Consider the following 72,089-nt stretch of genomic DNA (forward strand, 5'->3'; position numbering starts at 1 on the left):
ACAATTAGAAGAAGGAAAAGAAGAAAAACAGAGAGAAGAGGAGAAACATGACACAACCACAATTGAACCTAAAGCAGAGAAGAAAACAACATCAAAAGCAGAGGAAAGGAAGAGGACAAGATCTGAGAAGAAGAAGCCCAAGACAACTCAAGAAAAGACTGCCACAAGAAAGGTAGAAACTCAGCAAGAAAAGGAGGAAACAACACTAGAGACAGTAGAAACAAAAACAGAAACAGTAGACACAAGAGAAACTGTAGAGGATGAAGACGAAAAACAACAAGAAGAAGTGTCTCTTGAGGCACTAGCAGGAGAAGCGGCCGTTGTTCTTGTTGCACTTAGCACCCCAGCTAAGAAGAAATGGAAAAGAAAAAGACAAACATCTATGTCTTTCAAAGCTCAGAGTAGCACCAGAATCAAGGTGGGCAAACCCCAGGCACCTTCGAAAGAACCCATTATCATTAAGGATGCACGTACTGTAACAAAGGAGGAATCTCTCTCCAAAATCTCCATCACCTACGAGAGAGGGAGTCCTAATACCTCCACCTAGAAGGAAAGGATCAAATTAATGGACTCTAAAGCAGTCCTACAAGAGGCACAAACCTCTCTACAGGAGACATTGGCCAATATCAAAGAAATCAAAAAATTGGAAAGAAGGAAGAAGAATAGTCCCAAGAGGAAGGTAAGGCAAAAGAGATACCAGAGTCGGGACCTCAGCCTAACTTAGGCTCCTACTACAACCTTCTGGAAGGTGGGAAGATCATCCCACAAAAATTTTCAGTGCCTCTTTTCTTCGACCTGGAAAAGGAAAGAGTCAGGACCCACACCTGGATGTAGATTGCAAAATCCAAGGGGGTCGAAGATATAGGGCACATGGAAAACAAGTTGAGAGAGATGATCAAAGAATTGAGGATGGTAAGGGACACAGAGAGCATCAAAAGAGCTCAATTGCAGGAAGAAAATGAATTGTTGAAAAAGCAACTACAAGAAAGGGAACCTCAAGGAGGAAATAAGCTGTCAATCTTGGAAGGACAACAATAAAAAGAGGGATCCCAGGTAGATAGTGAGGTAGTAGAGAGACATCAACAAGAAGAAGAACCACAGACATATAGTGAGACACTGATGAAACAACAGCAAGAAAAAGAATCCCAGGTAGAAACTGAAGTGATGATTTTGAAAAGGTAGCTACAGGAAAAGGAAGCCTAGTTAGCCTGAGCTAGGGAATGGAGGCATTGCAGTGCAGAAAACCAGCCAAAACATATGCACTGTACCTCAAAGATCGGTGGCTCTAATTCCAGATTAAGACACTGGCCCAGAGGGGCACAATACCATTTCAATATTATGGCCAATTTATGCATTTATGTGATCATAGCTCAGCTGAGGATAAAGCAAAGCTAGTAGAATTTTACCTACACAACATGTCACTTACTGACATGAATTTATGGGATCCAAATGCTACATTGGGAGACTTGTAGCTAATGGCTATGGAATTGTGGATGAGCCATGAAGAAAAGAGAGCAGTGGAAATTCAGAAAATAATGGCAAAAGAGCTAAGTGAGCCCCTGATGATTAGAGCAGAACTAGCAAAACCCTTGGCTCTCATCTATGCCCACCAACACCTTGCAACCAATCCTCAAGTTCACCCTGACTATGTTGAAGAGCAAAAACATTATATTGCTCATTTCAAGGATATGGAGAGATTGTTTGGCGATGATTGCCTTAATGCCTGCCTGAGAAGGTGGAATACATTGCCACATAGCCTAAGGATCAGGGAGTATCACTCCCCAAACAGGATGAGGGAAGCCATGAGGAGAGTGCCCCTGTATAAGCACTCAATGAAAAACTTGAAATCCAACTGGATTGGTCTTAAATTTAGTCCTCCGCTGCTGCTAGGACTATTGGAAGGAGTTAAGGAGAAGGAAGAACATAAACAATGGGAGGAAGTTGATAGGAAAGTAGGTTTCCATGATAGAGAAGAAGACATCACATCAGAGGCTTGGGATGTCAGGGAATCTATCAGAGCCATTAAAGATGAAGAGTTAGATTAGTTGCTCAGAGGATGAGCAACCCATTCAGCAGGAGGGTGATGATGAGCCCTAGAAATGGGTAACTATATGGGCTCATTCCGCCTCTCATTTCAACTTAATCCACCATTCTCATTAGTTTGTTGCATGTTTTTTAATATATTTATGCTAATAGAGTGAATAGGGTTAGTCACTTTGCCATGTAGTCTAATGAGTGTTTTATGCATATTTTTTGTACAATTTTGGACAAAGACAAGGAATTTATGAGCATATGGCAGCCAAAACTCGAGGAAGATAGGGAAGAGGACTTATAGGGGGGTGTCTCCTTCATTAATGACCCCTTTCCATGAATCCTCCATCAACAACTTGGAGCACAAAGGCCCACATTGATGATTCCAAGGGGTAGCCGAGCAAGTCAAGTAGGACTGTTGTTTATCTTCAGTTCTAGGAAGCTAGTTCCTTGATTTTAGGAGGACTGTTGGAAGTCCCCATTTGTATAAATAAGAAGGCTTCGAGCTTCAGTAGGTTAGCCAATTATTACTATATTTTCGCACTTTTGTGCAGCATTGTGTTCAACTCATTTTCGAGTTCTTTTTTAGAACAATTTATGTGATGTAACTGCTATTTTTGATAAATGGAGATGAAACTATTTTTGAGCCAGCACTGATCTATTTATGTAACACCTCCTTAGTGTAATTATATATTTTTGCTTCCATTCATGAGTTAATTTATGTTGCATAAATTCATTTTACTTTGTTAGATTAGGTTATTTTTCATGGTTAGCATAGTTTCTTTTATTTCAGTTGCTTAAGTAGGTTATTGAAGTGATAAAATAAGATTCAAAAAGGCCACAATAGGCCCTGATCTCCTTTCTCCCTTCTTATGACTATGATTTGAGGTCAAGGCACTACTGCTGCCACCAAAAACACAGTGTTTGCTCTTCCATGCAACTGCTAGTGTGATAACTTTGGTTTGGAAAGGTTGACAATAGTTTAGATTCACTTACTTAGATCATTTCCTGTTCTTTTACCATAGTTCTCTCACATTCTTTTCTATTCATAGGTTACTAATCAACATTTTCTATTTGTAGGTCAGAAATTGGTCAAGCTAGACAAAATTCTATTTTTAGTTCTTTCTTTGGTCAGTTTTGATAAGTAAATGTGCAAATCTCTTACAGGACATCTCAGCTTACCATCCCTCCATAGAATAGCCAGCACCAGCTCACTTCTCATAGATTTCCCAGCTCATGCACAACATTTCGCCAATCTGCCCTAATTTCTGCGTTTCTTTCCATAAAGTTGCCTTCTTACCATTTGAACAAATCCAACCATCACATTCGTCCCCGATCTTCCTTGACAAGTTCTAGACACCTCAACACCTTCATCCAGCCTTCCTTTCCCTTTTCCCATCACTTTTCCACCTTTAAAACTCCAAGAATAGATTTCGGCCTCTTCCTGTAGATCCCCTACAGCCTGCTGTAGAATTTCCTCTGAGTGATTTTTCGAAGTCTGATCAAAATGGAAGTCTTCAGAAGGGTACTAGGAGCTTCTTAGAACCTCTCCACACCTTCCTCACCCTCTACAAAAGCCAACTCCACCTTCCTTTTCCATCAAACCTTTGCACAGTCATAACCAGATAAATCACAAGCATAATAATTTCACATAAAAACACTCAAAAGTACAAAAAGATGATTTCTTCTCATTTCTTTTCAGAAGTAGCCTAAATAGATGCAATTTACCTTTTCATTAGTCAATGGCACTCATTTCATTAGTTTCCATCTCTTTTCTTGGAAAAGTAGGGTTAGTGGGTAAACTAGGGTTTGCATTTCATTTCAGTTCTCATTCTCTTTCGACACATAGAATAGCCTCTGTAGAGTTAGATTTATTCCATCACAGTTAAAAGATTCTCATGAGAACTCATAGAAGTTAGCTTAAGCTCCTAGTGAACTCGTGCCAGTTGATCAAGTGACAGCATGCAGTGAGAGCTAGTACTTGTGCATACAGCACCGTCGCTTCCAAGTTTGTTACGAACTATTGGGTTGATAAAAGTAATGAAGGAAGCCCCAAGAGTTGTAGCATCATTGTTGCAATACTGGAGCCCACCAAGGATTCTCGTAATCTTGTTTGTCATCCCTTGGATGAAGGGGAGGTGAACTCTTGAACGACGATCAGTTGTGTCATTCTTAACCTTAGGACCCTTACTAGCTTTGAGGAAAGCTTTAACACCTTGCTGCCTACTATAACCATTCTGGACAAAGACATTAAGGAGATGGGACTTTTCTTTAGAAAGGTGGTCTTCATCTAAAATCCTTAAAGCACAAGTGGATAATGTGCTGAGAACACCTATCTTTTGGGCTAGAAAATGATGGGAACTCGAATGAAGATACTACTCAATATGAGTCTTTTTTCGATACACCTGATGGGAAAAAGATCCATCAAATCTTCTTGAAATGAGGACATCAAGGAAAGGAAGGCAATCATCGAATTCTCGCTCCATGATGAACTTTATGGAGTTAGACTAATTGTTAGGATGCTTGAAAAAGCTATTTAACTTATCGGGGTCATACTGCCATATGGAGCAAGTGTCATCAACAAATCTTTTCCGAAGCTTAGGTTTAAAAGAAGCTGAGGATAAGGTTTTGGATTCAAAGTCTTCCATGAACAGGTTTTTAATAATAGGGGATAGGGGTGAACTCATGGCCACCCCACAGGTTTGTTCATAGAATTCACCTTCAAAACAGAAAAAAGTAGAAGTGAGGCAAATCTCAACAAGTCTAGCAATGTCGGGATCAGTAATGCGAAAGATGACATCAAGGACTTACTTTATGGGGATGTTAGTGTACAAGGAAACAACATCAAAACTGACAAGACTATCTCCTGGATCAAATTTCATATCCTGTAATTCACTAACAAATGATGCAGAGACTTTGACAAAGGACTTCGTCTGACACACCAAGGGCTTAAGTTTCGTGGCTAAATATTTAGCTAAAAACTAGGTAGACCCACCAATGTTATTTCCAATGGGTCTAAGAGGGACCCCTTCTTTGTGAATTTTAGGGAGCCCATAGGTCCTGGGAGTGATAGGGTTACTCTCAATAAGCTTATGGCTAAAGGAGCCAATAGTGCTACTAGATTTTAATGGCATGAGCAATCGTCCTAGAAATATTTTTCAAGGGATTTTTGTCAAGTTTTCTGTAGCTACCGTTGTTGATCAGGTGATCCAACATCTTCTTACGATAATCTTCCTTATCAAGGATGACAATAGCCCCACCCTTGTCTGCTTTTAAAAGGACAATGTCTAGGTTCCTATTCAAGGATTTTAGGGCTTCGAACTCATCCTTGCATATGTTATGCTTAGGGGGCTTTTCTTTCCTAAGGATAACAATGCAATCTTGCCGAATAATATCTTTGATATTATCTGAAAAGCCCTTTATCCCATATTCGACATCACACATGATATCTTCCACCAGAATTTTCTTGGGAGCCAGGGAAAAATTTAATCCCTTCTCTAAAAGCCTGAAGATCAGAGGGGGTAAAGAAAACTCGATAAATTAAAAACTCTATTATTAGGATGATTAATATTGTTATTACTGGGATAAACATTATTAATATTAATATTTTTATTATTACCTTCATCACCATTATCATTATTACTATATTTAAGTCCTCCCTTATTATTGTTATTATAACTAGATGTAATAAATCCTTTACTATTACTTGATCTACTATCATTAATATCACTCTTAATATTATCTTCTTTACTAATGTCTATATATTTAAAGGTGTTATCATTATTACTATTATAATTAATATTATCAAATTCTATACTCTTATTTCTAAAATAAGATTTATTATTAGGAGGGATGTTACATTTGAGGAAGATTTGACCCATGCAAAAGCTAGGGACCATCCTTTGCCTCCTCCTTATGAGAAGAATGATGATATGGATATTTTTGATGGTCCTTCTATGCTCGAATCTGAGACATATATTGTTGATGATCCAATGTAGCCCATGGATCCCGTAGATCCTCCTCCATGTGATCCTCTTGCCAGGAAGAGGCCACTTTGTCTTTGAGACAGATTACAGGATGATGAGAGATGAGCTCTCATTCAAAGATCATTTAGAGAAAGGAAGAAGCCATGCAGGTACCAGGGATATGTTGCAGCCATGGGCACTATGATTCAAGCCGAACCTACCACATTCAAATAATTTGTAAAAGAACAAGTTTGGAAAGGCGTTATGGCCAAAGAATATGAATCGATTATGAAGAATGATGTATGGGATATTGTTTCGAGACCGAAAGGGAAATCTGTGGTGACCTCAAAGTGGCTATTCGAGATCAAGCATGGAGTTCATGGTAGCATTGATAAATACAAGGAAAGGTTCGTGGCATGAGGATTATCCAAGAAAGAGGGAGAATATTATGTTGATATGTTTTCACCTGTGGCTCGATATACAACCATTCATTAGATATTTTCCCTTGCCACAAGTCAAGGATGGAAATTTTATCAGATGGACGTGAAAACTACATTCCTTCATGGCATGTTACAAGAAGAAGTGTGTATTGAGCAATCTCAGCTATTTAATGATGGGCCTATAAATTAGACATAAATTAAGGCCCATGCCTCTAATTTAAAACATAAATTAAGGCCTATGACCATCCTTCAACGCATTAAACCTCTCATTTTGCATTAGATAATTTATTTTAACTTTAATATATTCATTAGGAATGTTTATAAATAATTGAATATTTGTGCCTAATATTATTTATTTTTTGTGGAATATTATGAGAATATTGGGCAGATTATGAAGAGTTGGAGGAGGAGATAATTTAGGGACTTGTTCCCCACTACTGGAGGATCAATAATAAATAATAAGTCAACGAGATATTATGGAATTATGGCACAAATTATGGAACTCTAATGATTGAGAAAATCTAGGAATGTGTTCCACTAATCAAGGGAGCAGATCCACTAATCAAGGGATTTCGGTAGGGAAATATTCCTCCATTCATGGGGAATGATTCTTAAATATTTTGTATAAATACCAAGTCGAATTTTCCTCTAGGGAATGAATGAGAAAACCTAGGGATGTGTTCCCTGCCATTTAATGCAAATTCCTAGTATTGGGGACTAGATCCACTAATCAAGGGATTTTGGTGGGGAAAGCCTCCTCCATTCATGTGGAATGATTCCTAATCATTTTATATAAGTACAAAGTCAAATTTGCGTCTAGGGAGAAATTTTCATTAGTGTTATTGTGGAGAGAGCTTGTATTTCTGCAGCTCCATTGTATTTTCTTGCAGGGATGTAATCGTATTGTTGGAATAATGAAGATTGGTGCCATGTTCAGCTTCTAAATCTTGTCCTCATCCATAGGTCTCTAATTTTCCTTTGGGTTGGCCATCCTAGGAACCTCAGGGCCCTTTTGTATCATTCTATTTCCTTCTTTTCATTGCTTATTCACATGCATCTCTAGTTTTTATATCTTTCTATTTCTGCATTTAGTATTAATGATGTCTTGTTGTAGGATTGAGTTAAATGGTTGATGTAAGTTCTTTTGTAGGATCATGAGCATTATTTAATCCTTGGAAAATCTTTGGAATTTCATACTAATCATTGAGTTTCTTTGATTAGTCTTCTTATTCCTAGATCTAGATTGTTGGACCTCCTTTTTAGCAAAAAACAATAGATTTCTGCTATTTTTTAGAGCATGCTAACGAGCTTCAATCGACTTGATTCCACTTGAATTATATCACAAAAACATTCTAGTTCATAACAAAAATTACCCCATTGCATTTTCACTTGATCTGGTTAGGAATTTTTTAGATTTACTAGCTCACTAGTTCTCGAATTTCTAGATTTTCGACAAGTAATGTTTTTTATTTTTTTAGAATGGGTTAATAGAGGTATTTTTGAGTGATTTCACTTGGAATGGTGACCTAAGACATCCTAGTTAATAACAAAATTTTTCCCATCCAATTTGGATTTGATTTATTGGTCATTAAACCCTCACCAATTTCATCATTTCATAAGGAAACTTCTCCAAGTTTTTTGAGCGAATCCATCCATATCCCGACTTTGGTTTTGAGTTCTGAGTGATCCTAGGGATTTTATCACTCCATTCTACCCATCACACACCTTTCCTAAGACTCCCATCACCTCCAGCACCTCACATCTTTCTCTCGGTTGTATCCTTTAGGTTTTCTGGAATTCCTATAGGATCATCCTGTAGGTTTTCCTAAAACGGCCTATTTTGGGGCCAAATTGATGGAAAACCTCTAGGAAGTCATAAATAGCCTCCTAGGGGTCCTCCACACCATCCAACCATCTAATAACTGTTCCAGCCATCCTAAAATACCCTTAATGCACCTGCCACTTCCATAAAAATAATTAGTTCCATACTTGATTTTGCATAAAAAGACAAAAAAAGAAAAAAAAAATAGTTTCGTCTCTTTACTTGCACATTAGTGTTTTTTAATGCTTATTACTTCTAAAACATAGATAGTAGCATTTTTTTCACGTTGATTTAACATTTCTTCCTAGCATAGCTTATTAAATGGTTAGTTAAAAAATGGTGTGTTTTAGCATTCGATTTCAATTTCTTTCCTTGTACTTTTTTTCTTGCAATAGGTTAAAGTTCCATTTCGAACATTTCATTTTCTGCAATTATTTTAGGATTTGACTTCAGTACATGCACTCAATTACATAATGACAACGTAGGAAGGACACATTGTATGTTGCACATGTAGTGCCGATACCTCTTAAGTTTGTATGAACCCCGAGTTGATATTTAAAGTTGATAGCCTTGGGAGTTGCATCATTTTTATTGCAATACAGAGGCTCATCATTCAACATAGAGGATCTAAAGACACATGTTTGTAGATTGAAGAAGGCATTGTATGGTTAGAAACAAGACCCCAGAGAATGGTACACCTGCATAGACAGTTATCTGGGATTCACAAGAAGCAATGTTGATCCCAACCTCTACTTCAAGGTAGTCCAAGGTTTTTCATTGATTTTGGTTTTATATGTTGAAGATCTATTATTGATAGGTAGTGAGCTCCTAATGACAGAGTGTAAGAGGGAGTTAGCCTCTGAATTCGAGATGAAGGACCTTGTACTCATGCACTTCTTTCTAGGACTTAAGGTGTGGTAAAGGCCTGGTGATATTTTCCTTTCACAAGGAAAATATGTTGTGAATCTATTCGAAATATTTGGAATGACAGAATGAAAGTCTCTACCCACACTGATGGAAATGAACTTCAAGAAGTTATGTGGAGAATTTGCAGGACCTGTTTTCGCGAATCCATCTAAGTATATATAGTTGATTAGGGCTCTAATGTTCCTAGTGAACACCTATCCAGACATATGCTATGCAGTAAATACATTCATTCAATTCATCATCGATCCTCTCCATGCACATTGGATTTTTGCTTAAGATATTTGCATGGGACGATCACACATGGTCTAATATATTATACCAGAGATGTTCAAATTCATGGATACACCGATGTTGACTAGGAAAGTAACGTTGTAGGTAGGAAGAGTACATTTGGATGTTGTTTTAGCCTTAGATCTACCTTCTTTCTTGGATGAGAAAGAAGCATAATGTTGTAGCATTGAGTACCGTTGAGGTAGAATATATTGCTGCTAGCATGGCTAGCTATGAACCAGTTTGGTTGAGGAATCTCTTTGGAGAGCTATTTGAGTAGGTCCTAGACACTACAGTGATATATTGTGACAAAAAGATTAGGATCCGTCTGGTAGAGAATCCCATATTTCATGACAAGTCTGATCACATATAGATCGATATCACTTCATTCGAGACATGGTGTAGAGAGGATCCATCAGACTACATCACATATTGACAAATGATCAAATTACAGATATTCTCACCAAGTATTTTCTTAAAGGTAAGTTTTTGGTCTTCACGGAGTAACTTGGAATTATGGATGTGACCCATTCTGATAAGGGGAATCACTGATTGAGAACATTGAGCGAGCTCTTCCCCCCTGTTTGAGCTCTCAGGGTGTGGAATTGAGATACAGGGCTCCTGGTTTTGAGGGATCTCTGGAAAATAAGGTATCACCCCTATCTATTACCCATAGGGTCAGAGATGTTGCTACCATATCTTGGTCTTTGTAAAGTATACCCTAGTTGGTATTATACCCATAAGTCGGGTTGTTTGGGATTGTCCCTCCTAATCTGGCTAAAGTATTGTGGAGGCTTGGGGCATATGATCCTTACCTTTTGGTAAGTCGGGAATCTATCCCAAGCTTGGATTATGATTCAGGTTTTCTACCACATGAATCTTGAAGGTCATTATTGGGAATATCAGTAGGTAATAGGATGGGTTGATATTTTCTCCCCTATATCACCAATTTCTCGATATGGGGCCAAAGATATTTATCTCCCCCATGATATTCCAGGTTGATATGTACTCATCAATGTGCCTTCAGATTGAGATATGCTCTCCGACGATGTAGAGGGTGGTAGCTTTAGATCCTCGATGATTCATCTTCTTTAGGTTAGATAATGTTTTAGTAGATAGAGTTGAGTAGAGATGGGACATGATTTGATGACAAGATGACATGTTGATCAATGGTCATATATTGATAGGTGGAAGTATCCCTCATTGAGAGGGAGTGTTAAATTATGCGACTAAGGTCAAATTCCACTTTGGAAAAATCATTTAATGGAGATTCTGATTGCATTGAAATCCTCTTTTCGAGAGGACCGAAATTGGCCTAAATATCATCAAATTTGGAAAAGGGGAAGTGCACTTATGAAGAAAAGCTCACATATGCACATTTGGACAATTCGATCCTAATGGTAAATTGGTCACACTTGGAAGCCTATAAATACAAGTGACCTTAAGCTCATTTGGACATCACCAAGCATCTTCTTCTTCTCTTCTTCATTGATTGGTTTGTACAAGTTTGAGGCTAGGATGATAAAAGCAGTTCGCAAAGGTTTGAAATTACAAGGTCTAAGGCTCACATATGTTTTAGGTTTTTTCAATTATAGTCACTCGTTTGTCACAGGAAAAATTAGACCACAGTCACTAGATTTTAGGTTCAAGGGAGTGACTAGAAGCCTTCAGTCCCTCACACATCTCCTCCTCCATGCGACTAGGAAGATTGAATGAAATTGACCATAGACCAAAGTTAACCACAGACAATAAAATTTGTGTATGATATGTTATGATGTTGGAAACATATTTTTGAATGTTATTGGGTTATTTTTCTGGATGATATTGTATTCGTCTCATTGTACTCTCTACAAAACATTTTATGACAATCTAATAGAAGAAGACTTTCAAAGGGGTTTCCCCCTTGTGGGGTTTTTCCTGGTCTTTCACCAAACCTGGTGTCTCTTGTTGATGTGTTGATTGTCTCCTTTGTCATCACATTTATTGTTCTATCTTCAATTATTGTTGATGAATGGAAAAACTAATTGGTATTAAAAAAATTGTTAATTGAAGTATTGAATTCAGCTAAAGTAATTGATACAACATAGAACAATCTGAAAATTTAACATAAATTATTCAAGTTGGATATGAACAAGAGAAAATGATTAGATTAAGCAAGCCATTATCTCACTTACAGAAATAAGGTCAAGCAAAGGCCATAGAGGTTGTAAATATGAAATCATTATTAGAACAAAGAAATGATATCACAAATCAAAATCATTGTGACGTTGTTAAAAAATACAACATATAATTTAAACAATAGAAAAGGTGATTATGTATGAATATTTGAATAAAAAAGTTAGCTAAAGATTAGAAATGAAGAAATATTTGTTGGGATACAAACATTGTATTTGGGATAAAATGAAAGAAGTAATTAGCAAGTTGAAAACCTAGTTCACCATCTTGAAAGACATTGATAATATGGAGAGAGGCCTCGACCTGCATATTGAAAAAGTGTGGGAGCGGTTGGGAAATAAGGTGGAGGTGGCCAACAATGTGATCAAATTTGTGAATAACTATACATGGAAAATTTAAAATCCCTAGGAATAATAGACATAACTTCTTTTATCATGGAAGTGATGTTAGTTAAAGGAAAAAACAATCTAATCTTTACTACTCATGAAAAATGAAAATATATTAGGATATTTGCTTAGGATTTTAGAGGTAAAATTTTCAAATATTTTGAATGTGGTTTACCTATACCATGGGGCTATAAATCATGACTTTATGATAATGATAACTATTTATATAAATTGGAAAAAGGAAGAAATGAGCTGAAACCATTACAGTATGTTACTACTCCCACCGGGGAAATTTGATTTATGAAAAATTAATATCTGAATTCTCAATTTAAGTAATGGTTTCAAAAATCCAAAGGTCCCTTCCAATGATGACTTGTAATCTATACACTAAGTTACATATTGTTTTATGGAGGATGAAAGATAGATGGCAATTGATTGAATGAATAAAGAATAAAACACTATTATTAAATACACCTTTAGATTTTGTACCCTATCTGGAACCATTGACAGTGATGGCAATACCTAAGCCATCTTCCATTTCATTCTAGATCTTTACATCAAATCTTCATTAGTATATAGTAAGTCAAAATCAGGAGAAAGAGAATAATATGTCGACAAATAAGAAAATAGTTACCAAAGAATAACAATCAAAACTTCCTCAACAAGGGATAGAAGGAAACATGGAAAACATTAAAGGGATCATTGTTTTTCGGGAAGGCTTAAACTTTGTTTCACTAGACCTGGAATTGATCATTGGGTCAAGAACTATGATTATAAGATTTATTATGGATTTATCAATATATTAACTAGTTTTTGTTACTCTTATTTACATTTGAGACTTTCAACTTTGAAGCATTTATGTTTTTATAACAGGGTGGGAAAACCTATCATAACTCAGTTTTCAAACCAACAGTGAGGACAACCATCTTTGGATGACTCATCACCATTATTCAAGGAAAACCACACCACCTAAAATAACTCGTTGGTGGCATGTAAGGGGTCAGGCTTTCACTCCTGCCAGATGCCTCTGGGTCTTGGGTTGTTAACATGTTTCCTTACGTTTGAGGAAGACGAGCTCTTAGAAAATAAGAAGTAGCTTTAGGGCATACTCCAGGACCATGAAGCGTTTATGTTACTATAGACTTGATCTCACATAAAACATCAATTATAAAACCTTTAAAACTGACGAATACATTTACCTTTTAGTTGATGAGAGATTGTTTGCATACTCTATATATCAAATTATATTTTATCATGGTTACACTATTGGAATAGTATTTAATACCAAAAATATTTTGAGTAAATAAGTTTCATATCTACCATGATTCATTTGTTTCTCAGTTATTTCCATATATTACCTCCTTTTTTTTGCAATAATGGTATTGTACAATTATTTTGAATAAAGATTACTTTGTTTCTTCCACTTTTTTTAATATATTAGTTGAAAGATAGAGGTCATTTTTTCCTACTTAAGGTTTCCTTATTTTTGTAATTCTTTTATGTTGTTTTAATTATACACATATAGTTTGAGGTTTTATACCTCAAGGTTATACATTTTCCCATAATCTCAAAATAAATTAAAAACATATAATATTTGATTTGAGGGATGCCCCCTTTGTTGATGAAACTTTTAATTAACTTCAATTGGGGGATATTTTTATCCATAAGGTTTGAAGGAACAACACAATGTACATACTACTGAGAAATCACCAAATATTTTAGCTTTGATGTATCTTCTAATACTGAATTATCGTTGGTTATGTATGTCCATAACTTTTTATTGTTGAGGAATGCCGCAATTAGAATTTCAAGAGTCATACTTTTACCAAGTAAATATTAACCCCAATTTCTTCATTAATATTCATTTTAAAATATGAGGTACAACAATTTTCAATGATCTGCCTTTGAGGGTATCTTAGGAAGTCCATTCAATCCCTCTAGATTCACACATTTTTATATTAAGAGATAGTCGAAATGAAGAGAATTGATCCTTTCTATTAAGTGAGATCATCACCTGCGAAACATATCAAAGATGAGTACATATGCAATCAAGGGATACTATAAAATATTTTATACTAATGGTGTTTCATAAGTGATATCCAGTATAATGAGAGATAACTCAATTATATAGTGTAATATGTAAAGGACTGTGATCACTCACTCACACCCCAAACATATAATGATGGTAGTAATAATGATAATAAGACCTAAGTCAATATAAGGATAGGGAATAAGTAATGAAATTAAAATATCTAAAAGGAAAGTATATGGAAATATGTTTTAGAATGGAAAGGAAAAGTATACAAGAATTTATATTGTTGCTAAAGCATTGATTAGGGCTTTCCCTTTAGTTGGAAAATGGTTAGCATGAAAAAGTAGGAAGAGGAAATAAATTGACAAAGGAAGATCCTTTGATCAGTTGTAAGAGAAGTTTTAGGTTTTCATAATCCCTAATATATTATTTCCATTCTATGGGGATTTTCTCTTTAAATGATGTAGTATGTTTTAATAGAAGAAATGGTTTGTCCTAATGTTGGAAATTTATAGAAATCTTGAATTTATAGGGAGAATAAATAAATAAATTTGTCTCAATATGTAAATTAGTTAAATCATGATGCCATGAAGCTTCCAAAATAGGAAGATATAATCAAATGGCCTAAGATTTAGGGAATATGGGTGCATATAATTTTCTTTTAGTTATTTAGGTAAATATTGAGAAGGAGAAAAAGGCAAGTGGTGTAAAATACTCTCGAAGTTGGAGTCATTTAAAATATAAAAATTTTTATTTAGTTGACTTTGGATAATAAAATATCAACGTAGGACAACCCCTAAAAGAAGAAGTGGCACAAACTAAGGTGTTTTAAGTTGTGTGTATGTAGTGAGGAATCTATGGATCAGAATTTTGTTACATTCTCCTTTTCCATATCCTTTTTGGAATGAAATATTACAAATAACAAGTGATAGGAAAAAACAAGATAGGATGTTTTTGTTAAAGTTCCTTTTTTCATGGATATTAGATAAATCTTCATAAAGCCTTTATGACTTTTCCTTTCCTTGTAAATGCGGGTTATTTCGATTTTGAGGAACAATATTATTTTTCGAAGTCTTTGAAATTACTCCAACATAAGTTTTTCTTTAAGTCATGTTCTTTATTAATGGGAGCTAGAAACCTTAAAAAGAAAAACCTCATAGAAATCCTAAAAAATAATCATTCATTATGATAAGGCCTAGATATCCTTGATGGGTCATGTCAAGAATTGTCATTTATGTGTGGGAAAATGGTAATTATTTTCTTTGAATGCAGACACTATATTTCTTTAAAATGTATGTGTTGTTGGTCAAGGAACAAATAATTGAGTTGAGTTTTATGCATTGTGGCTTCTTTGGAAAACAATGATATACAAAGGTATAAAATAATTGCAAGTATTTGGAGATTCCAAGATGCTAATTGATTATGGACAATAATAAATGTAGAATTGAAAATACATTATCAATCCAAATCAGAAATCAAGTTCTGTAGGTAAAAAAAGTTTTGACGTTTTATAATTACTCATATTAATAGAGGGTTCAACACCAAATCCAATTGACTATCTAACGAAGCTATATTATTACAGAAGGGATTCTTATCTCAACAATAGTTCAAAGGAGGGACTCAAATTTCAATATCTGAGAGATCACTTTATTGATGCTAGAAATTAAAAGAGGGATTAAATGTGTTTTTATTAGTTTTTTTTTTCTTATTTATTGATATAGCCATAAGGTATAGATAATTTTGTGAAACAAGCTTGCAGGATGCCTAGGAGGAGCCTAAGAAGATTGTGGTATGTAGTTATAAGACATAAATATAAGCAGTTTCAAAGGTAGTAAAGAAACTATTTTTTAAACCTTTTAAGATAGTCAAACATATATTTTGATTTTACTTTTGAAATATCAAATATACAAAAATAAAAAATAAAAAAATTTGAAAACAAAGCACTAAGTCAAAATTATACACTAATAATTTATAATACGTTATCCTAAATAATAATAAAAAATAAATAGAAAAGTTAGCTTTGTTTCTATTTTCCATTTTTCTCAACCTTAATAGTGCTCGCTTAAAAAACATGCACATTAGTTTATTTATTGTTATTCTTCAAACATAAGGAAAAAATTAAATTCAATCTTAGGTATATTTATCTTGGAATAATTATGTAAAATGAGTACAATTTTTTAAGTGGCATGTGTGTTGTGAATAATGTTACATGGAAGGTAATTTATGAGGCATCAATCACGTTAAAACACATAAATGTTGTGCATATGTGTGTGTGTGTGTGTGTGTGTGTGTGTGTGTGTGTGTGTGTGTGCGTGTGCGTATGCATGTGTGTGTGTGTGTGGAAGAAATATGTTCCATAATGAAGATATAAAGAGCTTTTCTTTTTTAATCTAATGTTGTAGCCAAAGGATTCTATTCTAGGCCACAATTTGGAGAAGAACCCCTAGAAATTTTAAGCATAACGAAAATTCCACCATGAATTTTGAGTTTTGAGTTCTATGCATGTGGAAGGATTCCCTTATAGGTTTTTTTCAATTTTGAATCAACTCAAATCCTAAAAAAAATGATTATTATGTCAAATCCATTGAAAATTCAACTTCTTATATCTCTTATATTAAGCCTATGTAGAAAATAAATATAAGATAAGTAGTTTTTATCTAAGGTAGGCATTATTTGTATTGATAAAAAAATTTATGGGCTAACTAATACAACCATATCCAAAACTAATTCAAAATAATTTCTATAATGAAGTTGTCCCCACTTCTCCTAAAAGGGATTTGTGGTCCAACTTACATTCTTGAGTATATTCTTAAATTCTAATATGTTTTGCATGAATTCAAGAAACATGCAATTAAAAAGAACTCATACAAACATCAAGAAACATATGCATTAATAAAGAAATACATATCTATCACACAATGCATGGCGTTAATAGATATACAAAACATAGACCATAAGATGAAACAAAGTAAAAATTCCATGGATATAATAAATAGAGAACAACTATCTTTATTAAATAAGCACATTGATTTGATGCAAAAGTTAGACGTTCCACCAACCAAAAACATCACTACTCAAAATCTCTTAGCATTAGGCCACCATTGAGTTGAGGCTATGAATCCACAAGGCCAAGTGCCTTTGTCAACTCTACTCTCACACAAATAGATAAAAATCTCATGTTATCATAATTTACATAGTCACACAACAATCCCATGCTATCATAGTCTATTAACCAATCACACAATAATCTCAATGTATTGACTCTCTTTCCCCTTTAGCCTACATATTAAAAGAAATAAATTCCATTCTTTGCAATGCAACACCTCAAGTTATTATATTTACCTCTAGTGCTCTAATGCTACTAGTCAAGAAATCTCAATGTTGGAAGTTTTAGAGATTCACAACCATGGGTATTTTCCTCAACATGCCAATGCATCCATGCACTCAAGCTCCTTCACATTGCTAGACAATAACCATTACTCTCATAAAACCAACTAGCAATGTCTTTCTACAAACATAAATATTATGTTCTCACCAAGAAGCAAGAATAAGAGTGAACGAGAATGAAAGAAAGAGAAATATTCTCCCACCGTCCAAAAACATTGTTAATGTATGAATCCTCACAATGTGCCATGTGTCTCCCCCAGAAGCTCTTGTAACTAATTTTCTCAGCTAAATCAGTTATGTATTAAATAAAAATAGATAATGTTGGTCAATCCTTTCCAACTACCCCATCTCACATGGAATCATAAACCATGTAACTCTTGTCCTTATTTGTTTGTAGTCGATGAGTATTTTATTATTAATATTTAAAACTATTACTTCACTAGGCTCTCCAACCTCCATCACGCATAATCATATATTATTAATTCAAGGATCATAATGGATTATGATCCTAATGCTACATTTCTTTTATCTTCTCTCCCTAAAGGACCCTTCTTTATGTTTTTGTCTCTCATAACGAGGGGCTTAAGCCTTATTATGGATTGAACTTTCAAATTAGGAAGGATTCTTACCACAAATTCTACGAGTTATGTCATAACTATTCCCCTTGACTTTTTCAAACATACTACCTTCTTTTCCTTGATATATTCATGGTTTTTATTAAGTTATTCTAGTTATATCTCTTATTTGGTGGGTTCTCAACTAGGTAAGCCCATATTACTTTTGTGACTACTTCTCCTATGAATAGCCCCATTCAATTTTTTAAAGAATCATCAATTGGTTGATATTTTTGGGCTATTTCTTTTGGGGCAATCTATCATTTCATTTCTCAATGGTTTCCTCCCTCAATTAGAGGGGTGCTACATTTCCTTTTCTAAGAGATTTTTGGACAATTTCCAAGGCAAAAATTTTGTTCCATATTATACATTCCTTTGGTTCAATTATGGTTTGGGAAGTTGTCAAGGGTTGTCTTCTCCTTCTATTTAAAGACCTAGATATTGATTGAAACCCTCCATAACTTCTTTGGAGTTCGTGGGGCATGCTTATTTGAGAATCTCTTGCTAAAGTGCTCATATTCATGGTAGTCACTATACTTAAACGGAATTGTTCATATTCCAATAGTTTGTACATCAATCATGTTGTCAATTTGGAGCTTCATGGCCTCTAAAGTTCTTTTTGATGGTTTACATCAATAGATATTCATAACTGAAAAGCCTATTCTTGACTCAAATTTGGCTACAAATATCCTTAGCTTCCTCCATTTTTCCTTAATGGTTTTTACATCCATGAGATTAAGTGGGAGTTGGGAAATCACATTCATATTGGGATATAAGATGCAAGATTATCCTCCAAGTCAAAACTAGAGACTAATGATTAAGACATAATCCTCCAAATTGCTTGCCACATCTTAAGATTGAATCAAAATCATCCTTGTATTAAAATGGAGCCAAATAAATCCTTACCACAAAAATAATTATAAACTCCTTTCATTTCCGAGACTGAATGACTTTGATTAATGGTTAAGAACATTTATTTCCTCCTAAGAAGTCATGAGTTCAAATCTAGAAGGAATAAGAGTATGTACACCTTCTAGACTTTAGCAATCAAATCATTGCATAGAAAAAGATCCCTTCTTCCACAAACAAGAAAATTTCATACACCAATTCTGTATTTATTTAATTGTAGCTTCAAAATTAAATTTTTATTATTTATTATTTCTAATAAAAAACATATACAACTCCATATAAATAAGTTATATAATATAAAATAATATTAACCAACTAAATTTAAAAAAAACTATTAAAACATTTAAAAATGAAAATTCAAAACATACTCCCCTTGATGATATTTACAAAAAAAATTAATAATAAAAAAATTTAATATAAACAAAACTAACCCTGCTGCTTAAGTATCAACAAATTTGTACTCATGATGAATACATTGGGAATTAAAATACATCTAATTAAGTAAAATAATACACCATTTTTCCATAACATATATGTCAGGAATATTTTCACATGTAAAAAAGTTATGAGATTGATGTGTAAAGAAATTTGCTAATTGATATTTATTCAATGTTTTATTTTATTTATTTATTTTTTCAAATATTTTTATTAGAGTTATGAAATTTTCACTCAATTTACTACTAATAATATGTATAGGAATATTTCACTGTTCAAAATTAGACATAGGTAAAAGAAACATTTGTAGAATACAATTCACTCTATAATAGTTGAATTTAATTTCATATCAATAAATTATATATATATATATATATATATAATTTTGTGAGATAAAGAATAACTAATTTCCATTTATAATTAAATTTTATTCGTGTAATTTTGTCCTTTCTATTTATATTTATTTTGTGAATAAGTCTGACAATTTCTTACACATATTAATTAAAATGGTGAGACAAAGCCTAACAGATTCTAATTTTAACATTATAAATTAATTTTAAGTAATTCTTTCCAATTTAATTACATATTAATATTTTTATATAAAGTTAGGACAAATAATGAGTATATTGAAACACCCGTTTACAAGTTAACATGAATCTTACTCCAAATTAATAAAATAAAATATTTTATTTAATAAAAAATAAATATTCTTCACTCTAAATTAATAAAAAAAATATTTTATTATTTTGGCTCAAGCATATTTAATTGTGGAGTTTTCCCCACGATCAAACTCATTTAGCTTGCTACTGCATTTGCAAAACTTTAGCAATACTTAATTTAATACTGTAAAATATATGATATTAAGGTCTAATATTTAGAATTGTATTAACTCAAATTAAATTTTACATGGGGTGTTTTACATTTTAATATATAAGAAATTTGTTAAGAACAAACAAACATAACAATATTAAAAAATTAAATAAAGAATAAAGAATAATTAGACTACCCACACACACATACAGACACAGAGATATATAACTTAAACACACCTAAATATATTGTAAACCTAAATCTATCAAATATTTGAAATAAATCAAATTTCTTAATTTGTAAATGATACGAAATTGGTCTAAATATTTGATAAATTTATATTTAAAATAATTTTATTTAAATTAATTAGGAAATTAAAAATTAAAAATACCAATTTCCAATACTAATTCACAAAACCATCCAAATTACAAATAATCTATTTGATCACATTTCAGTTGTCCATAACACATTTTAGAGAGACATTTTTGTAATAATCTATTTTATCACATTTCAATTGTCCATAACACATTTTAGAGAGACATTTTTGTAATAATCTATTTTAGCAGATTTCAATTGTCCATAACCTATTTGAGAGACATTTTTGCTTTATACCCTTTTTATTTTGATACAATAATGATTCTCGAAAAACCACTTGGCTTCTCTAAAAAATAACTAGATGTAAAGGACCTGAGTTGAGCAGATTAGGACTAGTTGGGAGTGCAAAAGCTATTCAAATGTTAGGGGTAGATTATTTAGAGGAAGTGATGCAAATTATCACTATAACATAAAGCCTAATTCTGTCGAGTTCGAGTGTCAATTCATTTCGATTTTCTTACTCCGAAAAATATGAAGCCTTGGTCTTGAGAACATCTTCTAATCTAGTCACTTGTGAGGTTTATTTTCATGGCCATGTCCCAACTTGGCACATCATTGCTCCATTTCTTTCCTTGCAAACTCATTTCCTAGGGGAAAGGCCTATTTGAAGCCCAAAACACCCTAAGCTTGGTGAAGTCCTATCAAACCCTGTTACAGTCTGTCTGTGGAAACGACTGAGTTACATCATCCATCCATTTCACAGTTAGACTTGTGCAAAAAGCTCCACACATTGTTGGTTTCCCGCACGAAATGAAGAAGGGATAAGTAAATTTGGTTTTTCGCCCAATTTGAAGAATGGACACGGAGCTATGAAGGCGGTGGATTCTGGGAGGTTTATTGTCACCGAAAGATGCTGAGACATTATTTTTGAACTGTGGAGCAGCCTATATCCGTTGTTGACGTTGCATCTGTCCTGTTTCTCGACTAAACATGTTTCAAGTTTGCTTCTCGGGTATTATCTCAATATTTCCTTACAACCTCTACAATATATATTGGTTATTACTATATGACGTTCCCACCCTACACCACTCTTCTCGCCATTATTCACTATGAAGTCTTTCATATCATTGTTCTTCTCTATATTGCTACATACCTCCTCATCTGCATATTTCGTCTGCACCTATTGCCTCCTCCCAGACGTCCATATGCCCCTCTGGACTAACCTCCACCATCCCATTTTTCCTCAAACTCTCCTGGGAGGAGTTGTTTACAACATTCTCTATTATCATTGTTATAATTCCTTCATCATCTCCCGTCCCTGCAACTCTTTTGGTATCCGTCTTTGTGACAATTGGTGGACCTTCCCCGATTGTTGTTGATGTGATGGGCATTAATTGACTTCACTCCATACCATCGATCCATTATTACCCTCTCTATGCCTCCCATGCTCAGCTCTAGTTCGGCTTCAACCTAATTTTGATTTTCCGGCACTAGCTTATTCTCGATTCCAACATAGTTTAAAATTGACTGGTGTTGTTTTCGCTCCCTCTGCTATGACATGGCAGGGGTCTAAATCCCACATTCTTTTCTGCCATTCGCCATCTACACATCTAGATTGGGATCTCCACCCACCATCCTTCTCCATATACTATATTTAAACTCTTCCTAACACATGGTACTTACCACATTTAGATTTTATTTCTAGTAGCGTCCCCCTCTGTTTTCATCTATTCTCGGTACCCTCTTCGAAGTAGAATTTTCCTCAACTTTTGACCATTGTAGATCCCTAAACATCCCTGTCAGAGTCTCATTTACCACCCACCCACCCTTTGTACTCTCAGTATTAATCACATCATACATTCTCCTAATTCTATTGGCACCTATCTACTGGTACATGTGGCAATGGACATCCCTACATCAGACACCTCTACTTAGGAAGCATTCATCTGCGCCACGATGGATGAAGCATTTGGGCAGTGGGCCCCTTCCAAGAACACTTGGCATTGGTCTCCTCCATCGCTCTTACTGCCAGATGGCACATATGCAGCCTCGTCTCTACATGGGCTCTCGCATGCAGTACATGATCGTCGATCTCGCCACTCCAATAGATCAATTAAGATCATCGAACCTGCACTTTCTCTGGCCTTTGGCCAAGATGTGCTTACTAATTATGTAATCAATCTCTAGAAACGAGCTCTTGTGGGGAAGTGGCATTTTTCCGATATGGGTGACGCGGACATGCGGGTCTGGTTAAAATCTAAATGGAGAATTATGTTAGACTACATGCCTACAGTGGTTCGTCTTCTCAACGGATGGTATAGCTTCCACTTTCTCTGCCAAGAAGACCTCATGAAAATTAAGTCCATTCCTTGGGTTAATGGGCAGAGTTTCCTGGCTTTACATTCCTGGTACATAGGTTTCAACCTGCTGAAGGAGACTCCCCAGAACAAGCTCATTTGGGTTAAGCTTCTTGGCTTACCCATAGAATTCTGGACAAAGCGAGTCTTCACTGATATTGGTAATGCTATTGGTAAGTTCGTGTATGTTGATCCTCGGTGTCTTGGGGCTCCTGATAATTGGGTTGCATGGATTCTCATTGAAAAGGAATACAAAGGCGGTTTTCCAGACCACATTGCACTTAGCTAGGGTGATACACAACTGATTCAGCGATTGGATTTCTAGGGCGTTCCATTTCGTTGTCTTAATTGTCATCGCACTGGGCATTTACTGGCTCATTTCCCTCGGCATTTGGGTCCCAGACCCATGGCGACTCGATGTCCCTGGAATGGCTACTAGCAAAAATTCAAAGGAGTACCTACTACTACTTCATCTCACGGGGGGTCCGAAACCACATCACTTGGCATCGACTCTCCACAGACTACAAGTAACGCTAAGGCCACTACTCATAGTCTCTAGTTCAATCATTTTTTCTGCTAATATATTAGAATTTGCCCCTATCCCCATTTAATCTTCTTCACTACATTCCGAAGAGTTGGATTTCCCTTCCATTGATGCCACATCACCACATCCGACTGCTCCTAACATATCACCGCCTCGTGACTATCTGTCACCCCTGCCAGCTGCATTGCGACATCCGACGTCATGAGATCCGCTCTCCTCCATCCACATTATGTATGCCCTGGCAAAGGAACCCCCCCGCATCATCTCGTCTTCCCCGACTATTGACCCGACTCTTGTATCACCTCACTCACCCCTATACTCTCCCACAAACTTTGTGGATAGTGACCTAGACTTCCTCCTTTAGAAGAAAACATTGGACCTCTGGTTGCTCACTATCCACAAACCTATTGGCCCCTCTTCCCCACACATCATCCCTATTTCTGCTGGGAATATCATCGTTCACCGCAAAAATCCTCGTGACAGTAGGCACTTTCGTGGACGTCCATGTTGCCTTCCCTCTTTCAGTCCTGCTAATTCTCATACCCTCATTGATGTTCCCATTGTTGATTCTACCCCTACTCGGGCCCTTGGAGCACGGAAGCCCACAGAAGGCCAAACATGACCTTTATCCTCTCTCTCAATATGAGGGGACTAGGGGCCGCCCCTAAATTTCTAGCCCTAAAGGAACTTTCTCCTCTCTCCACCCCTACATCATTCTTCTATAGGAAACTATGCATGTTGCTCCTCAGGTGATTGATTACTTTTGAAAAATGCTTCCAGACTGGCATATGGCTGCCACAGATGCACACAGACTCTCGGGTGGCCTGGTTGCTATCTGGGATCCTCGGTGGGTCAAGGTCAAGGATTTCTCCTGTTTTGCTGGGATTCTCCTTACTGGTCACATTCATGGCCTCATGGGAAGAATTCATATCCTTAATGTATATGCTCCTTACCATGATTAGGATAATTTTTGGAAAAATATGATTGAGACAGAGTTACTTGATCTTTCTTCACTTGTCATTGTGGGAGATCTTAATTGCACTGTCGGTTCGCATGAGAACTGGGGTTGCACCAGAAGGGCTGATGTCATGGTGGACTGGTTTAAGGATATTATTCTGGAACACAATTTGGTGGATATCTGTCCCTCCACTATTATTCCTACTTGGGACAATGGGAGGTTAGGCGTGGGTTACATTGCAAAGCAACTTGATCGCTTTCTTCTGCATGAACAAATCATTGAGAGGCTTGGGATGGTTTCCTCTGAAATTATTAGTTGCCACATATCTAACCATCGGCCTATTGCACTCCATTGGCGATAGGATGAGTACTGTGGTGGCTTTCCCTTCAAATTTAATCGGGTTTGGCTGGAGGATCTCACATATATTGACCTTGTTAAAGATGTATGGCATAGAGATGGGATTCAGAACTCCTCCCATATGGGGCATATTCTTGATAAGCTTGGGGTCCTATGGAAGGAGACAAAGCAATGGGAGAAAAGGAAGAAGTGGCATCTGAACAAAGAACTCGCTACTATTTCAAAGGAACTCCTAGATATTTACCCCTACTTATCAAAACATTCTCTCTCGGATGGAATTCGAAGCTGCATACATGTATTGGAATCACAAAGTCAAACACTGTTGCATATCAAGGAGATTACATGGAAATTAAAAGGTGGAGCAATCTAGATCTAGGATAGCGATCAGAATACTAAATTCTTCCACAGATATGCTAATTACAAGCGTCGAACAAACTCTATATGGGAGATATTTGACTCAAATGGAAACAAATACCATACAAAAAAGGATATTAGTCAGGCCGCCATCTCCCACTTTCAACAAGCTTACTGTCAAAGAACACTGGACTGCCCAGAGGATCAAATTTGGGGGATTCAACACTTCCCCACCATGTTCGATGCCGATGCAAATCGGGCTCTCTTCCAATCTGTCTCAGTGGCGGAAATATTGGAGGTCCTCAAATCATTCAAAGGTGACAAGAGCCCCATCCTAACAGTTGGACCGTCGAACTATTCACTCATTTCTTCGACCTCTTTCAATCAGATCTGGTAAACATGGTTGAGGAATCTCGTGTATTGGGTTATATTCATCCCCACTTAAACTCCACTTATATTGCATTGATTTTGAAGAAGCCACTTTCCCATACTTTCTCGGACTTCCGCCCTATATCTCTCTGTAATCTTGTCTACAAGATTATCTCCAAGACCATTGCAAATCGTATGCGGCTCATCCTCTCCTCATTCATCTCTCCTCAGCAATTCAGTTTTCTAAAAAATCAACAAATTCATGACGCTGTTGCAATCGCACAGGAATGTCTGCATTCTATCCACACAAAGAAATTAAGTGTAGCTATCATGAAAGTGGACCTTAAAAAAGCCTTTGACTGTCTGGATTGGGGTTATTTGCGATTGGTTCTCCACAAAGTGGGTATACAATCCTGTGCTGCTGAGTGGATCATGGCATGTGTATCCAATGTTCAATTTGTTGTGATTATAAATGGATACCCAACGACATACTTCAAGGCTGGGAGGGGACTTTGACAGGGTTGTTCTCTATCACCCCTCCTTTTTATTCTGGCTATGGATGGACTGAGCCTACACATTTCAAATGTTGTCGTTGAGGGCCATTTTCATCCACTCCACATTGGCAGAAATATTCAGATCTCCCACAACTTCTTTGTCGACGACGTGCTCATCATGGGGATCCTCAACAGGTTTGCTTGGCTACACCTTTTCCATATTTTCACTAAATTTGGGAATGCATCTGGTCTTATAATGAATCAAAGTAAATCCTCTATTGTACATGATCAATGCGATATGGATATTACTGACTACATTTCAAGGTTGTTTGGGGTTGCTTCCAAGCATATGTCTGGAGGTATGAAATATCTTAGTTTCCATATTAAGCCATGTAATTACAGGATCCTAGACTAGTAGTGGCTTGTCGACAGATTCTATCAGAAAATTTCGGGCTGGGAATTTAGATGCCTTTCCATGGGAGGCCGCTTCACTTTAACACAGGTTGTGATTACTCAGATGGGTGTGTACTAGGCACACTTATTCCATCTGCCTATCACCATCATCAAAAAACTAAATGGGATCATAACTAACTTCATCTGGTCTGGAATGCGTCAGAAGCATAAATATCATCTTACCAAACTAGATCACATCTCCATGCCGAAGCATCTAGGAGGTTGGGGAATTTGAATTTGAAGAGATTTGGCTATGCTCTTCTACTCAAATCTTTATGGCGAGGGATCTTTGGCGATGGCACCTAGAGTTTAATCATCAAACATAAGTATCTGAAGGACATCGACTTTGTGGTTTGGCTGCGTAGAGGGTGTATCGGCTGTAACACTGGCTCTGCTGTCTGGCGCAGCTTTACAAAAGTCACCACTATTTTCTATCACTCCTCTCTTGGAAACTGGGTTTTGGTCACCACATTGCTATTGGACAGGATTACATCCGGGGTCTTGATGATCTCAACAAATTCATGGTTCCCCTCCTTCATGGACTTAACAACAATGGCATTTACTTCTGGCAACAAGTCATTTCGACTTGGCATAACAGATGCCCCATTTGGAAATGATTTGTGGAGCTGGGACTTATTGGACAGAACACAGAGGAATGGGAAAAGCTATGCACACAGCTACAACTGGCTGAAATCTGCAGAGATGCGAAAAGAGATTCGATTGTATGGAGGGGAAAATGAAGGGTGCCAACATAATGGTGGCGGATGCATATCACCATCTCTGTTGTCGGGACACCATACATCCTGAGGTATGCTGGTTTTTTAAATTCTGGAATTCTTACATTCCTACTAAAATCACTCTTTTTCTCTGGTTAGTCTGGAGAAATAAAAATTTGACGTGGGCAAACCTTCAGAAAAGAAATTGGTTCGGTCCTGGGATATGCGTTCTTTGCAGGAGTGCGGAAGAAGATAATTTACATCTGTTCATTATGTGCCCTATTGTTTCTAAAATTTGGCAAAATCTGGCTACCATTTTTGGTCTCCAACTCCCACAGTTCACCTGCATTTCTGACTGCCTTGAATGGTGGAGTCAGCAGAATGTCACCTGGCGCTACATTCCTCCTATTTTCCTTTGGGAGATCTGGAGATGGAGAAACAACATTATCTTCAATAACTACAGAGAAAACAGTGCATTGGTGACAGAGAGAATCAGAATCACACTCTCTTCTGGACTACAAATTGGCATGAACACTAAAAAATCCAAAAAATCACAAACATGCCCAGAGATCATATACCCTACGGGGTTTTTTGATGGTGCATCACAAAGCAGCACATGCAGATGTGGTTTCTTGATCCTATTTTCACCTGAGCAGGCATATCATGTTCACTGGGGTACGGGTATAGGCACTAATACAAAGGCAGAGGCCATGGCATTATGGGGCCTACTCTGGTTCACTAATTTCCTGAATATTCCTACTATCCACATATTCAGAGATTCCAAGATCATCATTGATTGTGTCCGTGGCCAAGCTACAATATCCAAGCCCACACTACAAGGCTAGTTACAACAAATTGCATCACTTTGGAATTCACTACATCTCTCTTCGATTCAACATATTAGCAGGGAGTTCAATCAAGCTGCGGACAGTCTCTCCAAGAAAGGCATACTGGACAACCTGGATGGTTTACACATTGAGATCAAGATGGGAGACACATGCATGGAGGTCGGGGTGCTTCCACTGCCAAGATAAATCTACTCACCTTGACTTATCAGCCTTGCATGAAATTATCTTGAGCATTAGATCTTTCTCTTATCTTCTAAATTATATATACCATGATACAGGTACATGGACTGGTTATAAAGATGACTATATGTATAACTATTGCTCATAGGTATGCACGTGTTACTATCACTAATATGTTGATGTATTGGATGCTTCTTAATGAAGCAAATGTAACTTTTTTGAGATTGAATATATCACCTTTTTCATGCTGAAAAAAAAAAGAAAAAAAAAAACTAAAAATAGATATAAAAGACCTGCTGAGAAAAGGTCTTTTTAAAACCACTTCGCTGTCCTAAAACCACTTGGCTTCTCTCTATAATAACTAGTGTAAAGGACTTGCCAAGGAAGGTTTTCTTTGCCCTTTTTCAAAGAATGAAATGATGTAAAGTACTTGCCAAAGAAGGATTTTTTCTTGGGGCGAAGAATGAAATGATGAGAAGGTATCTTACATATCCATTTGGTTCCAAGGCATGAAATCTAAAAAAAAAGAGAGGAGAGCATTGTAGTGGGGGCAATCTTTGTCAGAGTGATTATGAATCGAGTTGGATGAAAGGAACCCCGAACTTGGAATGTATGCGTGCGTCAGATCGACACTCTGTACCTTTCTGACAATACCGAACGGGACGGACGATTGACGATAATGCAACGTGTACTCCAATCATAACAAATTCCGGTCATGACACAGCACATTGTAATATGAGCACAAAGCTGTAAATGGAACATGTGGAGGATTCGTCGCCACTCCACTACTCCATTAATCTATGGACTACTATTCTTGGCGATTGCTTCTGTATCTACACTCCTCCATAAATTTATAGACTGCTACTTGCTGCTTCCGCCGCCATTTGCACTTTCGGCTAAGGAATCTCAAAGGAATTGATTGAGTATACTGCAAAACGAAAAGGGACATATACATTTGATATAATATATTTTTGTGTATATATATCAAGTTCGAGAGTTGCAGGAGAGTGGATCGATAATGGATCGATACGAGTTAGTTAAGGACATCGGGTCTGGTAATTTCGGAGTGGCGAGGCTCGTGCGGGACAAGAAGACACGAGAGCTCGTTGCAGTGAAGTATATCGAGCGAGGCCAAAAGGCAAGGAAGGGATTCATTCAATGGAATTTTGGGATTCATTCAATGGAATTGTGAAAAATGGAAGGGAATTAATCATGTCTTTATGCTTGTGCTTGCTACTGAGTAAAATTAAAATTGGGAACTCAGAGATTGATGGGGTGATTTTAATTTGTTTGCGACCACAGATTGATGAAAATGTGAGGCGGGAGATTATTAATCACAGATCTCTGCGGCATCCCAACATAGTTCGCTTCAAGGAGGTAGGTAATCTGTGCGTGATTACTTGTACCCTTTGCTAGTTTCAATTGGTATGTATTTTGAGTTTTCTGTAAGAGGTCTCTTGGTTTATTCCTTTTGATGCCTCACTCTCTGTTCTTCAGCTCAGACAGGAGTCTGCCTATTAATTTAAATGTAGTAACCTGCTAGAAAATCACTTGGGTAATTTCTAAGCATGAATCTCGGATTTGGTTTGTAGGACTAGTTGTGATAGAGTCTGCTCATTGCTGCTTTATAATTGTCTTTCTAAGCATGAATCTGGGAATAGTTGTCATAGAGTCTGCTCATTGCTGCTTTATAATTATCTTTCTCAGCATGAATCTGGGATTCGACTTGTAGGATTAGTTGCGATAGTCTGCTCATTGCTGGTTTATAATTATCTCCTGGTTTATATATTTTGAATGCCTCACTCTATGTTCTTCAGTTCAGACAATAGTTTGCTTATGAATGCAATTTTGGAAACCTTCTACACAATTACTTGGGTAATTTCTAAGCATGAATCTGGGATTTCGTTTGGAGAATTAATTGTGAAAGAGTCTCCTCATTATTGGTTTATAATTATCTATTATGAAACATCAAATTTATTCAGTTTTTTTTCAGCTTAAGAGATGTTTTAATGTTACGTGAATATTTTTCTGAGTTAAATTATTAATTGTTTTTGGACTTCAAGTTTTATGGCTCTGGTTTTTGATAACCTATGGTTTTTACCATAATATTATATAACTTCATAATATTATATAACTTATTTAAGGCATAACATTAAACTAACTCAGTTAGTTTAAAATTAGCCTATTTAATAGGGCAACCATAAATAAAAATATTAAACTTACTCAAACTATATTAAACATATTGTATTATTATACTTTAATAGAAAAAAATAAAAATAAAACCATATAAATATATAATTAAATAATTTGCTTTTAACATAGAAATATTAAATTATCCTAATATAAAGTTTCGAGAAAAAAAAAAAAAAAATTTACATCTTCAGATCTTCAATGTTAAATTAAAATAAATCTAAATTGATTTATACCAATTATAATAAAATATCAGTTATATTTATCTTTTTAAAATAGCTGCACTATAATCTTCTTATTGCTGTTCGACTATAATCCAACTATCATGAAGCATCCTGAGCAAGCTTCAAATTGCAAATATGATAAAGTACACTGGCTTAAATGACCTGGTCCAACTAGGCTAGCCGATTTTTGGAAGCTGGGTGATGTTATAGTTTCCACCAGGGTTCAATCCTCGTAAGAAATTGTGAACACATTATCTAGATTAGATTCTGTACAACGTATACAGTGTCCCTCCTCCTTTTAGTTCAGCTCTACAGCCCTAAAGAAAATGAGTTCAGCTCTACAGCCCTAAAGAAAATGATTGCCTTTTAGTTCAGCTCTACAGCCCTAAAGAAAATGAGTTCAGCTCTACAGCCTAAAGAAAATGATTGCCTAAATATGTGGATGCACCCAAAAGAACCATAATAGTAAATGATATCAATATGATATCTTCCTAGGCTACATGCTGAGCAAATATGAATCACAAATTCTGTACAATGTATACAGTGTACAAATGAATCACAAATTCTGTACAATATATACAGTGTACAACTTCTGAACAAGGTACACAGTGTTCCACCTCATAGTCCAGCTCCACAGCGTTAAAAAAATTGGTTATTCTGTACAATATATAGTGTCCCATCTGTTAATCCTGCTCCAAAAAAAAAGGAAAATGGTTGCCCAAATGTTTCGATTCACCAAAAAGAAGGATAATACTAAATGATATCATGCCGAGTAAATATGAACCAGTTCCACAATCCTAAAGAAAATGAGTGCTTAAATGTGTACTGCATGGACCTAAATAGAAAAATAATGAAAGTGATTGCTTAAATGTGTGAATGGACTTAAAAGAATATAATAACTAATGCTGAGCAAATATGAATGACTGATCAGTTGTTTCAAAAAATTAATAAAAGTCATTGTTCACTTTTTCCATTCAATTCCAGACATGCTTATCACCCTGCTCGGTGTTTCTGAAATGCAGCATCCCACTGGAACTGATGGATATTTGGCTTCAATGGCTTTGCGGATTTCAATTTTTAAAACATTTGCCATGCATTTTTTCATTGTAATAAAGAAAACCAGTTATATGTCCAGAAGTATTAAAACCCTCGAAACGGACAATTATGAAGCTAGCGGGAATCTGGTAGGCACCTAGAGGGCTCACAAAACATTAGGAGCAGACCTTTGGGCCCTTAGAAAGGGATTAAAAAATGGAGTGATAATTGTGTCAGTTGGGTATATTATGGAAGACCATAATTTGGTACATTGATTAAAGATTATCTTCCGAGTTATTCCTCTTTAAAAACATCAAAAAAAAAAAATGGAATTATTATTTAAAGATGGGTGTAATTTTATTTTATTTTAAAAATTTTATTTTTTTAGAAAGAGTTTATATGTTCAAATTTAAAAGTAGAATATATACAGTTTTTAGTATTTAAATAGTGTAGGAATCATGATTGCGTTGGATTAACACCACTATTAAAGGGGAGCACAACATTCTCCCTCTCAATGTGACCCAAGTGTGTTTTGAACTTGAGACCTTTGGCTATGATACCATTTGTTGGAGCCACGATTGCCATTACACCAAAACCAGCAGGTGCTAGTGAACAGACACATTGTTAGTGTTAAGCACATGTTACGAAACACATGGGAGCGTTGGATTAACACCCCCATTAAAGGAGAGCACAACAAATAGTTGTAGAAAGACAAGTCCCTTATCCCAACAAGAAGATTTTATAAAATAATTTGAGATAACTTTAAAATTAAAATATTATTATTAAAAATTAATTTTCCATATAAAAACCGTTTTAATAGGATGAAAATATTCTTTGATTCCACGTCTTTTACTTTCTTGGTTTTTCTGTTACTGAAAATTAATTTTTTTTACTCTTAATAAACTTCGAAACGAAATGAAATTTTTATTTGTATTAGTCTTTGAGACCATTAGCTTCCTTGTTTTTTGTCTTTCTCAATTTAATTTTCTAATTATTCAAATTAATCATAAGCTGATCCAACTTTTTAACAGTCCTCTCATTGAAAACACAATACCAAGAAAGTGATGTTAACATACTGCTATAACTGTCTTTGATGTCTCTTAAAGCATCACATTCCAAAATGAAATGTTTTTCCCATTCTACTACTCCAGAAGAGCAAAAAATGCACACCCGTTCTTCCCAAGCTTCTTTAGGTCTTTTCCACCAAACTTTAGTTAATGTGAATTAGTCCTTAATTGAGCAATAAGAATCTTTGTTCTCCATAGGATACTAGCTCCAATGTACTCTTTTTGTTGGAGATCACAAGTGGAGTTGAACTCTTGAACATAGTATTTTTTTTCTATCCAACTCTTTTCTCCATATAAATTTACAAAACTTCTTATATGTAATATTTTTTTTTTAGCATTACAAGCACACCAACTCTTTGAAATAAGTAGTGCTAATTACACACTACTTTAAATACCCTTATGGCCACTGGATTAGCTAATTATGGGAAAATTTCTATTTGTAGGTATTGGTGACTCTCGCCCATCTAGCTATACTCATGGAACCATTATGGCCACTGGATTAGCTAATCATGGGAAAATTTCTATTTGTAGGTATTGGTGACTCCCACCCATCTAGCTATACTCATGGAATACGCAGCAGGTGGGGAGCTATTTGAGCGCATATGCCAGGCGGGACGTTTCAGTGAGGATGAGGTCTGTCCCTCTCTCTGTGTGCATATAACCATTCGCTGGCCTTCATGGGATCCCTATGTATATATTGCTGATGGTTTTTCAAAATTTGTTAAAAAATTCATTTATTCGTTCAATTGTTTTGTACACAGGCAAGATTTTTCTTTCAACAACTGATATCTGGAGTCAGCTATTGTCATGCCATGGTTAGTAATTATAAGCTTTGGATCACCCTCAATTTCCCGTGGTATAGGTTTCTTCCCGTTGAACGGTTGGTTAGAGTTTGATTAATATGTTTATGGCTATCATACGCAGCAAATATGCCACCGAGATCTTAAGCTAGAGAACACGCTGTTAGACGGAAGCACTGCCCCCCGGCTGAAAATCTGTGACTTTGGCTATTCGAAGGTACACATTTGCAGCGTCCTATACTCCCCAGTATATTTTTTCACACTATCAGAGTCAGGCTCGTGCTTGAATTTAATATGCTTTTTCCAATATCCTAGCATAGGTCCATCTCACCCTTTTATGTATCTCAGAGAGGGATAAAAATTTAAAAACTCTACTATATTCTCTGACAGTTGCGTTTTTTTCACATTTTCAAAGTCAGGCTTGTGCTTGAATTTAATATGCATTTCCCCTTTTATCTATCTCAGAGAAGAATTAAAAACTCTACTACAAACTCGGACAGTTCCAATAATTTAGTATGCGTTTTCCAATATCCTAGCATATGGCTATCTCAAATTTGTATCTATCTCTGAGAGGGATAAAAAGAACCCTGCTGTAAACTCCGACGGTTCCAATATTTTTCTTCATATATTCAGAGTCAGGCTTGTGCTTGAATGTAATATACACATTTCCAATATCATAGCATACGTACATCTCAACCTTGGATCTATCTCAGAAGGATAAAAAATCGCAACCTTTGATATATCTAAGAACTAAGAACGATAAAAAAAAATCTTAACCTTGGATCTATCTAAAAAGATGAAAATGTTCCAGGTGTAAAATCTGACAATTGAAAATATCTAGTTTAGGATTGCTTTTTTCTCAACCTTAAATTGAATCTATTAAAAAAGGATAAACGAAGTTTAGGTGTAAACTCTGACAGTTTGAAAATACCTAGGGTAACATTAAACCTTTCTCAGTGAAATTTATTTAGAAACTCTTCTGAAAAGTCTGACAGCTCTAATATTTTTTGTTTATATATTTAGAGTCGGGCTTGTGCATTTGTCAATATCAATCTTGGATTTATTCAGATTTCAAAGGGATAAAAAGCTCTAGGTGTAAACTCTGACAGTTTGAAAATATCAAGACTAATATTGGTTTTTTACTTTTTGGTGAAAGGATCGAGTGGGATTACTGATTCTTTGGTACGATGGAATGGTTTTTTTTTTATCAAATTTTATTAAGAATATTTTTGGCTTTTTTGATAACGCTTAAAGAGTAAACTCCTGGTAAAATCTCCATTTTAACTAAATCCTAAATTTTTAATATATCTGACGTACGGCCATCAACCAGTTATAAATTCATCACAGACCAAAAAAAACAGTGAATTTTTGCATCTCTCAATAAAGTCTATTAAAAAACTCTGTTGTAAACTCTTAACAGTTCCAATATTTTTGTTCATATATTCAAAGTCAGGCTTGCGCTGGAATGCATGGTCCAATATCACAGCATACGTCCATCTCAACTTTGGACACTTCCAATATTGTTGTTCATATATTCAGAGTTAGGCTCGTGCTGGAATACAATATGCATTGTCCAATATCATAGCATACGGCCATCTCAACTTTGGATATATCCAAGAGGGATTAAAAAAACTCTATTGTAAACTCTGACTCTTGAAAAGATCCAAGGTAACATTGTTTTTTTTCTCAACCTTCATCTATCAAAAAGGGATATCTATCCAAAAGACATGAAAAACTTCAGGTGTAAACTCTGACCGTTTGAAAATATCTAGGGTAACATTTTTTTTACTCTGTGAAATCTATTAATATTTTCTCATCCAAACTAGCTCTTTCTCTGTAAAATCTATTAATATTTGCTCATCTAAACTAACTCTGTTACCTGCTTAAGACTATGAAGTAGCAATAATTGTTCATTCATTATGAAGTAACAGTCAACTGTTCATTCATTCTTATTTAGGATGTGGAATGCACTTTACTTCTCCATATGGGTTTTAATAAAATTATAGCACTCCTAAATAACATTATAAGAAGATTGTAATGAGAACGTATATATATTTTTAAAGATATTATAGTGAGAGAAGCAAGATGCTTTGAAAAAGGAAAGGTGAAAGGGATGTCACATGAAAATTATAAAAACAATAAAATTTTATTTACAGTTGTGATCTCTGCATTTATTTCAAAGATTTTTCAATTTGTAATGTTGTCATTTTCTTTGTGGCTAAAACATCCAATTTGCAATGTTTTCATTTTCTTTGTGGCTAAAAGATCCTGGTATCAGGGCTTATTTGTTTTATTGCTCAAATCTCCATGCCGAACTCGGTGTTTTTGTCTGTCTTATTCATATATATGCACCTTATCTCCAAATTCTCCTCGTTTGCAAAATTGGTACATACATTTTTTTCCATCTATTTGTTTCTAGTGGTAGGTGATGAGACCTCAACTTGAATTTACAAAATATACGTTTTTATTCATCGAGATTTTCTCTTAGAGGTAAGATTGTTGCATGTAAATAACCATCTGATTAATCTCACATTCATAAAATTTCATTTTTCCACCCAGATCTTGCCACAACTTCTTTATTATCCTATCAAGTATGTATTATGTAATGGCCACTAGTTCATTTAGCAGATCTTCTTCTTCAATTCCTCACTTTTAAATTTATTTATATCCTGTAACAATACCAATCCACATTTTGAATATGTATGCCATAAATCCACTTAATGCTTTTCCTTCGGATGGTTGGCACACCTATTTCTGCTATCAAAGAGTTGTACTTTTCAAATTGGTATCTTGTAAGGACCAAGAAGTTTGCACCTTAATTTTTTTAATCATTCTCCATGCTTAATGCTGGCAATTGCAAGTTTGAGAGCGAAATAATTGTAACCTGCATTAGGAAAAAAATCCACTTGTCTATGTTTTTCTTACTTTCGTTCATAGATCCCATGGTTATAAAATATAATTCCATTTCGTAGGTGCATCTTATATTCCTGCTAAATTTTCATTCCACTTCAATTTTATAGGTCGATCTTATAATCTGGAAGCCTGTCTTGTGTTGTTTGTTTTCCTCTTCTTATTTGTTTGCAGTCTTCTCTATTGCATTCCCAACCGAAATCAACAGTGGGAACGCCCGCCTACATTGCTCCAGAGGTTCTCTCCAAGAAAGAGTACGATGGCAAGGTAAAATACTAATTCCATTTTAGTGCTGGGGAGATTCTGCTTATGGTTTGTTAAGAAAAATACTAATTCCCGTTCCTGGTTGTTTTGGCTGTTCAGATTGCAGATGTCTGGTCATGTGGGGTGACTTTGTACGTGATGCTGGTTGGCGCTTATCCTTTCGAAGATCCAGAGGATCCCAAAAACTTTAGAAAAACCATTGGGGTAAGGCCTTAATCCATTATTATGGATTCCGATTGCTTTTAGTTTAGCAGACTCTAAGTAATGCACTCAAATATTGGACCTAAAGATATACAACCCGAGGTGCACATTCTGTGTTGTTATGGGAATTTCATGTACGAGTGAAGGTCTGAATGAATTTATGTTGCAGAGAATATTAAGCGCCCAATATTCAATACCGAACTATGTATACATATCTGCAGAATGCAGACACCTGCTGTCAAGGATTTTTGTGGCCAATCCTGCCAAGGTAAAATGCAGATTCCTGTAAAGCAATTTCACTTTGCACATTCACACGGGTTTCAAGAATGTAATAGTATATATGTTGTTTTCTACTTGCGTTTGGGTGTACAGAGGATAGTGATTCCTGAGATAAGAAACCATCCATGGTTCTTAAAGAACCTACCTAGGGATTTAATGGAAGGAGCAGAGGCAAGCTACCAACATGATGATCCAGAGCACCCGACTCAAAGTGTTGAGGAAATCATGAGGATACTGCAAGAGGCAAGAATACTGCCAGGGAGCGCTTGCAAGGTTGCAAATGATCACCCGTTCCAGTTTGCAGATCCAGACATGTATGGAGATGCAGAGGCTGATGGTGAGGAGGATATTGAGAGCAGCGGGGACTTTGTGTGTGCAGTCTAAATCTTGAATGGGTAGATCTTCAAGCTCATATCGAACTCCGCTCATGAGGCGGGGCACTGCGTTGTGTGTGAATGTATGATGCTTCATATTCAAATGAATATATCCGCAGGGTCATATCCAACTCCACCCATAAGGAGAGGCATTAGGGTAAACTTGTGAATGTATGATGCTGCGGTTACAAGTTACACAGTACTCGCTGTGGTATATTTGTAAGTTTGGACATGTTAAACATTATTATGATGGTGCTTTGCTTAGGGAGATTTGCATCAAACGTTTTGTGCAGGAATGCTTCATAAATTATTTTTGTTTTACAGACTGTTATTTGTATGGATTTATTCAAAGTGTAAGTTCCATTTGCCGATCTAACATGTATGAAGAGACAAAGGCAGGTGGGTGGATGGATTATAAATGTTTGAAGGAATAAATCTTTAAATTTATATTCAATTTTATTTTAATTTACATCATTTTGAAATTTGTAGGTTTAATTGTTAAGAGTGTGTTTTTTTGTAAAAGACTTTAAGTTCAATTCCATAGGGGATAGAGTATGTACATTTTTCTAAACTTTCTAAACAAAGTCTTGTACACATGACCTTAAAAATAGATGATTATTATTATAGTAAAGATATATTATTATTAATTTAGTAATTTGTTATTTATATTAGTGTTTTCCCGATGTAAGTTGTAGTTTGGTGTTTCAAAGTTAAGAGTTTTCCCAAGCATGAAGCATCTACTTGTACTTTTGAGAATCAAAACTTGTGAGCATAGCTCTCAACCCCTTGAAAGTTGTTTTATATAGCAATCTCTTCGCCCACAATTTAGGGGTACGATACACCAACTTTGTGTGGCTTGGCCATAACCTTAATGGATTGCGAGGATTCTGAAGAAGTATAATGTTCCCGCAACTTTCAGACCTCTCAATACTATCCGTGGCTCCCTCAGGTCTGTGAAAGTCCCGATTGACCCTAAGGACATGAAGGGTGTCTATGTCATTCCTTGTTCATGTGGGACCCCTTATATTGGTGAGACTGGTCGCTCTATCAATCAACGGATCAGCGAGCATTCGGCGGATTTAAGACATGGTAGGACCAAGTCCTCGGCCCTGGCTGAGCATGCTGGGAAGACTATGCATCATGTATGCATAGAGGAGGCTCAAGTCATTGCCAAAGTTGCGCAGTTTCACCATCGAAAATTCAGAGAGGCCCTGGAGATCGAGAAAAGGCCAATTAATCTTAATAGGGATGATGGATGGAAGATCACCAGTTGCTGGGTCCCAGCCTTATCTTCCTAGCCGCCTCATTCCCCTGTCTTTTGGTTTTAGGTTTCTTTCTTCCCCTTCCTTTTATTTTCTTTTAGCAAATTTGGTCCGATCATTTTGGAGTTTTATTAGAGTTAGGAATCACTCTCGGGCTTATCAGTGTATTAACCTTATCCTAATTATGAAGGCATTTATTATTATTATGTTCATAAATTTATTAATTATACCTTGATAATTATCTCTATGATTAATTGAGTTTCCCTTTAACTAATGTCTAAAACGACCCCCTTTTTTAGTATAGTATTATAACAGAATTAACTTTAATATTTTTGAATAAATAAAATTTGAATATTGACTATTAATAATCTTACCTTAGATTTTAAGGTTAAATTATGGTTGACGAATGATTTTAGTTATATTCTTAAGAATAATCATTCAACCCTATAAGTAATTATTTATTTTTGAATAGAAAATATTGAACTAATATGGATTATTTGACCATTAAAGGAATAATACTCTTGGACCTTATCCTTAATTTTGGCTGTTACTTAGGATAAGAAACTGTTTAGTTAGTGAGTAGTTATAGATTATTCAATAAGCATATATTATAGGTTTAATGACCATTATATTTAAATAATAAAAAACTAACCTACTAAGGGCCATTAAGAAATTATTACCAATTATCCATTATAACTAAATTATAAATAGTAGCGCATTATTACATAATAATTAGATAGCAATTGAATAATAATAAATCAATATTATATAATGACCATGTAGATAATTGAAATAATATTCAATTATATATCTTTAAATATATTATTAATAATAATTATTTAGTAATATAATAGTAATAAAGCAATTAAATAATATATATAATGACCTTATAATTAAAATATTCTCTTAGTAATGTTATTAATATATCGAATTTTAAATTGATTTATTTAAATAATAATTGAATAATATTGAATATATATTATATAATGACCATTAGAATTAAAATATTAATATTATCCTTGAATTAACAAAAAAAAACTCACCTATTTTAACTATTTCTTGAAATATTAATTAGTTATTTGAGTGGTTTGACTAGGTTCATTAGGTCAAACTAGCCATTATCCTATAGCCGTTGGAGTCTCTGCACACTCTATTTAATCGAGCTAAGCCTGATTTGATCTTCATCTTGTCCTGACGATGAACCACACTGGTTGGTTCGAAACGCGTCGACAAACGATTGATTATGTGATTTTGCCGAAGATTATCTAAACAAGTTATGGATCACAAAAGTCTAAATTCCTTAATAGATTATTATTATTATTACCATCATTATTATAAAGATGTATTATTATAATTTAGTAATTTTTTATTTATCTTAGTATTTTGCGGGTGGAAAAATTGGAGGAATTGATTTGCAAGGCTCTTTTTAGGAGTAGGTTCTACTTTGATGATTTAGAGTCTAGAGTTTTTCAAAGAGAATTTAAAGCTCAAAAACCATTTTGAAGCATCAAAAGGTACTTTTGAGGATTAAAACTTGTGAGCATAGCTCCCAACTCCTCAAAGTTGGTCTACATAAAAAAAGCTTTCCAATGGTGTGAAAATAAGTTCCTATGTAGAAGTTATTCTTTTTCTGCCTTAGCCCCCATTTCTCGCACATGTGAGACTACATATATATGGGTTTCAAGAAGATTCTAGAGGGTCTAAAACCCTAATGCTAATTAAGAGTTGAAATATGGAAAACTCTATTTATATCAAAATAATAGGCCATTGGGAAACGTTACCACACTAGAAAGAGGGCAAGGGGGAAGGTGGGCCACTTCTTTTGTATTTTTATAATTTCCTTACTAAACATATAACATCTAGGAGTTAGAGTGAGATATTGAACCACCAAAAAAAATTGTAATAACCATAGTCATTCATAGTCGTTCAAATCATAACATCTCTAACAACTCTATACTAACTTAAATAATACAAATATTTTAATTTTAAATTTTTTTGTATTGCATTAAATTTCTAAAAATAAAACAAAGCATATATTTCACCTTCTTAATTTTTTTTTGGTATTTCATTAATTTTCTAACTCTACCTCCCTTGTTAAAGCATGAATTTCAATGTTTCTACGCTTATTTCATATTTTCCCTTTTTATCTTATACCTATTTCATTTTTTCCCATTTTATTTTAAAAAAAGCTAAAAGGTAACTTGATTCAACATAGGAAAATTGTTTCGAAGCATGAGATATAAAATAGCATTAAACTTTGACGGGCTAAAATTAAATAATTTAAAACGAATAAATAATTAATCATTAATTATAAAAAAATAAAATAAAATAATAAAAATAACTTAAATAATTTAATGTTAAAATTTATAATAAACTCTAAAATTTACAGCAAAATTTGATAGGGAAATTTTAAAATAAATTTTATATTTATTTTATTTTAAAATGTAATATTTTCCTTATTGTTTTTATATAATACATATATTTAATATTTTAATTTAATTATAATTAATATATATTTATTTTAAAGTTTGATCTCAAGTTTTGTTTTGTTTTCCGGATGTAATTTTTTAAATACAAAATTAAAAAAAAAAAATATCTAGTTTTAAGCAACTATATATAGTTGATATTGAAATATTTTATTTATAATACACATTTTTTATATTAAAATGTTAATACATATCAAATCTATGTTAAATATTGGAGGAATTACAAATCATTTTCATACCTTGAATTAGAAAACACATATTAATGAAATAAGAATTCTCGTTCTCTATATATAGATATTAATTTTTTTTACTTAACATGCATATTGAAATATTTAATTTATAACCCACATTAAACTTTTTCTTTGTTATTAATATTTTTATATCTTATATATTAACACCATATTAAGAATGAAATAAATTACTCTCCCTCACAATGAAAAGTGAAAATATAAGAATTTTTTTAGTTTAAATAACATTATTTTTCTCATTATAAAGTTCATAAAAAATTATGTTATTAATTTGGACATTGAAATATTTTACTCAAGTTCAATTGAATTTTTTTTGTTATTAATATGCTTTGCTTTAAATATTACAGGTAAACTAAACATACATGAATTACTCATGTAATATCAATATATTATTTTTTGTCAACACAATATATTAAATAATGAATAAATTACATATCTTTCTCATTCTAAAAAGTAAATTATTGGTTTTATTTTTTTACTTTCTATTACATTATCTATCTATATAAAGTTGATGCAAATTAAAGTGGAAATTGAAGTAAATTAATTATGGAAAACACCAGGAAATCTTCATTCTCGCGAAACTCTCTCTAGGTCGAGGAGCTCTGACCTACTACGGATGCCTGCGCACCTGCAGCCATTAACCGAACCCTGCAACCCTACTCTTACCTGACAGATCACGCTGCGCTACCAGTCCACTGCTGAAGGCCTTTCATGGCATTGCCAGCAGGAGGGGCGGGCTCTGCCCCCCCTCCTTTGAATACCCCAACCGTCGGCGAGAATCAGAACAAAATCCCTCTGACCCCTCCTGGCAATATTCCCGAAACAGAGCAAGAAGGACAGAGGACCAATGACAACGAGATCCATGCAGATCAGCCTGCAGCTACAGACTCAGAAACTGAAAAGCGCCAAAACGCCTCTTCGTCACAGCCAAAGGCGACTTCGGCTACCTGCATTCCGAAGGCGGCAGAACGCATCAAGATAGAACTGCCCAGTCATCGAATCAATGGAGAAATCCAGTACATGCAGGATCACGCCTTGATCGGAAAATTTCTGGGCTTTTGGCCGACAGAAAAAGCCTTGCATGGTTGGATCGCATCAAAGTGGAAACCCAAGGGACAAGTTACACTGCAACTGGGTCCAAAAGGCTTCTTCACAGCCATATTTAACTGTGTAGAGGACAAATCTAGGATATTCGAGGGTGGCCCATACTTCTTCAACTCATCAGGACTGTACCTCACAGAATGGAAGCCACGATTCAACCCTAATAAAGAAGATTTCAGCTGGGCTCCTGTATGGATCAGAATGTACTCCCTCCCAGTGGAATACTGGAAGGAAGAAACGCTTGCAGACATTGGCAACAAATTGGGGACCTTCATCAAAGTCGCAGCGGAAACAAAAACGCGCAAATACACATCCTATGCTCGGATCTGCGTTAAGATGCACCTCACCAAGACTCTCGCAGACTCGGTAAGTCTCTTTCACGATGATTTTGAATGGATCCAAACTCTTGATTATGAACACATCCCTTTTCGTTGCCGCAAATGCCATGAGAATGGGCACCTTTTCAGGGACTACCCTCTTAATCAGAAATCCAAAGCCTTTCCCATTGAAACCCTGACCGATTCGGAAGGCTTTACCAAAATCCCCAACCGCCGCAGGCATACCAAGAAAAGTCAGGCAGCCCCAGAAAACACAACCAGATTAGACTCTAGGAACAAATTTTCTCCTCTGGCTACCCAAGACCCTCCTAGTGTGGAGCCTTTGGAATCTGTTTCTCAGCCCTCTTCATCCTTCAATCCCCCAGCCCACAAGCATTCATTTAATCTTGGCTCTTTTCAATCTCCTCTCCCGCCTTTTGAAGACATCTCAAAGGTAGCTCCAGATCCCAGCGCCCCTTCTGCTGGAAAAGGGAAATCAGTTTTAGACTCAAAACAACAAGCCTCTGCCATGGATTTAGACGCAGCATTAGCGCTAAGCATACAGGACACCACAGAGGAGGATGAGCAAAATGCCCCTAGCAACATGGAACAAGATCCGGAGAACATTATCCTAGAAGGTATTGATATCCTAAAACTTGAAACAACCTGCAAGAAAAAAGAATACAATACCATTCCTCCCTGGCAAATAGATCGGATAGAAGGAGTCCTAGCCAAGGTACAGCACAACAAAAATCTAGGCATATAGGGAGGAAGTCCATGGGATGGAAAAAAGAACCTCAAAGAAACCAAGAAGAGGGGACGCAAAACGGATCTACAGCGAACCATCGCAGTGGGAGAATTACTTATGGAATCAGGGAGATTCCCTAAGTTGACCAAGTACTACAAACCCACATCTCAGTTACCATGAAGCTCATCTCCTGGAATGTGAGAGGACTCAACAGCCCCTCAAAACTCAGGATGATCAAGAACTTGATACAACAAGAAAAACCTTCCCTAGTTTTTCTTCAAGAAACCAAAAGCAGCACAACCGCTATGGAGAAAGCTCGAAATAAGATTTGGGCAGGCAGCAGCTCAATGTCAGTAGATGCCTCAGGGGCTTCGGGTGGACTCGCCATACTATGGAATCCACAGATCCTTACTCTTTATGACTTCCATGCCACCCATTTCCTCATTCAAGCATCCTTTCATCTAATAGGAACAAATATCCACGGGCACCTTTCAAATGTATACTTTCCGCAAAACATACAGCAGAAATTGGATCTGTTGGAAACGATCTCCATTCTTAATGAGCACAGACAGTTCCCGCTCTGGATCAGTGGAGGAGACTACAACATTATACAATCGCTGGAGGAGAAGACAGGTGGTAGAACAAGGTTAGAAAATGACAGCAAAGGACTCAGAGATTTTATTCAGGACAACCACCTAATGGACATTCCAACCACCAATGGGATCTTCACTTGGACTAACAAGCGCAGTGGCACCAATCATATTGCTTCCAGGCTAGACAGGTTCCTCCTCTCAGATAATGCAATCCATCTAGGAGGAGACTTCAATGCATCCATCTTGCCCCACGGAGGATCGGACCACTGGTCCATAATGCTCCAATGGTCTCGGTCTGGTACACGATGCAATAGGCCCTTCCGATTTGAAGCCTTCTGGTTTACAAACCCAAAATTTAAGCAAATAGTAGAAGAAGCATGGAAGTCCTACAGGCCACCAGAAGGAGCCAAAATGTATCAATTCCAACAAAAGTTAACAAATTTAAAACAAGTCCTCAAAAATTGGAATAGAACACAATTTGGCAACATACAGGAAAATCGACAAAAGTTGGAAAAGCAAATGGAAGCACTACAGCAAGATATCATTAAAGAAGGCCGAACAGAGGAACAGTCCCAACAAGAGCAAATCCTCTGGCATCAAATAGAAGAACGGAGGAAACAAGAAGAAATACTCTGGCGACAAAAATCGCGAATCAGCTGGCTAAAAGAAGGAGAAAAGAACACCAAATTTTTTCACAGGACAGCTCTCCAAAGGCGTATGCACAACAACATCACCTTCATCAACAACCAACAAGGAGAGCGAGTTGAAGCCCACGAAGACATGGAAAAGGAATTTACAAACTACTTTCAAGATATCCTTAAAGAGCCGGCAGGAAACAGGGACGCGGAAATTAGGGCCATCACTCAGCACATTCCTCGAATAATTACAGAAGAGCACAACAACAAATTGCTACAGCCCACATCTCTAAAAGAAATTGAAGAGGCCATGAACCAGCTCAAGGACGGCAAAGCCCCTGGGCCAGACGGCTTTACAACCAATTTCTACCATGAATTTTGGGAGCTAATCATGGAAGAGGTCTGGGAACTGGTGGAAGAATCAAGAAGCATGCATTGGATTCTCCCGGCCCTCAACACCACCTTTATAGCATTAGTCCCCAAGCATGCTGAACCAAGTAAGCCTGAAAACTACAGACCCATCGCTTTATGCAATGTAATATACAAACTCATCACCAAGGTCATTGCAAATCGGCTCAAACCTCTCCTGCCCTTACTCATTTCGCCGGAACAAACAGGTTATGTTGAAGGGCGGCAGATCATGGATGGCATCATCTTATCAAATGAGGTGATTCACTCTCTCAAGATTCTAAAAAAGCCAGGTATGCTTCTAAAACTAGATTTATCTAAAGCCTTTGACAAGCTCAGTTGGAACTACATACAAAAAATGCTTTTAGCTTTTGGCTTCAGTTACACTTGGACAAGATGGATTATCAATTTGATCTCCTCTCCAAGCTTTTCAGTTCTGTTAAATGGTTCTCCTTCCTCTCCCTTCCGGCCATCTAGGGGCATAAGACAAGGGGACCCTCTGTCGCCTTTCCTCTTTGTCCTTATGGCCGAAGGGCTGGGTAGATTGCTAAAGGCAGCTGTCTCCTCCCAAATGCTCAAAGGCATCTCTGTTCATGGCCTTCCCCCTCAATCCCACCAGCAGTTTGTTGACGACACCATGCTCTTTGGACACCCATCCTCGCAAGAAGCCTCTGTCTTTAAATCCCCACTTTCCATTTTCTCCAAAGCTTCAGGTACCTCCATCAATGCCTCGAAATCCCAGCTCTACTTCTTTAACACTCCCCCCTCCACTCAAAGAAACATAGCCAAAATAATGGGATTCACTATCTCCAAGCTTCCGTCGACCTACTTAGGGGCTCCCTTGGCCGCTGCGGCTATAAAGCATTCCTCCTGGCAGACTCTTCTAGATAAGCTCGAATCCAAACTCTCTCTTTGGACTTTCCGGGCTCTCAACATTGCCAACAGGCTTGTTCTGATCAAATCGGTCCTTCAAGCCATGCCTTTGTACCTCTTTTCACTCTTGGCCGCCCCAAAGTGGGTTCTAAAAACCATTCGCAATCTTCAGCGTAACTTCCTTTGGGGGTCATCAGGCTTGAATAGGAAATGGGCGCTGGTAAATTGGCAGGATGTCTGTAAACCCAAGTCGGAAGGTGGCCTAGGTCTGCGAGATCCTATACAAAGCAACAATACTATGGGAGCTCGAATGTGGTGGAACTGGATCACCAAGCCTAACTCACCATGGGCCAAACTATGGCAGGCCAAATATGCACCAGGCAGTCAATGGAATGATTTAATCAGAATCAACTCCACTACTCAAGGATCACCTATATGGAACGCAGCCAAACCCCACAGTAAGTTCATTCAAGAACATAGTTTCTGGGAGATACACTCCGACAATACGGCAAGATTCTGGGAGGACTCTTGGCAGCAGCTCCCCAAGCTGGCTACAGTATTTCAAAAGCCTCTCTGGCAAGCGCAGATGCAGCAAGCACACCTCACTCATGTCCATCAATTCTGGCAACAATCCGCAAGTCACGACTTCAGAACCTGGAAGCAGGCCAGTCTCTGGCAGAGAGATTGGCTAGGAGAAACATATGTGGACATAGATCAAGAATTATCATACAGAAGAATCCGATACTCCACTCAACAGGATCGACTTAGATGGGGCCATAAGCCTAAAGGAACTTTCACCACCAAAGAGGCACACCAGCTCAGATACACCGACAACCAGATCGATAAGGACCACATCTGGGAAAAGGTCTGGCAGCCAGGACTATGGCCCAAAATCTCTACCTTCCTATGGCTTCTCAGCAAAAGAAGAATACTCACTTGGGACAACCTGGTAAAGCGCGGATTTGTAGGGCCATCAAGGTGCCCAAATTGCAACCTTCACTCTGAGACAATCGGTCATCTCATGGAAACATGTCAGCTAGCAGCGCAAATATGGAGGAAAGTTGAAACTTGCAATATGAGATCAGCAGCCAGGACAGAAGATATAACAGAGAATTTAAGAAATTGGCCCAAAAACCCCTTCAAGAGTCAGCTTCTTAACTCTCTGTGGAGCCTCTTACCAGGATTCATATATTGGACTCTTTGGAAGGAAAGAAATCATAGAATCTTTAACAATTCCTCCCGGTCCATAGATGCCTTATGGCTGATCTTAAACAAACACCTGCAAGAAACTCTTGCCATCAAAACCTGGTCAGATGCAGATATGCCAGACTCTCCAACGGAACGCAGGATTCTGAAGGCATGGAATATGAACCTCTCAGCAATAACGAAGGAAAGCACCCGAACCTCCAACAGCACCGCCTCTCCTACCAGCTGGTCCCCTCCAGCCAATGCCACCTACAAGTTAAACTTTGATGGAGCAGCCAAAGGTAATCCAGGGCACGCGGGCTATGGAGGAATTTTCAGAAGTCATACAGGGGCAATAATGCAGATCTTCTATGGCTCACTTGGCAAAGACACCAATAATGTAGCTGAATTAGAAGGATTATGGAGGGGCATATGCCTTGCAGAACAAAATAGCTACTTCCCATTGGAAGTGGAGGGAGATTCCTTAATTCTTATCGATGCCGCTCAAAGAATTCAGGCAGGCATGCCAGCTGTCAAGGTGGCCACGAGCTGGAGGCTACTAAGCAGACTGGAATCATTGGAGGAAAAGCTACAAAATCCCCAAAGTATAACCTTCAAGCACGTAAGAAGAACAGCGAACAAAGTGGCAGATAGACTAGCCAACCAAGGAGAATCTCAGTGCATTCTATATTTCGCAGGATCTCTGGATACATCAGAAGATGATAAGCTTAAAAATGACTGCATTTCCCTGGCGCAGAAGGATCTCACCCTCCCGGATGCGGGTGCAGGAGTGACGTGTTGATGGCGTTAGCAGTCACGTGGGCAGGTGGCAGCCCCATGACGATAGGCGGTACTAGGTGAGGCGGGATATCAACCCGCATGCAGTCCGACGGCCGAAGGCATTAATGCCTATCTTCTTAGCTCGCGCGAGCTGCTTGGCTAACGGTGCAATGGAGAAATTTAACGGGCGAGGGTTTGTTCCGCAGAGGAATATGGGATGGCATTACGTTGATGCCCTGCTGCGCTCAGAGGAGAAAGAGGGCGAGGAATCGAAGTGCATTCTGCCGGTTTCAGGGCAAGGGACGAGCACGCCCTGCAACTGCGCTGAGATTGTGTTTGTCCTTAGCGCTGAAGAAGCTCCGGGTGCCTGCGTGAGGGTGCAATTGGAAAAGCCATAAATGCAGAGGGAGAGGCAGGGCATGTGCAGCAGGCGAGGGGGAACTAGAGGCAGGGCCTCCACGCAGCGGCAAGGCCACATTTCGCCTTCCTCCTCCATTGAAGTTACGTCAGTGCCTCAGAGGTTCCAAGGAAGCAATGAGGAAGGTGGCGGACGTGCTGGTAGAAGCACTCGAACAGAGGAGGGTCAGACGGAGCCTCCCACGCTAAGGTATAGGCTCCCTTGCCCTCAAGCCAATTCTACTCTGGTAATTTCCATTATGATTGAGCCTGGAGTATCTCAAAGCGCGGAGGCAGAGACAATTATTGCAGCAAGCCATCCTGTGCGAGGGGCAGAGCCTTTACCGGATTGGCAACGCTACAGTAGAGAGGAATCCCCCATCGCGTGCCATCCGGTTAGGGCAGGAACTAGTCGTTTGGCCCCTGGACGAGAGTTCGGAATTGACCTCGCGCGCCCAGCTAAGGATTGCGTCCCTGCTGCCGGTCCTTCAGCGCTTGCTGGTCCAAGCAGGCCAGCACGGGAAGGGACCTCTGGTGCAGTCATCCCTCTCTCAGACTCTGATGATTCTCTCCATTTCGGGTGCCGAGTAGAAGAGGTGCCCTATACCACCGATGAAGAATGAGCTCGCTCCCGGTAACCTCAGCTGCATTTCTTGGGTTTTCTGTTTATGATTCTGCCAAGTGGCATCGACATCTATGTCAATGTGTCAGATGTAATTGTTCATGTGTCTGTCTGTCTTTTTCTGGGTCAGTCCATGGTCCTGGTGTCTGTTCAGAGTCTATGTGTCTTCAATGGCCGAGTATCGAATTCCAATTTTTGATATTGCTCAATTTTGGAACTGTAATCAGGGCAAGAAGAAGGCTGATAGGTAAATATCCATAGCCTTGCCCACTGTACTCTAAATGTATCTCTGTTTTGTATGATAATAGAATTAGTCGTATTCAGAAAAAAAAAAAAAATTATGGAAAACACCATTTTTTTGTTATTACTATTTTTAACTTGTTTATATAAGTATTATTTTATTATTTTCAAAAGTAACGTGATACAACATCTCCCCCATACTATCCTATATAGCCCCTCTGGATGCAACAATCACAAATATTATTAACATATATTACCCATCTCATTTTTTGGGGATGGTAAGTTCACTTTTCTTTTATTAACACATAAGCATAGTTACAATATGATCTACTACAATGGAAACTAGACCATGGATAAAATCGAAGGCTTTTTGTCTAAATTTAGCAAATTAAAAAAATATAAAAGTCAAGTACAAGAAAATGGGTTTTGTTGTTAACCAAACAGAGCATATCTAGTTGCAAAATGTAATGAAAGTCTAGCCTATATTGCTCCACATGTATAAAAAAATAAAAGTCATCATTGGCTAAAGAAAAAATGACATAAAGAGCATCACATAAATGCTCAATGAAACAAAAAACCATCAAGTGACAAGTCATGAGGAAGTTAAACTCGATTGGGACTAAATCAATATGATTGTTTGGAGACATGGATCTTGTTGTAGCTGCTTCAACCACCCTCCAAAATGTGGCCTATGCTTTGATTTTGGAGGATTCCTTCTGTCCATAGGAGCTTATCTTTTATTGTCATCAAGTATTCATGTTGTGATCAAGACCTATCATTTCATGCTTTTCTTTTGATGCACTGATCCCGGCTTCATATATTTCCAACACAAGCTAAATTCTGACTTGATCTTGCAGCATTGTTGGGCTTGCCTCCAGAAATTGGAAAATTTGGAAGGTAGGCCAGCCTTGCCCCCAAAAACTATGCGAATTCTTGGCAGGCCATCCTTGAGCATGAAATTTGCGCAATTCTAATGGAATCCCAGCCTTAAAGATGGAAATTGCACAAAGCATCCCTTAAGCTTAGAAATTATGCAATGCATTGAGTCAAGAAGTTTCCCAATCCTCAAGAATTGCACAATCCTTCTTGGTAGTCTACATGCAAGTTTCCCAAAAAAGCAAGAAAGAAAAAGAGAAAAAAGGAAAAAATAAAAAGGAATCCCTAGAAAATAGGGATTCACTAATTAGTTTCTTGAAGGTGGCACACTTACTATTTTTGGAACTTTCCACCAAGTGTCGTTTTTTCCTTGATTTTAGGCATGCACATCATAAACCCTAATCGATCTAGATCTATATAATGGATGCCCCTAAAGCTCATTTGTACATTTAATCTTGGAGCTCTAGCATTCCCAAAGAGATCAAGGAGCCTTCGGTGGAGTTTGTGGTGCTTTTCTAGGTGAGTTTTCCTTTTGTTGTCTTTTATCACTTTTCTCATCATTTTTTATCGTTTGGCTTCTTTGAGTATTGTTTTCGTTATTGATTTTCATGGTTGTTGGATTTTTAATGTATATTAGCTTGTACAAGTGTTGGTTCAGTCTATCATTTGCCTTTCGCAAGTGTTGCATCGATTTTCTTGTTTTTCCCATTAGTGGTCGTCATTGTGGTGACTCTCCATGCATGTTTGTTTTAACTTTTGCTTGTTGATCTTCCAAACTTGTTTTGTACGAATCTATCCATAGTTAGTTAGATCTACACTTTAACATGCACTATCATTCAGATCTGCTAGTTTTCCACTCTTAGTTAGGGCAGATCTGCCCTTCCACTAGCCATGTATCACCCTGTCTAACTAGGAATTGCACATCTAAGGCTCAAGCTCTTAGCTTGGCCTCTGAGACTACACAATGTATAGTGCTAGGTTGACCCAACTACGCATTACTTAGTTCCATGGTTCAATCCCTCACCCTTGGCCACTAAGACTACACAATGTACAGTCTCCATCCTAGTCTGCCCAATTAGAACTACAAATTGCGTAGTCTCTAGCCTTAGGATGCATCATTGGCTGCTTATACTATGCAATGTGTAGTTCCTCTAGCCAGTCTCCCATCCTTGACCTCAGGAATTGCACAATCCTCCTCATCAATTCACTGGTTTGTTGCTTGATCTTTCTTTGTAAATTGATTTTTTGAAGCTAAATTATGTCTGCCATGAGTGTATTTCCTCCCACAGATATTGCAGGCGTTGAGCACTTCTCTTCATTAGTCATTGGTATCATTGCATCCAAGAGAATTTCTTGAAAGGATACCACCGGCAGTTGCACCAAGGAGGAAGTTGAGAGTACACTAGTTTGCTTGCTAGTATACTCAAATACTCAACTATTTGTAGAAAATGAATCAGATATCACATGGCAAAAGGTGAATGAAATTTTCTTAGTAAGAACCTTCAAAGTAGAAATGGAAGACCGATAGGTGTATGTCAATGTCCAGAAGTCAAATTTACATAGGGTTGCATGCAGGTACCCAACATTCCCATGTGCAGATGTTGTTAGCTGGATATTGTCTCACACAGATCCAAATACTATAACTCTTAGCAGTACTAGTGGACAAAGGCTTGCTTCTCTTTTGATAGAAGACTATCATCTCATGTACCATTTTCGTTAGCCATAATCGCTCATGGATTCATACTTCTATGCGAAAATCAGCTACTTGAGCACCAAAGAGATTGTTAAAGGCTGGGTGAAAGAGCTAACAAGGTTTCGTCAGACACCAATCAACACCTACAAGACAAAATCTCTATGGAGGGACTATCAACTCTTAATAGTTTTATGTTCTCGAATCTATGGCTAGCAGAGCATCGAGACGTTTCCTGAAGGGTGGGATTTATTACTCGACTAGGTTGTGAATGAAGGTAAACCATTTAACTGGTCAAATTTGTTGGTTTAAAAATTGTAGATCCATGTATCTAATGCCCTTAGTGCCCCCAAGGGCGGGTAAGCGAGATTTTACATGTTTTCATATCTACGGGATGAAATCTGCATACACAATGCATTCCCTAGCATGAATTTTCCTTGGACACCACGGGACAATGCCGTGTATGTTTATTGTAAGATGATTTCAGAGTGTAGCCACAAAGGAGTAATGGAGAAGCTAGCTCATCACTTCCTCATTCTGTTGTACAAGTTGATCTTTGAGGAAGGTCAACCTTGCATGTCACATGGGGAAATGGAAGAAGTATTATAGATAGTAGATTGGTTTGCCTCACCATATGGCACTTTCCTCAAGATGTTTGGCGAACATTAGTCTCCGCATATTTTACCGAGGTATGCAACCAATAAGCTAGCCATGCAAGAAGTTGTGTATCATCTCTCCAAAGGGTTGTCAACAACTTTGCATAAGAAGAATAATGCACCTTGGGCTGCTCTTCCTATGTAGATCAAATTGTACGAGATCAAGAATCTAAAAGTCGTAGATACCGAAGGAATGGTAATAGAAAAGTTTTCATTCGATACTCGGGATTTCAATTTGTATGATCTAAGGAATATTTTCAAAGACCATTGTGTGAGGATCCGTTTCTAGTGGCTAAGCAAGACCTTTCAGTGGCCAGAGGAGGAACCATGGAAGAATTGTTACAATGCCTCCAAGTCCCATGAGTCGATCAATTTTGCAGGAACTTCACAAGTTTCTCCGCAATAGGACGTCACTCCATAGGAAACACTAGTGTAAGATCACAACCTAATGCACAAGAAGGGAAATAGGAAGGTCGTGCATAGTCCAGGAGGAGAGAATAGTTGAAATATGAAAGTTGATCTAGTCATTATGAGAGCGGTAATAGAATCAAAGAAGAAAAGGAAATGGAGGGTGTAGGAAGCAGAGGGGAGGACGAGAGCATAAGAGATTGGAATGAGAAAGGCAAAGTAGGAAGAGGAAGAAAGGAGAAAAGTAATAGCAAAAGAAACAATGCAAAAACAAGCTAAACAACAAGAACAAAACAGGAATCTACAGGAGGAGAGAAAATAAATGTAGGACAAGGAGCTCACTTGAGAGATAGAGGAGTTGATTGAAATCCAAGACATGGAGGAGGAACCAGAGCCGTAGAATGAATATGTCAACCTGATGCCAAGGACATAATAGGTCACCATTCAATCTCCACATCCTCCAACAAAGCAAGCTCCAAGCAAGGAAGAGGAAATTTTTCCTCTTGATGATGTCCAATTATGGACACATACAATCTAACTTATGACGAGCTTCAAAAAAAGATTGTAAAAACAAGGAAGAAACATTTTCTAGACAAGCTCACATCTCCTACATTCATTAGAGAAAGGGTGATTGTGATAGACACCAGAAGAAATCTAGGTGCCATTACCATAGCCAACATGGCCTTCGCAGGTTCTTCGAAGTGAAACATGAAGTATTTGATGGCCGAGAACAAACAACTGGCAAATTACTTGTAGGCTACTAGGAAAGGGGTTGAGCATCTCTGAGCAAACGTACAGAACACAACTTCTGCATAGGTCCATCTGGAATAATTGAAGGCAGTAATACTCAATGAAGTATCGACACTAGGAGAGACCATGCAGAGTCTTTATGAGGAGCTTGTTACCATGCATAAGGAAATTTTCCACTTGCATGGGTTGCAACAGAAGTGTAAATATTTTGTCCAAACTCTTAGGAATGTACAAGCTACCATCACTACCGTGCATGAATGGTTAATGCAATACAAAGGGTCACCACTTGACTTGGGCAAGAAAACAAAGCAACAAGAAAAGCTAGAGAAAGAAAGAGTTCGGTTATTGATCTAGAATAACAAACAAATCACCTTGTTAATTGGTAAAATTCAGGCCTCGTATGCATAATTATCCAACAATATGGAATTCTTGGTGAAATCTCATGGGATCCCATCAGTTAGCTCACTCACTAAATCCAAACCTAGGAACTAGGTCAGACAGAACATTGAAGAATAGTTGGAGTAGCTGAGATAGATTACCACCAAGGTATATTTGGAGGTGAACAAACAAAATATGCAGAAGTACATTGGTGGTCCCATCCAAGTTAACACAATGTTGCTCCTACTCTAGAAGGAAACCCAAACTCGTTCCAAATCATTTTACTTAGATGCCATGGAGGCTAGAGTCTATTTCCATCCATACACAATTTAGGGATGTCATCGTGCAGTACCAAGCTTGGCACCATTACATGATTGAGAAATATCAAGTGGAATTTTCTGAGTTGACATTTCCCTAAAGTCAAGATTAACTATTTGGTCTTATTAGGTTGTCTATTTGGCTCTATCCAATTTTTTCTTATATGGGTATGAGTGTATTATAATATTATTTTGTAGTTAATTTGTAAGTGGAATTCCAAGTGTAAATATTGGAATATGAAGAGCCATTTTGTAAATAAGTTGAAGAGTCATGAGGAAGTTCAAGAGTCACAAGGGGAAGTGAATAGTCACCCCTTTTGTTATAAGCATGCATTCATAATTCATGTAAAGTGATTTTGGGGGAGTCAAGCTTTTGGCTAGGCTTAGGCTTATAATCAAGAGCTTGGGAGTTTGTGAGAGCCTTGGTTTCTCCGTAGAATAGAGGGAGTATCTTTCTTTAGAGGAGAAAGTGTTGGCTTCATGTTCCATTATTGGGGCTAGTGGTATGTCAATGGTATAAGTGTGACAAGAACTTTCACTTAATAAAAGCTCAAAAATGACACATTTTCATGCATATGTTGTAATTATAGTTGGAATATTCTTGTTATGTTTGCAATGTATGTTATTTAACTTACATTTGCTCTTATGAAATATTTCGTTTGTAATGTTACAAAACTTATTGAATGTGTGTTGTTGTTTAATTCCATCATTATTAACTTCTAAACTATTTCGTAGATTAGCCTCCGATGTATTTATGCTCTTGTTTTCCGTTCAAGTTGCATACTATTACAGGCTTCTAAGGGACTCACTCATTTTCCTTTCATGTGTTAGAACCTCCATGCATTGCACCGGAATTTCCATAGAGTCACACACTTGTTTCCACCAAAATCACCATACATCACTCTATGTATTATTACAGCCAAGGCACATCATTAAAACCAACTGCATCGAAAACTGAGTCGTATATTAGACGAGATTCCTACACCAAATAGTGTGAGGTCTAATTGGGACTTCATATCAAGGAGGTCCTCTGAATGTTGGTGGGTCCATCACTGTCAACATTTCTGGTGCTAGAAGGAGGGCCAAATGAAAATATGAGCCCATGAAGTCTGTTTGAACTTTCTGCATCTTTAATGGCTTGTTCCCAAATCTTAACCCTGACATGTTTTTCTAGAAGCACAAATGTGAAAGTGCCCATGGGAATAATCAATGACTTGTCAAATCTAAAATTTTATGGCGAGGGTGAAACAACCATTCTTGAGTAAACCACTTGCTTTCTTGAATTCTACACTAAACATAATATTCATTGTAAGGATTGCAAGTTGTTCATTCTCATATTCGAAGCGCACATCAAAGAATGGTGTTACACATTGCTAGCCACTTCCGTACACTCTTTTGAACATCTTGTCACGGAGATTTATATCTCCTCTGATAGTTATGATTAGAAATTTGTTTTCAAGAAAATCATGCAATTGCAAAAAGAACCTGATGAATCTCTTGATGATTTTCATGATCGTTTCATTCATTTTTTTTTTAATTTTCTGAAGATGATATTGGTTGGTATATAATGAAAGATAAATTCAAATTTCTTGTTCATATTTCGATGAATCCACAAGAATATTAGTCTTTAAAAAGTCTCCCAACATACCTCTGTTATAGAGATTGTAAATCTATGACGAATGAAGTTGTTGTTCCAAGTGACTCTTCATATTCCCCTCATCTAACAACTATATTTCCATAGGTTGAGGTGGGAGAAATTGAGAGTTCATCTGTTTATTTATCACCATCTTCTCCTACTCAACATACTCAGAATTTCACCGTATCTTTTAATTGTGAATTTGATGTTTGCGATGATGTGTTATCTCCTCGTCCTCCATCCATTGATTCATTTGGTCCTCCTGATTGAGAGTTGTTTGGTTCACCTGTTTCAACTGTTTCTGTAGGTGTTCATGAGGATCAATTTCAAGATGGAGTTAGTGTCGAGCAGCCAACCTGCGATATCCTTTATGATGACTATGTGTGGGAGTCTATGTTGAAAATGAAAAAATAAAATCCTAATTTAATTTTGTCCTTAAATTAAATTAGGAATACAATTGTAGTTCCACATTACATGACAACTTGTATTAGTTAACTAAGTTAATTTGACTTAGTTGGCTCAATTAGTTTGAGTTGAGGGTGTAACTAGAGTCATGTAGAGTGTCTCCTACATTATAGGATCCCTGGTTGAGTTTATTTTGAGTTGTAATTAATTAATTTAGATTAACTGAGTTAAAGTTAGTTAAACTAGTTATAACTGATGGAGGAACTAGTAGGAGGTCAGACAATGGGGTGTTGCTTCATGTGGTCAACCAATTAACTGATGATTCACTCATAATTAAGTCATGCATATCATATATGAGAGTTACCCAGTTGAGATTGGAGTTTAGGGACAGTGTACTATCAATTGTATGGGTGGCATATGTAGTTAGAGGAAGGCCTATGAAGGTTGTGCAAATCCATAGGGGATAATTCCCAAGGGAACATCGTAAGGAAATAGGGACTTGGGCAAGTAGAAAATTGGTTAAGTATTGGCATGGGATTGTCTATGAAGATGTGAGACAGATAGAGATAGTTCATAGGTTTCTCGGGCTTGAGAAAAGCATTGTAATATTCTCATATTTTCTTACTAATGCAATATATAAATAACAAGGGTTTTTAGTGGTGGATTTCCCCAGGAAATCATTGTGTAATCTGTTGATTGAATTCTTTCTATTGTATGCTTCGTGATTTCGTGATCGTTTAATTATTTCACTAATGAGTAGATTAGATTCAAGTCTATTGTTTTACTAAATTACAATTAACAGTTTGAATCTACAAGGAATTTCTACAGTATATCTTTGAACAAGAATCTGCGATGAAGGTTGATCTTTCTCCTTCTACGCCTCTCCCTCATTATTCTATGTTAGGTCCCTATACTACTAGTGTAACCCCTTATTGTTATTAGTACAACACCTTTATTATATTGTTGTGTCCATGTAGTCCCCATATTTTTATTATTGGGCGCCATAGAAGCCCACTATTGTTATTATTGTGCCCTTACATTATTATTGTTATGTCAGCTCTGATTATATTATGACCCCTTAGACTTCTATATATAGAAAGGAGGCCTTGTCATTTGTATAATCCAAGAATTGTTCATTTGTGTAATGTAAAGGAGGTTTCCCCCTCGAAGAGACTTATTTCTAAGTCATTGATCTATCCTTTCTATCTTTCTGTGAGTTGGTTCCATAACATTTGGTATCGAAGCTTTGGATTTTAGGGTTTCGTTGCTCCAAACAGGTCATCATGACATTTGCGCTATAAATTTTTCTCAACAAAGTTTCAAAAGATAAAAGAAAAACCATTTGAGAAGAGATCAGTTTGAACCTTAGGTATGAATTTCAGATCTTGTCTCGCTATATTTTCGGATATATGATCTGAGGAAGTTAGGGTTTTTGCAATCTCCAGAATTTCATCTCAAACAGGCCATCATGGAATTTTCACTATAATATTTCTTATAAAAAGGTTTAGACTCTGAAATTAAAACCCATTTGAGATGAAATCTTGGGGAATCATAGATCAGAATCTCATATCTTTTTGCACTATATTTTTGGAGATATAATCTGAGGAAGTTAAGGTTTTTGTATATTCTTGAATTACATTCTAAACAGGTGACCTTGGGAAAATCGTCATAACTTTATCTCTAAGCAACAAATTGAAATTTCATAAGAAGTTACAGAAAGAGGATGGACTGTAGTTTTCTATGTATAATTTTCAGATCCGAAGGTCGAAACAGTGACACATGGCATGTCGTAAAAGTTCGTTGTACTAAAACATTATATAGTTAGGTCATCTTAGGAGATTGGGCATAACGCTTTCTTGGAGAATCAAATTCTAATCAAACTTGTGGGGTTAGAAAGAGGACTCAAAGGGCTACTACAAGACATGATTTCAGAACTTGGAGATCTGAAATTACCGAGGTATAGTTGTTTCAAGATCAAGCTCCTAAAATCAAGGAAAGGCGATATGAGGAAGTTTGACGGCAAAGATCCAGTAAATTGGATAGTACAGATGGAGCAATATTTTGATCTACATGAGGTTCAACTATTACAAAAGGTATATATTTCATCTTTATATTTAGAAACAAATCAATTTTTATGGTATAAAGGGGTTTTTTCTCGTAAAGCACTTGTCACTTGGTCAATTTTCACGGAAGAAATGATAGCACATTATGAGGATACAAAGAGTAACACCTTCTTTAGCCAATTAATAAATATCGAACAAAAGGGTTCAATGGTAGATCACATTGAGGACTTTCAAAAATTGAATATAAGGGTAAATGATATTCCAGAGAAGCAAAGGATTGATGTCTTCATAGGGACTTTAAAAGATAACATTCAACATGAGGTTTGTCTTTCAAAACCTGATTCATTAGAGAAGACATTTAGGTTGGCAAGAAAAACTGAAAGCAAAATTATGGAAACAAGGAATCCCACCACTCATGACTATAATCATGGAAGTGTTTTTTCTCCTAGCCTTCCACAACCTACAAGGTTTACAAGACAACAATTGGAAGAAAAAAGATGAAAGGGGCCTTGTTACTGTTGAGCCTCGAACCTGCACCTTCCTATACACCCTCTCAGCCTTCTTTTTCCACTCATTTCATCCACCAAGTTGATTAAATCATTGTATTTTAGTTTAAAAAAGAGCTTTTGACATGGTTTTCTAACTACGCTGATGACTGTTGTTTGGTTTAGAATTTTTTTCAGACAGCTGTAGAAGCTTCTCAGTTTCCGCAGCCGACACAGGTTTCTGCAGCCAGCACAGGATTCTGCAGCCGTTTTGTCAAACACCATGCTACAGGTGTCCTCTGAAGAAACGAGACACATGGGCAAGTTACAGGAGTCAAGGACATGGAACGTGTCCCTCCAGATCATCCAGCACGCCCATAAAATCCCGCGGTCAAACAAGGGGCAAAGGATAGTCAACGGAAGTGTTCAGCAGTGGCACGGCTCTGCGTAGCTCTTTTTTTGAGCACGTGAAGCTACGTGGCACAATCCTTAGCCACGAAGACATCCTGGTAGCATGAATCCAACATCCATACCTCTCAGATTTAATAAACATGATGACAGTTACCTAGATCCGGGCTGAAGAGGATTTACGTGTCTCTGGCAGTGTGGTTAATAGCGTAGATTTAGTTAATTTGTTTAGCTTTCTTTCCTTATAAATAACGCGTCCATGAACGTTGTAAAAGTTAATCTCTTGTAATGTAATTCGGAGTTGTTGTATTTCCCCACTGCACTTTTACGTTGCTGTTTAATATATGAGAAGATTGGTTTAAACTTAAGCCTGTAGCTGTTCGTTGAATCGGCGAAAGTGGCAGAGGGCCCCTGCTCACTAAAGCCTTGTACAGTTGTCCTTTAACTCTTGCATTATTTTTTTTTCCTGTTCATGTATATTAGTTGTACAGTTGTCATTTAAATGCTGTGTTTTATTTCATCATGTATATTAGCTGTACATAACAAAGCTTTTTGATTTCTGTTGATTTACATTTTCATTGCTGCTCTTTTATGGTTACAACTGATCAGTGTTTTCTGCAGGTTTTCTTAGGCAGCCCGGGGCAATTTTTCACCTTTTCTTTTTATAACTATTGGCATACGAGATCATCTTGTCTTTGTCGCTGACTCTTATTTTCTGAAGTTTGATTTCCAGTACTGTCATTTCCTTAAGTTGTACATTTATTTTCTGCTCTTAGATATCATGCTATTCATCTGTTAATGGTTTCTTTCTATAATCAAATAACTTTATTAGGAACCAAAATATCACTCATTATAGCTTGATTTAGTTTGCTTTAGATCTCTCATTGCTTGACTTGTTCATGATTGTTTCTCACAGGGTAAATTAAGCTGAAAGGCAAAAGGTCAAGAGAGTTAAAGTAGTGTGATTAGTTTCTTTTATGCAGTTTAACTTCTTTTAGATTTCACATTGCTTAACATTTCATGATATCTTTTCACAAGGAAGATTGAGTTGAAGAGTTGAAATAGTGTGGATTAGTTGTTCCTACTTTTAATTGAATTTAGTGTAGATTTCACTTTCATTTTCATTCAGCAACAAAGATACTGGGCCGATGTCATTAGTTCATTGTTTGATGTCTTTATTTCTTTTTAAGAATTGATTTCATTGTAGTTATTTTAAAGCTTTCTTTCTTTTAAGTTTTGAAAAACCACTTAGAAATCACCATAATCATCCATATTTCACTTGCTTTATCACCTTTTCATCATCTCACATTAGGGAAAGATAAATCCAAAAACAAACTTAAAAAACTAAAAATGACAAAAGACTAAGGAAATGGTTATCTAGTACATATAGTACACTTCACTTCGTCAGTTTACGAACCCCGAGTTGACATTATAGATAGCAATTTAGATCACACTAAATTGACCAAACAGTTACAATTGTGATAGAAAATACACTAAAGGTCATAAGTGTGCTGAGAAGAAATTATTTTACATAGATTATGAAGAGGAGGAAGAAAATTATCAAGAAACATCAAAAGAAGAGGATATACACTAGGAACCAACGCCAGAGAAAGAAGAAATGAATCCGACCATAACTTGTAAAGCATTGGCAATAATTACCACTCCTCAAACTAGCAGGATAGAAGGACATATCAAGAAGAAAAAGGTTCAAGAAGTGAAAGATCGCATCAAGAAAGAAGAAATGAATCCGAACATATCTTGTAATGCATTGGTCGGAATTACCACTCCTCAAACTATCAAGATAGAAGGACATCTCAAGAAGAAAAATGTTCAAGAAGTTTTGAAAGATCGCATCAAGCATCAAGAAATGAATTCAACCATATCTTGTAATGCATTGGGAGAAATTATGACTCCTCAAACTCTCAAGATAGAAGGACATATCAAGAAGAAAAAGATTCAAGCAGTGAAAGATCACATCGAGCATCAACAACAAGTTCTCCAATGTTTAAAGGATAACGCCACTTTGGTGCATAATCGAATGGAACAACGGGCATATCAACATTGCAGTGAAAGAAGTTTTGATGTAGGCGATTGGGTATTTTTACGGCTACATCTCAAGAAAGCTATTTATGAGAAGGAAATGTTGGCAATACTACATGCACTTAAGAAATGGTGACCTTACCTAATGGGAAGACACTTCAAGCAAAAAATGAATCATGATAGTCTTAAATTTTTTTAGAACAAAGATTATATTTAGAAGAATAGAAAAAATGGATCACAAATATGTTGAGTTATGACTTTGAAATCATCTACAAAAAAGGAAAGCAAAATGTTGCTGCAGATGCACTCTCAAGAAAGGATGAGGATGCAAAAGCATTGTTTTGTGCTATTTCTATTATCTAACCAAATTGGATAAATGAAGCAAGGGATGAATGGAAGAAGGATGAAGAAGTGTGGCCACTCATTCAAAAGTTGAAGAAGATACCAGTTCAAACAATACTGCCAGAACTTCATGAGGGAGGAAAAATCATATTGGAGCCTAGAGAAGTCTTAGAAACAAGAACCCGAAAGCTACAAAATCGATCAATTTCAAAGTATTTCATCAAGTGGAAGAACTTACCCACTGAAGATTCCACATGGGAGGACAAGAATTTTATACATAAGCATCAATAACTACTCAAGCATTGAGGACAACACTTTTTGAAGGAGAGGGGCATGTTAGGTCCCTATACTACTATTGTAACCCCTTATTGTTATTAGTACAACCCCCTTATTATATTGTTATGTCCATGTAGTCACCATATTGTTATTATTGTGCCCCACAGAAGCCCACTATTGTTATTATTGTGCCCTTACATTATCATTGTTATGTCGTCTCTGATTATAACTATGACCCCTTAGACTCCTATATATAGAAAGGAGGTCTTGTCATTTGTATCATCCAAGAATTGTTCATTTGTGTAATGTAAAGGAGGTTTCCACCTCAAAGAGGCTTATTTCTAAGGCGTTGATCTATCCTTTCTATCTTTCTGTGAGCTGGTTTCATAACATCCTAGAATATTCCATGATTTTTTCATTGGTGTTGAATCTTTCAAAGAATCGATTTTTGATGATGTTATTTCTGATCACACTCAAAATTCATGGAATGTTAGCTTTACAGCTGAATGTGGAGAGGAAAACTCTTCTCTTCTTGATCTTCCCAATCCATCATCTAATCATTATGAAGAATTAGAGGGTGAAATTTCTTGTTTTTAGTCTTCCCCTCTTTACTTTTCATTAGATCATGAGGATTCCTTTGTTTTTTATCTTGAAATTTTTGATCATGGCTTTCATGATCTCTTCATTGATTCATCTTTTCATGATTCTTATCTTCTAACGCTTGATTTTTCTAAGCCACCAACTTTTTATGATCTATATTCTAATGTTTTAGAACTTTGCTTGTCGAGGAAATTCATCCTGAGCTAATAGTTATGTCAAGTTCTCGTAGTCCTTAGGTCAGTCTCAATTCTAATCAAAACAATGATGTGTCTTTCAACACTCCTCATCAGTCCTCCGCACATATTGAAAATTAGTTTGTATCTTAATTTTCGCATCATCCATATATTTTGCACGATCATATCGCTCAATCATTGGAGGAGTCATGCCTAGTGAAGTATATTATGAAACAAAAGTTTTCTTCTTTCTTTATGTTCGCCCAGTTTACAAGTTCAAAAGATTGTTCTTGCATGTCATATTGTCCTAGTGTGTTCGAACACCATAATTCTTTTGCAAAGTGTTTTGCATGCACTTTTCTTTTGTATTTCTTTGCCCACATTTTCAAACTTTCAGTGTTACAGTATGCATCACTTTATATTTCTCATTTTTTTGTTGTTGTTGAATATATTTCTTGATGTACATTCCCTCAACCATATAGGTCAGTTAATGCATTGGTGGTTACACTGGAAGTTTAATTTTACGTGAGCCTAGCCTATTCTTGCTCACTATAGGAGTAGGGGTTGTTTGTTTTCTTCTTTGTTTTGTTTTGTTTTGATTTACTTTATGCCCTGCTCTTTTCACTTCTTTCCATTATAAGATAGCTTCCACATGAGACAGTGTTTGGTTTCTGAAGCAAGCATGGTGAATTTGAATAGGAAGTTGTGATACTATCAATCCCTGTTTATTTGTTTATTCCCTCTCTTTTCATGAATATTTCATATTTTAGTCGATGATACCTTGATGGAAAATGCATTCTTTCTTAGAGAAAACCATAGTGGAATCATGAAGCTTGAATCTATAACTAGTATCACCTACTTTAATGGGTCTTTTATAATTTTCGGTTCCTTTTCGGCTAAGTCGAGTAGAGTAAGGAGGGGAGGAGACCAAGGAAAATTTTAAGGATGAATTCTTTTCTTGAAGTTTATAAACATTGGCGAATCTCACTAATCCCTAATATGCAAACTATAAAAATTTTATTTATATATTTGTAAAATTATTCAAATTTATAATGATTATATATAGTCTCTATGTAATGTTAGTGCTTTTTAAGGTAAAATAATTTTATATTTTAAAATTTGGGTGAGTCATCTTTTATAAAAATTGGAAATTGGTGGATCTTTTTTGTGGAAAATCATGGAAAATTAGCACACTGGGCAAATATTAGCCCCTAAAATTTTCCATGGAGGAGACTTTAAGCCTTCTAGTTGCTCTATGTACAACCAGAGAAAGAATTGATCTAATGGATGAGTACCTTTCTATAGGAGCAAAGGTCTCCTCATTGTCAATCCCCTCAACTTGCAAGTACCCCTTGGCCACAAATCTGCCCTTATACATTTATATGCTTCCATTTGCTACATTATTTACCTTGAAGGTCCATCTCGAACCCAAAACTGATTTGTCTGTTGGACTTGGGATCACTTCCCAAACATTATTCTTTACAACAGATTCATAATCCTCCACCATTGCATCGACCCATATAGGTTTCTCTACTACTTCCTTGAAAGGGGATGGCTAATTCTCTAGAAGCCCAGTCATTAGAGCCATCCAGCTAGTGTACTGATCTAGTGACCTTCTTTGCCTGCATTGATTTGAAGGAGCACATACATTCTCCCTCACATCCTGCATAAGTCTCTCATCTTCCCTTATCCTTTTCCTGCCTTCTCTGTATGGTTATGCTTGAGTGGTTGTCTCTAGTCTTTGCTCCTCAATTTTTGTTTGCTCCACAACTTCTTGAGGCTCCTCCTTTGGAGCTAAAAGCTTCTCTTTTGGTGAGATATGAAGCTCACTCTTAAGAGAGCACTACATCGTTTTATATTCATCAAATTGTACATCCCTTCATACAATTATCATTTAGATGGATGACGAGAACACACAGTAGTTTTGTGGAGTTTCTGTGTAACCCACAAATACCCCCAATTTTGTTATTAGCTCTAGCTTATTCCTTTATTATTTGGAGACATGGCATTAAACATAGGCTCTAAAGATGTTGAAGTGTGACACATTCGAATTTATGCTCGAGAAAGCCTCCTCCTGTGTAATCATTCCAAAATCCGATGAGGACCCTAGTTCTGCAAATGGACTATTGTGTTGCATGCCTCAACCCACAAATGCAAAGGTAGGCTTTGGTCATGCAACATCACCCTCGCTTGTCCCACAATGCTACAGTTCTTTCTCTTAGCCACCCCATTCTACTGTGGGTTGTGGGGTGCTGTCAACTCTTGTCAAATGCCTTCCTTTGCAAATAAATTTTTAAATTCATTCGACATGTGTCATGTACTCACCTCCATTATTTCTCTCAAGAGCCTTCACCTTCTTTCTCATTTCTTTCTCAATTAGTGCCTTAAATTATATGAACTTGGAGAATGTCTCATCCTTGTTCTGCATGAACAAGATCCAACACTTCTATGAGAAGTCATTAATAAAAATTACAAATTATTTGTGCCTAGAAATGGAGACTATTGAGAAAGGTACACAAACATTAGAGTTGATTCTTTCAAGGACTGCATGTCCTTTGTTTTCCTGGTCATGGAATGTGGATTTTGTGTACTTCCCCAAATTACATCCTTTGCATACATCATGTTTCTCAAGTGCTCCTTTGGGGAGGCATGTGGTTATCTATTGCATGATATTCAAAGCGCCATGATGCAAATGGCCAATTATTCTATACCAAATTTTCATCGACATCGTGGCTCTGCACCTTCTCTGCCTTTGTGATCAATGCAACATAATCCTTGATATATAGCTTGTACACATTTTTCACATGAACCCCAATCTGCTTCTCCTATCCTGTGGCTATGTGTCTCAAGAATGCCTTTACTTTGTTGAATATCACATCATAACCACAGTCTTGCAAAACTACAATAGAGATGAGATTTTTCTTTAGGCCCGGAACGGACATGACATCCTTGAGCTTGAGGGATGAGATCGAACCCCTCTAAAAGGTGAATGTACCAATCTTGGTCACACTATACCTTCCATCGTCCCTCATATCGATGTGCATCTACACACATTTCTCCTCCTGGTCACTGAAAAAGTCTCTACACCCTATCGTGTGGAACAATGCATGTGAGTCCAAGTACCACATGCTCCCCATGACTGTGTTAGCAACGCATGAAATGAGGGTAAAGCCAAGCTCGAACTATGAAGCCAAAACTTCACCTACTACTCCTCTTGAGGTCTTCTTATGTGGACACTTTGTGGCATAGTGCCCGAATTCATGACAATGGAAGAACTTAACTTTTGACAAATCTTTCTTCTTGCTCCCTTGACTGGATTCTTGTTTGGATTGGGATTTCTTCCCTTTTCCCTTATTTTCCTTTCCAACCAATTCAAAGTTTTCTTCATCCTCACCCTTGTATGAAGTCCCATGTCTGGTATTATTCATGATTTCCTCCCGTACCAAATCAGACCATAAGGCTCCCAATTCGATGTTTTCTCCCTCCCATTCATAAATATTGATAGTTATTCCAGCTCTTTGGAAGGCCCAGAAGGGCTAGGATCACCAAGTCAATTTTAGGGTCAGTAACTCCGACCCCAACCAGTTCATCACGACATTGTGTGAACTTGCTCAATTACTGCAGTATAGTGTCATTATTTTGCATCTTGATACTTCGAATTTTATCCTTGGGTGCTAGCTTCCTTTGGTCACTATTATTCTCAAAAAATTTAGTTAGTGCTTTCTACATCACGAATGGAGTTTCTTTTCCATGGAGATTAGACACAATATCATCCTGTACTCCCTCCAAGATTATTCTCCTTGCCTTGACTACATATTTCTTCCATTGTGCAAGGTCTTGGACATCAACTCCTAGTAGTATTGGAATATGTGGTCCTTCCATGCAGCAACATTTGAGGTGGCTTCCAAGGAATACTCTAGCCTTAGTCCATTGAAGGCCATATTCTCAACTCTGAAGAAATCCTACTACATCTTATCTTCGAATTTCCTGCTCTAATGTGAATCCAAATCTGATACCATGTATAAATTAGGCTATAGACTTGCAATTTCTTATGAAGTTTTAATAAAAATAACAAGACACAAACTTACTCTACTGCTCTATGTACATTAATTCACAATTTAGAACAAAAATATTCGACATGCAAGAAGAAATAACACACATGAAATAAGTATTTTTATCTAGGGAAAGCAATATGCTAAAAACCTGAATGTTTTCTTGCATTAAAAAAATGAATAGAGATGTATTACAATTTCTTTGCTCAACTTAGTACAACCTATAAGTGCATAACCTATCTCTCTGCTCATCGAAGGCCTCTGAACCAGACTTAGTCAAATTTTGCCTTTTCTTGAGCTCCTATTTCATTGCAATGTTCCTTATGGAATTAAGCCTCTATTATTTAGGAGATTCCTCAAATTGAATTGTGCAATTCCTTAGGCTGATCATCTGACTGCATGCAACTCCTGTACACTCTAAACTAGTCTACGATTAATGTTACATTGCCTTGGAATGTCCACCTCAACTGGGTAACTCAAATTCTCTACATGCACTAGATATTTTGAGTTGATTTATTAGTTAACTAGATGATCATTGAGTTTGACTGAAGTCCCACTACTTAACTGACCTTCCACTAGTTCCTCCAAAAGTTAGAACTAGTTTAACTGAAAACAACTTGAGATAATTGACCTAGATTACTACAAATTAGCAATCAAACATGTTGAACTGAACCCTAACTCCTCCAACTCGAATTTACTGAGTAAACTAGGTGACACATGCCATGTCACAAGTTAACATCATCCAAGTTGTCTGCTGATGTGGAAATTCATTTTTTCTCCAATTAATCAAAACAAAATCAAATTGAGAATTTATTGCTGCATTTTTCAACAATATGCTTTGTTTGGTTAACACCAGAATTGTTTGATTAACAACAAAATTCGTTGGCTTGGGCTCAACTTTTATATTGTTTTAATTTTCTCATTTTAGGAAAAAATCCTCATATTTTATTGATGGTCTAGTTTCCCTTCGATAGGGCATGACAATAGGAGATTCAACATGATTGTAACTATGTGTATGTGTTAATAAAAGGCATGTGAACATTCCCCCCGCCCCCCGCGCCCACCGAAAAAAAAAGAGATGGTTAATGTATGGTAATAATATTTATGATTGCACCAATCGACACTCTATAGGTTAGTATGGAGGAGACATTGTCTTACATTTAAAAATAATAAAGTAATACTTACATTAATAAATTTAAAATAGTAATAACACAAAAATTAATGTCTACCATAAATAAAATACTTCAATTTCCACTTTAATTTATGTCAACTTTATATAGAGAGATAATATAATAGGAAGTAAAAGACAATAATTTACTAAAACTTTTTAGTACTAGGGAGATATATAATTTCTTCAATATTTAATATATGGAGTTTGCGTGATGTATAGTTCATTTGTATGTTTAGTTTATATGTAATATTTAAAACAAAGTATATTAATAGCAAAAAGGTTTTGCAATCAACTTTCAATAAAATATTTCATTGTCTATATTAAATAACATAATTTTATACAAATTTTTTATAGAGAAAAATAAAGATATTTAAACAAAAAATTTCCTTATATTTTTACTTTCCATTGTTAGGGAAACATGTAATTTATTTTGTTCTTAATATGGAGTTGATTTATAAGATCTAAAAAATATAAATAACAAAGAAAAGTCTAATGTGAGTTATAAATCAAATATTTCAATATGCATGTTACGTAAAAAGTTTTAACATTATATATATATATATATATATATATATATAGAGAGAGAGAGAGAGAGAGAGAGAGAGAGAGAGAGAGAGACTACTACACTATAATATGCAATAGAAATAATAGTTTCCTTTTCAATGTCTTATCAAATGTAAAATTTAACTTGAGACATGAGACATTTAGGTAATACTTAATATTTTTCATTTACATAATAAATATTAAACATTATGTGGTAAACATTATTAGGTTCATAATGTTGACCCGCAATCAATGCTTAAATGATTTATCCAAAAGCTTCTTGAAAAAAAACCAATAATTATTTCACTATTTTTTCATCTTATCCATTAGATACAAATAATGTGATCTTCAATATGTAAGATGAAAAATATAAGCTAATCATTAATTTACTACATAATACATAATACTTATTTTTAATAAAAGCTTAGTTTTTTTTTTATGTACTTCAACATTATCTCTTTATATCTTTTATTTCTTGCTTGTTTGTTTGCTTACTTGCGTTGCATATGCATTTTCTTCTGCTTCTTGATTTGCATTTTGTTTTCTTGTTTTCATTCGTAGGTTAGCTTTGCATGGATTGTGTGCAACTCTTGAAACAATCTTGGGTAAAGTACAAGAGGACTTGTATAACTATTAACATTTGGTTATCTATTGTCCACTCTCTCATCAAGAACTTGTTACTTTTGGTCCATGATACATCAATGGAAAATATGTATTGTTCGAAGCGAACCTTGGTGAAAACACAATGCTTGCACATGAACTAGTATCACCTACTATAGTCAATTTTTTTGGGGTTAATCCTTGTCAGCTCAGTCAAGTAGAGTAAGGTGAGGGGGAAAACCCTAACAAGCATGTCAAAGGTATATATAAACTACCTCTCTGAAGGAAAAACCTCTTCTGCTCTCAATAAGTCGAGATCCCTCTTCCACCTCTGAAATGAATAAGTGTTATGCATAGTTATGAAAAAGTGAAAATTTTGAAAAATGAAAAATGAATAAGGTGGAAGAAGAGAAAGGCTTCCTACACAGAGAGGTGATGCAATTAACTACACCAGTGTACTAACCAGGCTCTCTAGCAGCGGAGCGATGCTTATGTTCCTGCGTGACTCCACCGAGATATTGTCCAGGTGTACTAGCAGCAGAGCAAAACCAGAGAGGAAACTAAAACTCTTACGAATACACTGCTTGTGCATGAATATACCCCTCATCCCCAATTGAAACAACTATGTTGGCTTGGCTTGGAATGTGTGTCAACTGACCAAGGGCTTAGCAGATGCTATATCTTGCAATCAATAAAGTGTGGAAACCAAGATGACCAGAGAACTGAAGAATACTTCCGGAGGTATTAGAATTTCTTTTAACGAACAAGGTTCATTCAGAGAGCTGGTGTTCTATCATTGTGTTGCCAAGTGTTGTAGCGGCTACAACCATCCTCCAAGATTTTACCTTAGCTTCGTTTTGGAGCCTCCCTACCAACCATCATCATTAGGATGTCTTACACTATCAAGCATATCAGCTTTAGTTGTTTCATAGTCTTGTCAACTTGTGCATGCAAGTTTGTTTCACCCCCTTCATAGGCTACTTCTAGACTTAGTGTTAGTTGCTAGTTGAGCAGCTCCCTTTAGGAATTGCGCATTTCTAGAGGGTAACCAACCTTCCCTCCAGAAATTGTGCGAACCCAATTGGACACCTAGCTGGGCTCCATAATTGCACAATTCTTCCTATTAATCTTCCTCTCAAAAATTGTGCAATTCATCCCACGACAGCTGCTCAGCCTAGAAATTGTGCAATTCTAGGCAGAAGTTACCTACTGCTCCCATAAATTGCATAATCCCTCTAGGACAACCAGCCCAGTAGCTAGTAGAAATTTCATAATACAGTGAGACAGGCTTCGTTGAGAAAATTATGAGGTTTGACCCAGGACAGTTGCTCAGCTTAGAAATTGTGAGATACAACCAGACATGCTTCCTTGACAAAATTGCAAGGTCTGACCCAAGAAAACTACTCATCTTAGAAATTGTGAGATACATTCAAATAGGCTTCCTTGAGAAAATTGTGAGGTCTGAATCAGGATAGCTACACAACCCAGAAATTGCACAATCCTGGGAGACAATCACTTGTTCCTCCAAGAAATCGTGTAATCCCTCTAGGACAACCATCTCTAATTAGCCCAGAAACTGCACAGGTTTTCATCCCAGCCTCACAGACTGATGCATGTGCCTTTAGGTTCACAAGTTCCCTTCGAGACCGAGCAAAACTGATTTGCATGCATGGACTACTTTTCCCAAGGTAGCATGCAAAGGCATCCCTTAATTTAGGGATCTATTTTTAGCAGTAGGAGGTTACATCCAAGGATCATTTTGGAAACCTCCCGCCAAGTGTCGCTTTTCCTAGATTTGTGGCATGCGTCACAACCTCAATTTTATCAAAAATCATCAACCAGACGCTACAGAGCTCATTCCTCACATCGACCTTGTAGCTCTCACATCCCACATTTCATCTAGGAGTCGTCAGCACATTCAGCTCAACTGTTTCTTGGGAAGCTTGCTTTTCATGTTTTGCACGACATTTCTATCACTTTTTGTGTTTCTCTTTGTGTGATTGTTGTATGCTTTGTTTCAGTTACCGCTTGTTGTCATTTTGATGTATGTTAGCTTGTAGAAGCATTGTTTTAGTTTTCATTCGCATCTCACTGCTGTCGCATGCATGATACTGTTTTTGCATGGATGATCACCATTGCGACGACTTGCTCCACAGACATGCATGCTTTCTAGTTTTAAGAATCCTACGCTTGTTTTTTACATGTATGACCGTTCACTATTATTTGTAGTCATCTCATCATGCATTCAGACCTCTCATGTTTTCCGTCGCCCATCGCCTGGTCTGGGCTGCCTTGGCTTGGACCGTGCCTTTCCGGGCTAGCACTGCGCATTTCAATAAGTGAAGGCTTTGCTTTCCCTCTAGAAATTGTGCAAGTCTGGCCCAACACTAACCTACAAGATTGGATTGTGCAATTCTAAGAGGAAATGTCCTGCTAGCCCCAGAAACTGCGCAATGCAGGTTCTTGGTTGCATGTCACTGCTGACTGAAATTGTGTACTGCGTAGTTTCAGTCCATAGTAGGCTAGGCTAGCATTGCACAGTTCCAGCAATCAGTCAGCCTCATGATAGCCTGGACTATGCCTTGCATAGTTTTGGCAGTTAGTCTGCCAAACTCTTAGTGAAAATTACGCAACCTTCATGATCAATAACATAGGTATATTGCAAGTCAGTCCTCAAGTTTGTTTTGGTTTTTGACTAATAGATTTATTTCCATGAGTGTTGCTATGTCTTTAGGAATCACAGGTGTTCATCTCTCTCTCAGAAGCACAAGTACAATTCCCTCCAGGAGAGTAGAGTCAAAGGACACCATTGAGAGAACAATAGGGGTTGTAGC

The 72,089-nt window shown here is 36.6% G+C and overlaps 2 protein-coding genes across 2 annotated transcripts; both read left to right on the forward strand.

The window, feature by feature from the left end:
* The first annotated feature begins 28,870 nt into the window (after positions 1-28,870).
* LOC149266933 (serine/threonine-protein kinase SRK2A-like) lies at positions 28,871-37,737 on the forward strand. The gene is made up of 9 exons (XM_089431256.1): positions 28,871-29,286; positions 29,451-29,525; positions 33,196-33,297; positions 33,426-33,479; positions 33,589-33,681; positions 36,549-36,641; positions 36,738-36,842; positions 37,009-37,107; positions 37,212-37,737. Exons 1-9 carry the CDS (start codon positions 29,167-29,169, stop codon positions 37,500-37,502), a joined length of 1,032 nt encoding a protein of 343 aa, XP_089287382.1. The 5' UTR covers positions 28,871-29,166; the 3' UTR covers positions 37,503-37,737.
* Positions 37,738-43,959: 6,222 nt separating this feature from the next.
* Positions 43,960-48,150, forward strand: LOC149266934 (uncharacterized). Its single transcript, XM_089409648.1, has one exon. It carries the CDS (start codon positions 43,960-43,962, stop codon positions 48,148-48,150), a length of 4,191 nt encoding a protein of 1,396 aa, XP_089265774.1.
* Positions 48,151-72,089: the final 23,939 nt, after the last annotated feature.

The sequence above is a fragment of the Pinus tabuliformis genome, chromosome 6 (assembly GCF_031772625.1).
Source record: "Pinus tabuliformis cultivar Carrire ecotype Pingquan chromosome 6, CPIR1, whole genome shotgun sequence".
Taxonomy (NCBI): Eukaryota; Viridiplantae; Streptophyta; class Pinopsida; order Pinales; family Pinaceae; genus Pinus; species Pinus tabuliformis.

Bases quoted from the DNA above. Each gene is read 5' to 3' on its own strand.
- LOC149266933 (XM_089431256.1), top strand. From the start codon at position 29,167: ATGGATCGATACGAGTTAGTTAAGGACATCGGGTCTGGTAATTTCGGA. The intron at 29,526-33,195 runs GTAGGTAATCTG...TTCTATTTGTAG, and splicing joins ACATAGTTCGCTTCAAGGAG to GTATTGGTGACTCCCACCCA. The intron at 36,642-36,737 runs GTAAAATACTAA...TTGGCTGTTCAG, and splicing joins AGAAAGAGTACGATGGCAAG to ATTGCAGATGTCTGGTCATG.
- LOC149266934 (XM_089409648.1), top strand. From the start codon at position 43,960: ATGGAGAAAGCTCGAAATAAGATTTGGGCAGGCAGCAGCTCAATGTCA.